This window comes from Rhipicephalus microplus, chromosome 7, assembly GCF_043290135.1.
Source record: "Rhipicephalus microplus isolate Deutch F79 chromosome 7, USDA_Rmic, whole genome shotgun sequence".
Lineage (NCBI taxonomy): Eukaryota > Metazoa > Arthropoda > Arachnida > Ixodida > Ixodidae > Rhipicephalus > Rhipicephalus microplus.
Window position 1 is genome coordinate 83903047 of NC_134706.1, and position 72089 is coordinate 83975135.

Genomic DNA, 72089 nt, shown 5'->3' on the forward strand with positions numbered 1-72089 from the left:
GGTGGTCTTCTCTGCCACGTTCGAGCAGCACCTTCACCGCCTGCGCAGCGTGCTGGAGGCTATCCGATCGGCGGACCTCACACTAAAGCCACAGAAGTGCCACGTCGGCTATGAAGAACTACAATTTCTTGGACATGTAGTTAGCATCGAAGGAGTCCGGCCCGATCCAGACAAGCTTGCCGCTGTTGCCGAATTACCAGCTCCTGTCGATAAGAAAGCCGCCCGGCGCTTCCTTGGTTTGTGCGCCTACTATCGCCGGTTCATTCATGGCTTTTCACAGATAGCAGAACCTCTGACTCATCTCACAGGGGACGACACGCCGTTTGTCTGTGAAAACGAGCACCAAGCAGCTTTTGATGAACTGCGACAGCGCATGCAATCAGCGCCCGTTCTCGCTCATTTCGACGATGATGCTGACACGGAGGTCCATGCTGACGTTAGTAACGTTAGGCTTGGTGCAGTGCTCGTTCAGCGTCAAGAGGACATCGAAAGAGTGATAGTCTACGCCCGCCGCTCTCTATCCCGTGCCGAGGCGAATTATTCCACTACGGAGAAAGAGTGCCTCGCAGTCGTGTGGGCAATCACCAAGTTTCGCCCGTACCTTTATGGTCGTCCCTTCAAGATAGTGACGGACCACCACGCCCTCTGTTGGTTGGCAAGCCTGCGCGACCCTTCAGGACGGCTAGCACAGTGGAGCTTGCGGCTGCAAGAATTTGACGTCACCATCGTCCATAAGTCAGGCCGTAAGCATGAAGACGCTGACACACTGTCACGCGCACCCCTTCATGTGGTCAGTCAGGAAGCAGAGGAAGACGAAGGCTTCCTGGGCGCCATTAGCTCATCAGACTTGAGCAAACGGCAGCGGGATGACGCAGAGATTCGTCCGATCAATTAGAGGGCCAGGGCACAATCATACCACGTCATTTATTCCGCTCGTTGCCGTCGTTCTGCCTCCGAGATGGTGTGCTGTACAAGAAGAACGCTCGTTCGAACAACCGTGCCTACCTCCTGGTGGTTCCTCGAGACATGCGAGACGACGTCCTCTTCGCTCTCCATGACGAACCCACATCCGGTCATCTGGGCTACTCACGGACACTTGCCAGAGTGAGCGAGAGGTACTATCGGCCAGGGCTTTCGGCAAGCGTCAAGAAGTACGTCAAGAGCTGTCGGGAATGTCAGCGCCGAAAACAACCATCTGTTAAGCCAGCTGGTTTGCTTCAGCCCATTGAAGCAGCTTGCACGCCATTCGACCAAGTTGGTATGGACATTCTCGGGCCAATTCCCCTGTCTGCGGACAGCAAGCAAATGGGTAATCGTCGCGACCGACTATTTGACGCGCTACGCTGAGACGCAGGCGATCCCACGAGCCACGGCTTCTGAGGTAGCACAATTTTTCATGCGCCACATTGTGTTACGACACGGTGCTCCTTCCAGTATAATAACGGACAGAGGGACGGCATTCACGGCGCAGCTTATGGACGAGGTTTTCAAACTGAGAAACACCAGACACCGAAAGACAACTGCGTACCACCCACAAACCAACGGACTTACCGAGTGACTGAATAAGACCCTCGCAGACATGATCTCAATGTACATCGTCGTACAGCAAAAAACATGGGACCAGATCTTACCTTACGTGACCTTCGCGTATAATACCGCCGTGCAAGAAACCATGCGATTCACGCCATTTCGGCTTCTCTATGGCCGCGAAGTGCAGACCATGCTGGACTCTATGCTACCGTGTCAAGACGAAGACGAGTTGGCAACTGACGTCGATGAATTCGCAGAGCGTGCTGAGGAAGCGCGGCAGCTCGCGCAACTACACATCGGCCAGCAACAGCAGGCAGACACACGGCGCCATAACATCCGCCACAGAGAAATGTTTTACAACCCCGGAGACCAAGTTTGGGTGTGGACGCCCATCCGCCGCCGTGTCCTTAGTGAAAAGTTACTGAGCCAGTACTTTGGCTCTTATAAAGTGTTACGCCGCATCAGTGACGTGAACCACGAAGTGGTTTTGGACACAACATTGCAGGCACGGAGCAGGACATGACCGAGGCCGGACGTCGTTCATGTGTTGCGCATGAAACCATTTATTGCGCGTTGTTCGTAACTTTTTCCTTGCCGTACACTGTTCTTTGTGTTATTTATTTATTTTTGTAAACTTGCTTTTTAGTTCACTGATTTTTCCTATATTGGCACGCTCGTTAATTTCTACATTTATTTTATCCGAATTTCCAATTTTTTTTGTTTGTGCCTATGTCGTAACATCGGGGTGGTGCTATGTACTTTTCTTTCCCTCTTTTGGGACTTTTTTTTTCTTTTCGAAAGGGGGGATAATGCCACCCACACGTAGTGGGTCGACTGCAAGAGCGGCTCTACCATCTGTAGGAAAGAAAGAAAATCGCGTGCCTCTTCTCGACTCGAGAGCCAGCGACGACTGACGCATCGTCCCAGCGCTAGCTATTCGGTGGCTTAATAAACCCCGGGTACCTCTGATTCATCGTGACAATATAATACCGCCTATGCTTAGAGGTTTGCCTCGTGTTCCTCGACAAGCTGCTGATTCTCTGCACGTCCCTCCATCAGTTGAAGAAGTAAAGGCAGCACTACAATCTATGAAACGGGGGACAGCCCCTGGACCAGACGGTTTTCCAGTTGAATTTTACTTGTCATTTTGGAATGAGCTTGGTACTGCACAAACTGAGGTTTTCCGGCGATGTTTCGAGGATGGTGTCTTTCCATCAAGTTTTCGAGATGGACGCATTGTGCTTATTCCAAAAGGTGATGCTTCTTTTGTTAATCCTGAAGATTGGAGACCTATCACCCTTCTTAACGTTGACTATATATATTATAAGATATTCGCGACGGTGATCATTCAACGTTTGAAGGCTATGTTGAACACCTTGGTGAGCCATCAACAGGCTTCATCTATGCCTGGACTGGAAATACACAGCTTGTCCTTTACCACCCGGGATGTCATAGCCTATACTCTGTCGCGATCTGCGCGTGGTCCCTTTGTGTCTTTAGACCAAGAGAAAGCATTTGACCGATTAGAGCACACGTATATCTTTAAAGTGCTCACAGCCCTTGGTCTTCCTGGTAATATTGTGGAATTAATAAGACATACCTACTCTGGTATAAAAAGCACACTAGTTCTAGATGGTTGGGTGGGTGGTGATGGTGAAAACATTTAATAACCATTAAATGGTTACAGAGAGGTGATTGGGTTGGGGCCTTATTGGCCTCCTACCCTCACAGCACTAGGTGGAACCCCTATTCCGGGGCTCCATTGGCAAGCAACGCCGCCCGCGCACGTTGAACCAGAGCCTCTTGGGCCTTCAGGTCTTGACAGTCGAGCAGGGCCGCCTCCCAGTCCTCTTTCGTGGGATTGGGGTTGGGGGGGATAGATGGATTAGACTGGCACGCCCAGACGATGTGAAAGGTGTCAGCCACCTCACCACAGAACTGTCACGTGCCATCAAAGGATGAATTGAAATGTTTTAGCACCGCCGGGCACAGTACGGTATTGGTAAACAGTTTTAAAAGGAGGCGCTCGTCAGCGCGATGCAGTCCCTTACAAGGGTCTGGATAGCGCCGGTGCTCCTCCTTGTAGTAATTGGTAATATCTTTGAATGAAAGGGCCGAATTGTCTGATTGCGAGTAGGCTTCCAAAGACAGGGAGATAGCCCGGGAAGAGAGTGCGCGGGCGGCCTGATCGGCCTGTTCGTTACCCCTGAGTCCTTGGTGACCGGGTGCCCAAACCAGATTTCGCGGAGTTGGATTAACGTATCGGCAGCTAGGTTCCAGTATGCGCTGAGCAAGCGGTGAAGCCCACCCTAGCTGATAGTTCCGACAGGCCCCTCGTGAGTCGGTGATGATATGTTTAGAAGAGGGATAGGTGAGAGCCAGAGCGATGGCAACCTCCTCCGCGTGTGTTGCGCTGTAGGCTTTGAAAGTGAGCCCGTTTACGGTGTTTGCGTTGTGTATGACTGCGGCAGTATACCACCCCCCCATGGTGCGGGCCGGCAACGTCCACGTAGCACACGTGTTCCTCTTGACCAAAGTGTCGCTGCAACGCTTCCGCGCGCGCCTGGCGGCGACCACTGTGGTTTTCTTTGGACATGTTGCGGGGAAGGGGTCGGACCCGGAGGGCGCGTCTCCAAGGTTCTGGCACTCTCACCCTTTCCTCAATATAGTAATCGTGTTTGATGTGTATTCGGTCCAAGAGGCGGCGACCGGAATGGGTCTGTGCAAGGCGCGTGTATTGGTTAACGAGGTGGGCTTCTCGAAGTTCCCGGTATGTATTCACCACGCCTAGGGCCAGAAGTCTCTGGTTGGACGTGGTGATAGGGAGGTCGAGAGCCCGCTTGATAACTTTACGGTGGATGACCTCGAGTTGATCATCCTCGTGTTTGCGTAGGTGCAAGTAGGGAGTCGAGTAGAGTATTCTACTCGTTACGAAAGCATGGGCAAGCCGCATTGCATCCCTGCTTCGTAATCCGCCCCGCTTGTTGGAGACCCGGCGGACCATACGGCCCACCTGGTCTCCCACTGTGCGAAGTTTGGCTATTGTGGTGTCGGCCTTGCGTTGGTGGTGTATGAAGAGGCCAAGGACGCGGATCTCCTTGGCCTCACGGATTGGTCCCGAGGGAAGACTGATATGGAGCTGAGTTGTGTCCTGAGGGGAGGGACGTACGTGCACAAATTCTGACTTAGCCGGGGCACACTGGAGTCCGCAGTAGGTTGCGTAGTCGTCGACTACAGTCGCTGCTGCTTGCAGGCATGACTCCATGTGACCCAGGTTACCTTGCGTGGCCCAGATCGTGATATCATCCGCGTAAAGAGCGTGATGTATCCCTGGCAAAGAAGCCAATTTGGGGGGAAGATGAAGCATGGCTATATTAAATAGGAGGGGAGAAAGGACCGCGCCTTGAGGAGTTCCCCTCGAGCCGATGACGTAAGGCCCATGTTCCTCATCTTGTATGCGTATGTAGGCTCGACGGTCTGTAAGAAACTGTCTAACATAATTGAATGTTTTATAACCACAGTTGGTCTGACTGAGGTGGTCAAGGATTACCTCATGCTTCACGTTGTCGAATGCCCCTTTAAGATCCAAGGCCAGGACTACCTTGTCATTGTGGGGGCATTCAACAGGATCTAATATGTCATGGTGGAGCTGTAGAAGTATATCCTGGGCTGAATTCTGAGGGCGGAATCCAAACATGGTGTCCGCAAAAGTGTGCTGTGTTTCTAGAAACTCGGAGAGTCTGTCGCGCACCATCGTTTCCATCAGCTTGCCGACACAAGACGTGAGGGAGATGGGGCGAAGGTTCTCCACGTCAATAGGTTTACCTGCCTTCGGGATGAAGGTCACGAGAGCTGATTTCCATTCAAGAGGGAGAGGATTTTCTCCGTCCCAAATGCTATTGATGTATTTGAGGAGCGTGGCGTAGGCTGCGTCGGGAAGATTGGCCAACAGTTTGACCGTAACCTGGTCACGCCCTGGTGCAGTGCCACGCTTCATCTTGCGTAAGGCTGCCTGGAGGTCGTGGAGCTGGAACGGGGTGTCCAACTGCGTGTTCTTTTTGCCTGCGTAGGAGTATGCGGCCGTCCAGGGGTCCTTGGTGGTGCACAGGTATCGGTCCCTGAGTGTGTTTGCCAGCTGTGTTGTCGTTCCTGTAAAGTTGTGCATGACCTTATGTAAGTGACGTTGAGTTTCCGTGCATGTTTGTGTTGGATCGATGAGAGCGCGAAACAGGCGCCACGTGTTGCGACCAGACATCTGGCGTGCAGCCGTGTTGCACCTGTCCACCCAGTTAGTGTAGGCTAGCTGAGCAGCATATTCCGCAGCTTGCTCCGTGAGTTCTAGGATGCGTTTCTTGAGGCGTCTGTTATGTTTCTGTTTTTTCCATCGTTTGGTGAGGCTGCGGCGGGCCTGCCAAAGATGGAGGAGGTGGTTGTCCACGTCCGTTTGAGTTTCCGTGAGCTGTATCAACCGTTCGTGTTGTTTCAGTGTAGACGTCAGTGATTTAGACCAGGTGTCGTATCCCGACTGGAGAGGGTCTACAATAGGTAGAGTGGTGCGGAAAGTTGTCCAGTCTGGGATACGAGCTTGTGTAAGTGGGCGTTTTAAGGGACGCATGTACACAGTTGTGTTTAATACACAATGATCACTACCGAGAGTGTCCTGTGTGTTCAGCCAGTCGGCATGGCGTATGTTGCGTGTAATTGTGAGGTCCGGGCAAGTATCTCGTTGAACAGAGTTGCCTACACGTGTTGGGCTGGCGGGATCAGTGTGGAGGGTGAGTCCAAGTGTAGAAAGAAGTTCCGCAAGCTTCCTTCCACGCGTGTCCTCTCGTGGGTAACCCCATAACCTGCTTGGGGCATTGAAGTCGCCGACGATCATGAGGGGGTCCCGTCCTGCCACCTGCATAGCTTGTGTGAAAGTTTCGCTGAACGTGACGTTCTTAAGCTTTGGGGACAGTAAATGTTTAAAATATGAACAGGTGGGTCAGATCGCCTTATAGGCAGCACCGACACCATCGTGTACGGGAAAGGCGGTGTTGTGGGGAGTGTGACTTCCTGGGCGGTATATTGCTTGTGAACAAGTATACATGTCTCCGGGTTGTGTTGAAATGTAGTGTAATTTGTGAGTTTGACGTCCGAGCCGGGTTCCTGAAGGGCAACCACGGCAACGAGGAACTCAAAGGTCTCAAGATAGAGGCGGAAATGAACCCGTTTCTTGTGGTTCTTGAGACCTCTGCAGTTCCACTGTGTTAGTAACAACGGCTGAGTTGCTCAGATGGTTGGGAAAGTGCTGCCTTTTCTATTACACGTGGGGTCCGTCAAGGATGCCCCTTGTCTCCTGTTCTATTTGTCCTCAGCCTTGAGCCATTTTTGTGTGCTCTAGAAGCGGATTCGCATGTCCGGGGTCTTGCGCTTCCCGGCAGCAGTACCGTGAAAGTCACAGCTTTTTCTGACGACATAACCCTGTACCTTTCAGATGAAGATAGTCTTTCACATAGCCTGCATTTATTCTTCCAGTATGGGGACATTTTAGGTGCCGCGCTAAACGTCTCTAAATCCCGGTATTTGTTAATCGGCTATCCTAACTCTAGATTTAGCTCCACATCTCTTCTTCAGCCGGCTGCGTCTCTTCGCATTTTAGGAATTCTATAGAACCACTACGGCGTTCGTAACTCCGTTTGGTCAAACGCCCTCGAAGAAGTAAAACAAAAAAATTGAGAACGCCCGGGAATTCGACTTCCCTCTTGTTGAGCGGAGGTACCTTGCGCAGACTGTGTTCTGCGGTGATATTTGGTACCTTTCTCACGTGAAACAGCCACCTTTACGCATCGTAAGGTCATTCCAGTCGGCCTTGTGTTCCTTCTTTTGGTCTGGTGGCACTGAGTTGGTTTCTCGTGCGGCTTTAGGACAGCAGCGTCCCCAGGGAGGTTTTGCTTTCCCTTCGGTATCAATACGCTGCCGGCTATTGGCCCTGAGCTTCATGTTGCGCCTCGTACAAGGAGAAGAATCCCCCGCCCGAACTCTGGCATATTATTTTCTAGGCACTCACCTTCGGTATTGATTGCCTAATGTGCGCCTTAATCAGGGCCCACAATCAGTAGTACTTCCTTCGTTTCATGCAACAGCTGTCGCGTTTTTCCGTCATATTCAGTTGACTTGCCCTGAGTTGGATGTGTTAGACAATCCTATCGTTGACACAACAACCGCTTTGTAGCTCCCGTTAGTTCCTCTGGCACGCCGCACCCGCTCTATTCGTGTGTCTTAGAGCACGCTGACGGCATCATTTCCACCTGGCCACCTCCGGGACTTCATGTGGCGGCTGGGGTGGGGCGTTCTTCCTACCCTTGACCGCCTAGAAAGGTGGAGAATGGTCCAGTCATCAACATGTCCGAACTGCTTCTCACGAGAAACAAATCAGCCTGTTTTAAGACAATGCGTCGTTGCTCGTGTCTTCTGGAGGGCTGTGCATGCAGGATTTCGTGGCCTTGGAGTAAACCGCTTTGTTTCTTCTGGACGTTGTTCTCGAGGCCACTTTGCCTGCCTTCTCATTGTTGCTGGTGCCTACTGTCTTTGGCGTAACCGTTGTGAATCTGTTGCAGCAGGTCGTGGCCGGCGGGCCCTATTCCCGATTTTGGAGCGTCTGTACAAAGAAATACTATGTGTTTTGTCGGAGGAACTCTTCTTTCTGGGTGAGGAGGAATTCCTTCGACACTGGTCCTGCCGTTTTGTGTTTGTCTGTGAGAGACGTGTAAGGCTTGTTTTCAGGCCTGCCTGGTAAAAGTAGGTTAAACTTTGTTTAGTACTCATACAAGTACCTTGAAAATAATATGTAAATATCTGACATATAGATCTCTACATTTTATTTGTGTGTTCTTCGGTTACCATGTATTGTGCATATGTAGACATTGTTTTTGTAACAATTCCTTTTGGTGTGTCTGTGGATGTTGTGTTCTGTCGCAATGTTCTGTTGGATTGTAGTTGATGTTCACTGTCTGTGAGAATAAATTTCTCAAAACATAACATCAGAAGGACGTCTCGAAACAAAATATTGTTGAATTCCTGACTGGTAACGCTCTCTACACACCTCACGCATTAAATAAGTTTTTTCGAGGAGTATACTGCCTTGCGACATTACACTAAGGTGGAGTTAGGCGGAAATATGGATAAAAAAATGAGGGATAAAAAAATAAACATGACCTTCCGGTACCACCTCAGTATCACCGTAAAAATGATAAATTTGGAGCTTGAGCAAATAATGGTAAAATATTGAAATAAGAATGAAAGCAAGAAAAAAACATTTATGAAACTTTACGAAGGGCATCATGACGACTGGTCAAAGCTCTGGAAATTGTTCTTGGTGTGCATCCCTCTTGACAATACCGACTCGGGCGTGTGAATGATTGGTAATGCATTTGTGTTCTTGCAGTTGAGCAGCCGCTTTCCGCGCCTTCATCTCTGGGGTAGCAGCTTGTTGTGGGCGTTGCCGTTTTGCCCCTGCTTCGAGAGCTCTCAACTCCAAGGTAGCCTGTTTTGCGTCGGCATTACCTTTAGCGGGCAAGAGCTTAGCCACATTCGTTTCCATCCATGGCAGAAAGAATTCTATAGTGTGGCCTGGAATGCTGTTATTCTTCAGCGTCAATAGCGTCATCGTGATCAACCCCGCTAGCGCCGACAACGTACGAGCCTAAAACCTAATGCACTTCTCCCTACCAGCTAAACCACCTCCAAGAGAATGAATGTCAGTGAGGATTTCTTATGCTTTATAAGTATAAAGGTTATCTGCATTACACACTACGATTCCTTATGCTCTCCACTTACACATGTTTTGTACAGTGAATCTACCATGACTTTCCATTCACTTACAATTTATTTTGTTCTGTTATTTTCTTCCAGACTTCCATTATGTTGGTTTTTCGTTCATCCCATGTTGCATCCCGCTAATGCAGATAATGATAATATTATGCGAGGTTTAACGTTCCAGAACCACCATATCATTAGCCTGATAATGTAGAGACGGGTGCTTGTTGGCCTCGTATTTTGGTGTGTTGTCTTTAGGCTCATAAAATTCATAAAACTCATGACATTGATTGGAGTCGAAACAGTATTTTAACCAATATTATTTTTTACCTTAGGTATTGTTTGGTTGTGCGACTTCTATTTCCTGCCCTGGCTTCTTTCCAACTCCACCAATTCCTACAGGAATGTTGAAAAATGTTATAAACGTCATAAAGAAATGGCAATAACACCAGATCAGCAACAGTCTTACGGCAGTGCTCTTGAACAAGTAGACGTATTATTTTCTTTCGACATGATGTAACACAATAGCCGGGGTTATTTCCCACACATCCCGGGTTATTGATCTAAATTTCTGGAGAAGCTTCCCTGCAACTTTTGTTTAGAAAAAAATTATTGCCACAAACGTCAATAACCCTCAACAGAACATTTCCTTCTTAGACATACTCTAACGATGATGACAAAACAGACATCATTTACATGAACAAGGATATGAGATGACGTTGAAAGAACATGTACATTCGATTGTTCACACAAACACAACCACAAAAATACTTCAAGGTAAACAAGAAGCACAAAGAAAACATGAATAAGTACATTTTGCATATTTACATGTTGGCATGCTATTTATGCCGGCCCATCGACACATCAGCCTACCAATACCAGGCCGGCCGAAAGACAAGTTTGTAGCGGCATTTGTTCGTCCCTCGTAGCCGTTGTAGTATGTAACAAGTATTTCATTTTGACTTCCACGGTGGTGCCGGTGAGAAATTTCTTCTGTGCGTTGTTGAACAATAAAAGATAGTGCTAAATGTACATGCCAATAACTGCTAAAAGGTAATGAGAGGCAGGAAAATTATCTTTTAGTTAACGCGCACGCTGCGAATTTTTTATTGTTCAACAACGCACAGAAGACAAGAAAAGGTTGTTATGTTATACTCGCTGGACGTAACCCTTTAGGTTTTAGAAACGTTTAGCGAACGTTGGGCCGCCGTGCCATAAATACAGTGAACTAGTATATACCATGAATTTGAGGTAGTTAAAGTTGGGAAGTAGACACGAAGCGCAAGCCGTAAGAAAGTGTGCGTGTGCCTCCTCTCGCTCAGTCCTTGGAATGTCCGCTGGACGGCGGTGCTTCTATATGAGGAGTATATGGTGAAAAGATGCGAGATGGGGGTACTTGGAGTGTTGAATAGGTGGACGAACGGACACACAGACGGATAGATGCATGGACGGACGCAAGGATGGCTACAACGACAAATGGACGAATGGACGGACGCAGGAGCAGATGCATGGACGAAAGCACGGACGTAGGCACAGGTGAACGTGCGGACGCACGAACAGACGCACGCACGGACGGGCGGATGGACGCACGGGCGGCCACACAGACGCACGCATGGATGGACGGAAGCAAGAACGAATGGACGGACGGGTGCTTCGCTCCACTATCCATCATTCACTCCGTGGATATGCTGCCATTTTTTTTTGTACTACTTCAGAGAAGCACATAAGTTCTCCTATGAAAGAGGTGACAATTATCCCAGTACGTCACTAGAAGAAAGGATTTCATGACCTACGCGTCAAGGTTCTTCTGCGTTTGACGTAATGGCCTGTTTGTCGAGCTCGTCATATACTAATATCCTCCCATACAATTGTGTATGTGTTAAGTTAAGGAGACGACTACGGGAGCACCCAGACGCAGGCGGATACCTAGCTAGCTAGCTAGACAGACAGACAGACAGACAGACAGACAGACAGACAGACAGACAGACAGACAGACAGACAGACAGACAGACAGACAGACAGACAGACAGACAGACAGACAGACAGACAGACAGACAGACAGATAGATAGATAGATAGATAGATAGATAGATAGATAGATAGATAGATAGATAGATAGATAGATAGATAGATAGATAGATAGATAGATAGATAGATAGATAGATAGATAGATAGATAGATAGATAGATAGATAGATAGATAGATAGATAGATACGCTCAAAGTCGCCGAAGTTCGCTAAGAAACGCTTCACATTTAAGAAAAACAAAGAAAATGCAACAGAATGCCGCTTAAGCTGCGTGCGTCGTTAGACTGTCTCTGCTTTTTTTTTTTCTATTCTGCTTCGAACTCTTGCACTTAGTTGTAACTTCTCAAGGAGAAGTTACAACTAAGTGCAATACTTTGGAAATCGATGTTATGCGAAGCATGTGAACAGAATGAGACTGTGCTGTAAATTTTTTATTGATGTAAACATTACGGAGTGGTGCTAAAGATATGCACAAATGCATGCAGAGACATACGTTAACAGCAGCATATGTTTCACATAACCAGTTCTCTACACTTGCGTGACGATGACAACATTGAGATGCTTAGCAACACCAAAAACGGAAACCAGGGTCTATTTGGAAAGTACTTCGGGAACCTGGCATATGTCTTTGTGGTAGAATACTCTATTGTCAGCAAGAATTGTAGGGTTTGATTACTGCGGAGACCCTTACATATATTTGATCATTCGTCGGATCAATATTGCCGATGTCAGCTTTAAGATGCGAAGTAGATTTTTGACTCCTGTGTAACTCTCTTCCGCCCTACATCCCTACAGCACATGCCTGCCTATGCCGTCTCATGCCGCATGCTCGCGTCCCGTACCGAGACGTGCATGCTAGCGTCTCGTGCAGGCTGTTATGCCTGCGAGTCCACAGCGAACGTCCATGCCTCTGAAAAAGGCAATCTATATCAAGGCCAGCCCGTGAGCCCGCCTGACGCGAACAACTCAACGGCGTCATCGCGCGGCGGTGCCTTTCTGCCGCGCATGCACAGTGAGTCACCTCAGCCAGCGAGCCCGTCGAAGCCATCGGCGCCTTCCTGTCTGGCGAGTCTGACGCAATGCGTGGCGACGTCACTCGTCCTTGGGTGCAGCCACGTGCAGCGCTGCGGCTCCAGATTCGATGAGAATGACGCGGCCCAGCGGCGACCCCATTGGAGGATTCTGACCTCACGACCAGCGGCGCTTCTGTTTGGACATTTGGTTACTCAAAGAATCCACCCGCTGCATATAAAAAAAAGCCCTGTGGCGCGTCGTGAGCAGTAGATCTATGTGTCAGAGAAGAGAGCTCGGCTCTTCGAGTCTCTAGCTGTCGGCCCCAGTGCCGAATTTGTAACGCCTCTGTATATATGCTGTACATAAACATTGTTTTACTCACCGTCGTCTCGTCCGCTCGTCTATCAGCTCTGCGCAGAAGCAGTCGCGAGCTGAGAAACCTACGCTACCAAACGGCTGGTCACTTTCCCGGCGGAGTTCGAAGCAGTGGCGCCTTCGGCACCGTGTTGGCGTCGCCGTCTTTCGTAACAGTGGTTGCAGCGGTGAGATTCGTGGCGCCCTTCGTAACGTCGTCGGAGGCGCGCTTCGTAACAAGGCCCAGGAAGACACCCGTAAAACTGTAGCCCTCCTCCCCATCTCTCGCCTCGCAAGGCCGATGCAAGCCGCGTCTGCTGGTAAAAAACCGACTGCTCGCGCTGCACAACCGTTCACTGATCACTGGATCACGCGTTCGGAATTCAGTCAAGGGCGTCTTTACTTGGTTTTCGCTTGATGAGCGCCAGCGTCAACGTCACCGCCGGTGTAAGCGTTGGCACCCGCTGCTTCTCATCTAAACATGGTTACCTGTATCGGGACATTGTCCAAATTTTTTTTCGTAACACTCACGCCTTAGAACGACTCCTTCCTGTTCTCACCATTCCTGCGTACAAATGAACTCTCAATGTCCAGTGGCACATGCCTGCCCGCGAAATGACACACTTCTGGCGGAGGAGGCCCAATAACGTATGATACAGGATTGTGGCATTAATCATGTCATGGTCGGAGTCATAGTCGTCGATTTCGCCCTCCCATAGTAACTTTTGTTTACTCCGCGAAATACGGGGGGGGGGGGGGGAAGGTTCATGAGAACAAGACGTAGGAGACAGACAGACAGACAGACAGACAGACAGACAGACAGACGGACGGACGGACGGACGGACGGACGGACGGATGGACGGACGGATGGACAGACAGACAGACAGACAGACAGACAGACAGACGGACGGACGGACGGACGGACAGGCAGGCAGGCAGGCAGGCAGGCAAGCAGGCAGGCAGGCAGGCAGGGTAGGGCAGGGTTGGCAGGCAGGCAACGTGTGTTGTGAGCAAGCATACTGTGCGCCCAAGGTAGGCGGAAAAAAAGGAAAAAAATTCTACGGCTATGTTGAACTGTTGGCGTTTTTGTGCCGTCACAAACAATAACATTTCTACATGGACGTCCCAAAACCACCATATGATTATAAGAGACGCCGTAGTGAAGGGCTACGGCAATTCAGACCACTTGGGATTCTTTAATGTGTTCCGAAATCTTCAAGACGCCACAAACGCCGCCTTGCAATTCAAGGGCGCACGACGGAGGAAATGAAAGGTGACTTGAAAACGCACGCGTGACTTTGTCGTCGATGAACTTGCATGAAGAAGAAAACGTGGGCCTTTGCTGTTATCTTTCAAGTGTGCCGGAACGTTATGTTAACGTATTGCCTCGAAATGTGCATAGAAGTATTCGTGCGTCTTTTCATTCCGGCTGGGGTCAGAGCACTGTGCCGTGCGCTGCTGATGCGCACGCATTTACGAGCCATCTATGTATATTTGGGACTGTTATTTAAACGGCTCCTTTAGAAAGTAGCAGTGGGCCAACTTTTTTTAAATAAATCAGTATGTTTCAATTAAGGTTCAATGCTTCGTGTAAAGAAAACAAGAAATCAGCTTAGTATTGTTCTTGCCAAAACGAGGTTTACCCCCAAAATGTATAACACATAGGGAGCCACCCTGCGCTACTGATGTGGTGGAATAACTCCAGCAGTCTATAAAAATTTTCTCTCCGCGTCCGCAGAACACCGTTCGTCGGAACCGTGTTGAGAAATGGCCTTTTGCATTCTGTGTTAGGCCACGGGCTGAGGCCCACGGGACGGCTTTAAGCTCTCTCATAGTAGAGTATCAAGTGCTCTGAATCGTTAACCACTTCTTAGTGCGAATGCACTTTATAAGCGACCCTGAATCCGCCGTTCGCGGTGCGCCTTTTCCTCTTCCCTAGCAACGGCGTGAGGAGCGTCTGTAGCAACGGCGCAGCGACGTCACACAGCACGTGATTGCGCACGCTCCGCCCTCCGCTCCGTGGCTGCGCGCGCAGCCACGACTTGCTCGAGATCGGCAAGTCGTCATAGGTATGGATCCATCGCAGGCATCAACCTCGACTGCGATACCTCCAACAACGAGTACAGTGCAATCGAATGCGAGCATTTCACGCGTCGTTGAAGATGTCGCACCGGTTGAAGACAAGGCAGCGCGGCGAAGGGCCCGCGATGCCTAGCGCAAGCGGGCGAAGCGAACCGCGGACATAGACATCATTATAGTGCGAATTTACTCTCACATATACACGTAAACCCACCAAGATTTCCCGAGAGGGTCTAGTAGTTCCTGGGTATCGCAATGTGATCACACGGGGGTGTTTACTTTCACTCACTGGCGAATGCCAACAGAGTATAACTTTACTCCCCCTCATATCATCACCCCGTGCATTCGCACTTAACCATGTTCACCCTCGGGGAAATGATTGGGAGTTTTTTTAATCACACATAGCAGAGCATCAAGTACTCAAAATCGTTAGCCACTTTTCTTAAACACGCCTTCAGTTGGCGTATAGCTTTAGGGACGGGTCACTGCTCTCCCATGCTTGAGTGCAAAGTTCACAAAATCGTTAAGCACTTGTTCTTTAACCATAATGTGAGCGCGACAGTTCAAATCTCTCTCACTCAGTACCATGCACAGTACCCCGGATGGATGGATGGATGGATGGATATGGCTGTACCCTTTAGATCGGGCGGTGGCTAGCGCCACCAAGCCGTAATACCTAATGAACCAAAAACTATATTTATTTATTTTTCCTTAAAAAGTGAGTTTGAGGATTCGTACTTTGCAGTGAAGAGTTTAATTTTCACTCGTGCCTTGACTTTAGCCACCAATCAGATAACCTCCTTCTAGTTAAGTCTACCCGCTTAAAGTTTATTTTGCCCTCCCGGTCCCTAAACCCCAGTGCTTTGAAAAACTCTGCGCCATCATCCTGAACTATAGGGTGAAGCCCTTTACAGAACATTATCAAGTGTTCGGCAGTTTCTTCTTCCTCTCCACACGCACTGCATACTGTGTCTACCCCTTCGTATGTGGCCCGATATGTCTTGGTTCGCAGTACTCCCGTCCTGGCCTCAAACAGTAGAAAACTACCCCGAGTATTATCATAGATCCTTTCCATGGCAATTTCCTGCTTAAAAGTTCGATAGATCTCTAGTGCGGACTTCTTAATCATGCCCATTCTCCACATGTCGGTCTCCGTTTCCTTCACTTTCTTCTTAACCGATATTTTTTTTTTTACGAGCGCACCGCGTCACCGTCGAAATGTATTGGATCTTTGACTGTGGCATGTGGTCATGTTCTAACATGACACGTATCTCATGATTATCGTGTTTGCACCAGTCACGTACTTTCGTCATCCATTGACTTCACGCAATACCGAATTTGGCATATGTAAAGCCGGCGATATGACCGCGAGCGCATCATGAGTGTGGCATGTCGTCATGTTGTTACATGACGCGCATGTCGTGATCATCATGTTTTATGTGCCATTTACCTATGTCGTCCGTTCGCGCCGCGTAATACCGGGTTTGGTACATGTGAAGCTATCAAAACGGATGCCAGCGCATCATGAGCGTGGCATGTAGTCATGTTGTTACATGACACGCATGTCACAATTTTCATGTTAGGGTCTGTCGCTTGTGTTCGCCATGCAATCATTTCATACCATACCAGTTTCGCAACATGCCATTTGAACGAGACTACCGCAAGAGCTGCAGAACCAAGAAATGTAAATCGTGACATTGAAGACATTCATGTCACGCTTTTTGTGTTATGACTAGCCAAATATTTTCTTCGCGCAGTCTTGTTATGCCATACCAAGTTTGGTATCGATGCCATTATTGAAACGGCAAGGAGAGCTAAAAGTCGTAGTTGGCAGATAGATAGATAGATAGATAGATAGATAGATAGATAGATAGATAGATAGATAGATAGATAGATAGATAGATAGATAGATAGATAGATAGATAAATAGATAGATAGATAGATAGATAGATAGATAGATAGATAGATAGATAGATAGATAGATAGATAGATAGATAGATAGATAGATAGATAGATAGATAGATAGATAGATAGATAGATAGATAGATAGATACGCTCAAAGTAGCCGAAGTTCGCTAAGAAACGCTTCGCATTTAAGAAAAAAAAAAGAAAATGCAACAGAATGCCGCTTAAGCTGCGTGCGTCGTTGGACTGTCTCTGCTTTTTTTTTTTTCATTCTGCTTCCAACTCTTGGACTTAGTTCTAAATTTTCAAGAAGACAGCTACAGTATTTTATGCAATATGGCGAAGTATAGGACGAAATATAATTCTATATAGTATTGCATGCAATATAACGAATTATTGGACGAAAAATATTTCAAACAAATTCAGTACAGCAAATTTGACCAACTGGGGAGTATGAAAGCGTGCTAGAAAAAAAAAATACATGCTCTAGCTTACTGAAAATGAGGTCATGCCGCTTCGAAACATGTCCAAAGCTATGTATAGTGTGGCGGCTTGGGCTAGTTGGTATGGCATGACGATAGTTATAGCGCGAGAACAAAACGACGACACAGATACAAGGACACGAATGACACGAGCGCTCGTTTCCTTCGTGTCCTTCTTGTCTCTGTGTCATCGTTTTGTTCTCGCGCTATAACCATTGTCATCCCAAGCTATGAGCCGGGTGAATTTCATGCGTATTCAATGTTTCTTTCTTACATGCACATGTGGTTCAAATCTTTAATGTCATTTTTCTCAAGGCGTGTGATTTTTTTGTATTTTAGAGTCGTGAACCGTGATAACGTTTCTTCAAATAAATATTTCACACAAAATTGTTCGTCCTATCTTCTGGATGGAACTATGCATTCAAGTGTATGATTGAGAAAGCAGTGGTAACTCTGTACAATAACGAATTGTGTGCAAACCTAACCTGAAAATATCATCTTTATCAATCTCTTCATGATAACGAACCCTAGCTAAGTTATATGTCGATCGTAGAGGTTGGATGCAAAGGATATTGTCCTCACTAAACACCTGTTAAGTCGTACTCCAATCGTATCAACAGTTTTGTAGTCACGACTGCTGGAGCAACGTGAATATTTTTGCCCATTTTGTTTTCTTTAAATTTTATTTTTTCCCCTTTTGGTAGTTCCATCATATCATAGCGTATATTATAAATTTACGTCAGTTCAACAAAGCGAAACCGTAAATATAGTTTTTGGGCTAAAACTGCAAACGTTTTTTTCTCACAGTTAGTGTCATACCTTAAGCCTCCTGAACGGATGACTCTAGTGCCGACTCTGCGATCGCAACCAAAGCAACGTGGTTCGTCCAGCGTATACCATAGCGACCGCTTTTAAAGCAATGCCCTGGTGCGACCACTGATATTCTTAACTCTCTTTGAAAAATACCTAAACTAAGTATTATTTAATGCCTTCGTGCTTCAGAATATTCCATATAGACTGCAGTAAATGTTTATCGTCATCACCATAGCACAGCTCCATATATTTTGTATAAATGTCCCTTTATATTTAAACACTTTCCGGGCAGCTGCAAGAATTATGCACTCGATGAGCTCAGTGGCATACCTGAACATCTGTATGGTCCACACTAGAACGTTAGATTCCTCCGGATTTCCCTTTTTTTTTTTCGCTCACTTAGACAACTAAAGTTCTGAAGCTTGCATCAGCATTTCGTTGCCAGTGACGTGAATACTACAACTTGCCGGTACCTATTTGTCACATCATTACTGTTTTATAAAGGTTACAATTTTACTTTCTGATTATTGTGCTGTTGTAAGGTTATCAAATCTTCTATATGCATCAGTATTTATTTTGCGGTTTTCATGCCAGCTCCATCTATTGTTATTTTCCCTTCTTTTTGCTGTAATGATGTTCCTCCTGCCAATTTTTTTTCTTCTCCTACTTGTTTTTTCTGAACAACACGCTTTATCGCGTAACTTGCATTTATCAATTTCTATGTGATCTCTAGACAGTTTGTAGCACTTTTCTATAACTTGTCTTATTCCCGTGTGGACAAAAAATGTGGACGCGACCGTAATCACGGTCGCGTCCACATTTTTTTTTACGTTGCAATAGTTATTCAAACCTGCTCTCTTATATCCTGTGCATGAGCGTGCATCCAGTGCCTGGTAATTTCGAATTCCTCTTCGATGAATTATTTGATCCTAAGAATTTTCTTAGGGCATCTGCAATTTCCGTTTTTAATATGTGACTGTCCCTTGCTGTGTAACACGCTTATCTCTACGTCTTGCACAGGCGTGGAGCAGCAAATAACAGGGCAGTGAAGTGTCCCAGAAGTCTTGCAATAATGATCCTCTCTTTAGAGTTTAAGGAAATTAGAGCTCGCGTTTCACAAAAAAAAAATTTCAAACCTTTGACCACCAGTTGCAAGCAGACTTTATGGAATACAACACGTTCTCAAAGCGGCAAACCTTACAGATATGTCGAAGACTTCTTCGTAGTATTGAACTTTACATTTTTCTCATATGCATTGTCGACACCTTGAAATATTGTAGGCAATGCGCTTGTTCACTTTCGTTCCAACCAATAGCTTTTTTGCAGTTTTAGGCCACCTTTATCCTTGTTCTTTGGTAAAGTGTCTGCTGGGAATTCTCGCCACGGTCCAAGAAAAGTTGGCATATGACTGGTATTCCACTAACTACGTGAAAAAAGCATTTTTTATAATCCAGCCCCTATTCCACGTTGGAGGAAATCCCGAATGAATAGAGCACACTTTCCGCGTGCAAGTGAGGCGTCTCATTAGCTGGTGTTTCCTTGACATTAATCATTGCAGGGCATACTCCTTTAAAGAACATGACAAACGCTACCAATACTAACGAGAAAAGACAACCAAAGAAAATTGTCGTCATGGCGTATGTGCATTTTTTTATCGCACAATCTGAAGATTAGTCGAAAGCATGAAGTCGACGTGAAGCACCTTGTAAACTGACTCAGCTGTGCTCCCATCTTTAATAACCAAACACACAAAAAGGAGGGCGAACAAGACGGTAATACACAAAGATATTAAGCACTTTGTTCCGTGCATTTATGATGGTGTTTTACGCAACTCTGCCGATCTGCGGAAAGCTATACATCGGTCAGAACGGTCTATGTCTAAACAACAAACTCAGGGAGCATTCATCATCGCCGAAGCTTCTTGCAAGAAATCTCCTGAATTAACGATCGTAATTGTGGTTTGTGAGCGTGTGGTGTGTGCATGTGCTTTTCAGACGGTGTAAAAGACTTGCTTTCAAGAAATGAACATCCCTTTGGCAGTCACTGCTTGTCCCATGGTCTTCGTTTCTGGTTCGCGCTTGTTCCTTTCGCGCTGTTGTTTTCTATGCTCTATATACGGACCAATTCCCTCATAAACTCATTACTATCATTACTAAGGCCTTTTCAGGGGACTCGCCTTTCTCTTGGAACTGCAAAGAACATGGGTGCATTCTTCGGTTTAGTATCCACAGACTGGTCAGTGAAATTATTTCAAGTGAGAAGGGTAACCGCGCGCAAAACCGCATGTATACAGTCAGCATCAAATGTTACTCGATAGACAGCCCTGAATTCAGGTTGGCGGCCAGTTCTAAAACGCGCCGACAGCATGTACCGTGCAGCTCGGCCGAAAAAAATCGTAAATTGCTGGGAAATCCATTTTTTTCATGCCTGGTGGACTTTTACAGCACACTGCCTGTTAATGGTCCTCAGGAGCAGATAAGGCGTTCACTAAGCTACGCCAGGGGAGAGTGGGGGATTCCTCTTTGCATTTCGATGGAGGAAATTGTTAATTTACAGTACATAATAACATGAAAATAGGTGCGCTTCCCTCAAAGCACTCACGCACGAACAAATCGTCCCCTCTCCCCCCACCACCTGCGTGCCTCGCAGCCAGCGTAGTTTTCTAGATCACCACGCTAGCAAAGTAGAAACTTTCTGGAATATGAAAGGAATACTTGGTTGCATTGATATTTCGCTATAAGAGGCATATTCGTTGTAGGCGGTCTCCACAGTTACAATTTCCCTCTGCCAAGCACTCCCAATAATGTATTTCTCTTCAGATATCATCTAATATATTCTAAATGTGAAAGATGCATTGTGACACAATCAAGATAATGAAGGCAGCATTCCTAACCATATGCCAGAAAATTATGAAAAGATTAAAACAAACTATTTTATCTTACTGCACCGGTGAATATTAAAGAGCGTGACAAAGATGACTCGAAAACAGCGTAGCGTGACAATCGCTATTTTTTTCTTTCTTTCTACCAAGCACGCCCGCTTCATCTTACCGTTTGGTCTTTTAACTCGGAGCAAACTACACGTCGAGCTGCTAGTAATGTGTTTTGGTGACGTCAACAGCTATAACAAGCTCATGGAAGTATAATCCTTGAGCACATTATTCCACGGTGACCAAACGTAGCCGACGAACGTACGCGGACTTCGTTCAAAACAAGCCTCAACGAGGAAGACAGCCCCCGATGCAAAACAATGTCACGCGATAAGCACAGAGTTCGTTTGCCCTCCGAGCGTTTTGATTTCAGCGGCATTGCGAACAGCACCGCAACCTGCCACAAACCTACGTCTGAACGACCTACCAACATTCATTGAAAATTCAATTTTTACAACTTGCTGCGCCATCTCTTAGCCACAAGGAGTATCAATGAGTATCACTGAGTATCACTGAGTATCACTGAGACCCGCACGACAAGCAAACGGACAACATGCGCCACCTATGTCCCGGCAAACATAACTAAAATCGGAACTCTCCCAGGCGGCAATTTCAAATAGAAACTGGTGCCCAGCCTTAAGAATAGCCTATCGGTAACATATAGCAAATAGAGGCAGAACAACAACACAAATCGAACATCACACCTACACAAAATAACACTACCATTTTATGAGAAATTATAGCAACATGACCCGGACTCGCCGAGGTGCCCCAACAAAAGGAACCAGTGCCCGTGTAGAGGAGGACTCGTCGGACGGAACAGTAATGGTAGAATGTGAGACCTGCCAAGAATGGGCAAACATTGATGACACCCCGTTCTCCAGCACACAAGAAGCCCAGGCAGGCAGATACACGTGCAACCTCTGCACGAGACTCGCAGCAATGCAGGCTTCAATCGCACTTCAAGAAATAAAACTGCGTGCCGAACACTCACAACAAATTAGCCAAATAAAGGCCGAGTGGGAAGCTGCTCAAGCGGAAGCTAAAATAGATAGGCAAAACCTACACACTTTGCTGAGCACAGAGCGCAACTTGCGTGAAAAACTCGAGGAAGAGATTGGTACCCTCCAAACCCAAATAAAAAAACTCGAACAGACAAACAGTACTCAGGACGCCCAAGAAAACGGAGACCAGGCTACCTCAACTCCTCGACACGACTCCGGGACACCAGAGCCAAAACACCCCTCAGACAAGCAATTTCGCAGCCAATGGAAGGAAGACATTCCATCACAGGGCACAAGCAGGATAAGTGAAGACATTGAGCACACAGTTGAGCTAGCAGAGGAAGGCAATCCTGGGACACAAGTGGGCAAAAAAGGCCGACCCTTGAAAACAGAGAACACCAGCCAGAAACAGCAGCAGCTCAGCGCTGACCATAAACAGAAACATCCCTATCCTCAAACGCAGTCAAATGACCATCCACCACAAAGCAAACGCACTGTAGTCCTAGGCGACTCCAATGCCCATCGATTGAAAAAGCACCTCCGTAAAGCTATACATGATCAAAGACTACGCATCACTACAAAATCTGGTGCCAATCTTGAAGAAACACTTCACCAAGCTGAAGGAGAAATTCAGAAGGCAAATGCCACCAACACAGAGCTGCAACTAATAATACATGTAGGTACTACTGATCTTTTAAATAAAGCAGACATTAAAAAGACCACTGACCACCTGAAGCAACAACTGACTTACTGGAGCCAAAAGACACCCAAACACCACTACATAGTCAGTGCCATCCCTGAACCGAAAGCAAGGGGTCAACAATTTGCTACAGCATGCCAAACATGGAACACGGCAGTTCAAACGGCGTGTACAGCCTTGGGCCCCAGTGTGCGGTTTATGTCAGCAGCCGCCCAGCTAACCGCAGATCACCTGGATGATATCCACTACTCGGAACAGGCAGCGGACCAGGTTGGCAGCCAACTAGGTGAGGCCATTAAATCTTTTTTATGGGACAAACAACCAACGCGCCCACAACACTGGAGACGATCAACAAGACCAGATCAAAGGACAGTGCAAACGCTACTGAAAGCAATGACAACAGCCCTAGGCAAACTAGGACAGAGAAACCGGCACTGGTAAGCAACCAAGCAGGCAAAACCATACGCACAACCCCCCCCCAATTTCAGTCCTCCAGAGATCATTGTCAATCACTTTCCAGAAAAAGAAGAAACAGAAGAACAAAGCAGAGTGAAGTGAAAAAAGAACTCACCATATGCCTACTAAACATGCAAGGAACAAACAAACTCAAGTGGGCTGAACTCCAAGACCAAGTGAACAGACAAAAAATAGATATCTACGCTCTAACGGAAACTCACCTGCGGGACGACGAACAACCTCTGCTCCCGGGGCTAGTATGGCAAGGAAAGAACAGAAGTAAAGGACAAAAACGGGGTGGAGGCATTGGTTTTATTACACCGAAGAGAAGCACTGTAAATGGGGACTGCCAGGACAAGGAACACATGTGGATAAAAATAAAGATTGACACACGTGACCTGTACATTTGTGTCATATACATGGCAACAGGCCTCGAGGAACAAAAGTGGAATGACAGCATTTACGCATGCCTCAAGAAAGACATTGAAGAAACCTACAAAGGCCAACCGGTACTACTGATGGGAGATTTCAACTGCCACATAGTAGAATTGGATGGTCACGAAAAAGATGCTGCTGGCTTCCGAAAATTAATTAAACAATGCAACCTACAAATAGCAAACCTCCATCCAGCTTGTGAAGGCACCTACACATGGTCACGCAGAGCTAACAAATCTGCTATAGACTACATACTTTACAATCAAGAGGTAGTAAGGCAAGATATAAACATCACAGCTCTGTACATAGACGAAGACAAAACAAACAGCTGTGGAAGTGACCACAACCGAATGAAACTGTGCCTCAGACGCCATCAACCCCATCGAGTAAACCGGCCTGAAACTACAAAAGCTCACTGGCGAGTGAAAGAGCAAGAGCGCCTGGATGAATTTTCCAATAAACTCGAGTCAACATTAACAGAACCTCTAACATACGAGGAATTCGCAGAAAAATGCCTGTCAGTAGCACAAGAAACCATTGGGAAAACTAGTGAAAAAAAAAGGACCAGAAACACACCTTGGTTTGATGGAGAACTGAAGACAGAAATTCGCATTCGCAAAGAATTATCCAGAAGGCACCGTCATACGCCCAATGAGTCGACAGAAAAAGAGGTAATTTGGAAGGAATACCTGGCCCAAAAAAGAAAAGTAAAGGAAATGGCCGCAAAAAAGATAGACCAGAAATTCCAAAAAGAAGAAGAAAACCTGCATAAGGATCGTAACCATTACAGTCAGAAGTTTTGGGCATACATAAGGACACTGGAACCAAAGGACACCCTTCAGGAAGATTCACTCATACTACTTACTGAAAATAGCATTCCTCTACATACCAAAGAAGAAATTGAACAGCACATAACTAAACATTTTAAAAATATGCAAACCAATCCAGTAGATCCACCACCCCAGATCAGCAGTAGAAAAAAGGACAAGACCAGCACACCTGAAGAAGAAAAGCTGACTGGACCAATTTCTAAACTAGAACTAAAGAGACGCATAAATGATCTAAAAAACCAGAAAGCAACAGGACTCGATGATATACCCAACGAATTCCTGAAAGCATTCAAAACAGAGGCAAAGGAAATGCTACGCGGCTGCCTCAACGACATTCTGGCAAGCAGAAAAATACCAAGAACTTGGAAAGAAAGCCGGGTAAAGCTGATTCACAAGGGAAAGGGAAAGGAAACAAGTGACATTGGGGCGTATCGCCCCATAACAATACTGAGTAGCATTCTGAAACTCTTCAATACAATCCTGAATCGCAGGCTACAAAACCACTGTGAAAAAACCTTAATCTTGTCAGAATCGCAAAATGGATTTCGCCCAAACAGACGGACAAGTGACCATATCTTTACCCTAACCCAGGCAATAGAAATGAAAAACAGAGACAAATCTCAACTATACCTGGCATACCTGGATCTACAACAAGCATATGACTCAGTGCCGCACTCACGACTGTGGGAGAAGCTAGAAAAAATTAATATTGAGGAAGACTTCATCAAATTACTAAAAGCACTATATGCAGAGTGTACGGCAGTGTATGAACTGGGCAAATATAAATCTAGACAGGTGCAACAAAATATTGGACTCAAACAAGGGTGCCCACTATCGCCAACATTATTCAATATTTACATTAACAGCCTACTAGAACAAGTAAATAGAGAAGGACCAGGGCTACGTCTTTCCACCGTAACAACTGAGCGCCAAGAAATCTACACTAAAATTTCATGCTTGGCATTTGCCGATGACATCGTATTATTGGCTGAATCCCCAGCGGACCTGCAACATCTCCTCGACATATGCTCTCGCGTAGCCCACGAAGATTGCCTCACATTCAACACTGACAAAACACAATGGATGGGCATAAACATTGATGACAAAGACATAACATTCACCATCCAAGGCAACACCATCAAGAAAACAGCAACATACAGATATTTAGGCATAACAATATCAGACCAAAAGAATTACCTTGACAAACACCAAGAATTACTCCTAAAACAATCCAACCGCCTAAAAGGTAGGGTGTGGCACCTGTCACGGCATTCCTACAACCCCTACAGGGTAGGCCGCACACTTTGGAAGACTCTTGCCGTGCCTGCAATAACCTACGCAGGTGACACATTGGCGTACTCTACCCAAACAGTGCGATGTTTGGACCGCCACCAAAATGAACTGGGGCGCTGGCTACTGGGAGGCAGCTTTGCAACAGCAAACGCAGCAGTAACAGGGGAGTTGGCCTGGTCAACTTTCGAAGCACGCGAAGCAAGGTCAAAAATACAATATGCGGGCCGGCTAAAGTTTCTACCAGAAACAAATTACAGCCAGCGCATATACCTACACCTCCGATACAGGGGCATAAAAACACAGTGGATGAAACGACTGGCTTCTCTGGAAAATAAATTCGGCCATAACACAAAACTGGAAGAAGCAAAATCGGAACGAGAATGGCGTATAATAACAAAAAACACTATAACCGAAGCCAGCACAGAGATGTGGCGCACATCGGCGGCAAAGAAAAGGAGCCTACAGTTATACCTCGAATACAAGCAGGCTCCAGACCGTGAGCCATTTTACAGGGGCGACCGGGAAAGCGCCCTCCTGTTCCAAGCCAGGACGGGGTCACTGCCCACGCGGAAGCGGCATTGGGAACTGTTCGACACGGACCCGTCGTGCCGCCTATGCGGGGCCACGGAAGAGACCATCCAACATATCCTGATGGATTGCCCGCGACTCGGAGCGAGGGACCTACCCAAGATAAACCTGGCGGAATATCTGGGTCTCCCAGATGATCCCGTCGACACCCGAGTCGAACACACCGAGAGTGCCAAGCGACGTCTAAAACTCTGGGACAGACTGTGCTGGCAGGTGGACAAACACCCCGACAGTGTCCAGCGCAACGAAGGGCCGACAGAAAATATCTAAACGACGCCGACGCCACTGGATAGACTTGGCCGAGGGCACGTTTCCCCTGGTGGCGAAACGGGCAATTTACTACCAGACCTTTCTTTCTTCGAACAGTAAAGTGGAAAACGTGTGAGTGCGTGTTCGCGTGAAGTGCGTGTAAAACACAAAATGTTTTTTTTTTTTTTGACGGTGGCGCGGCAAGCGCCTGACTGGTGATGTGTGTGTGCGTGTGTATGGATGTGCGTTGAAGCGCACAACTTTGTCCTGTGGCGCTGCTGGCGCCTGCCCTGTGCCAAAAGGGATTAGGAGCACCTACTTACTTATCAATAATCAATTTTACGGGCATATAGTTATATTCGACAAAAATTAAACTTTTCAAATTTTTGTGAAATGTTCTAAATTTATTGTTTAATAAATGACTATATGACGGTTTAATATATTTTGGCAGTTATGTAGGCATACAAGCACACCTTTTTCTACAGGCTATAGACGGCGCGAAGGCGGTTGAGTGCTTTACGGTCTTGTCAGAAAGCTGTTCACGCATTCAGCTTCCACAACTGTATCAATTTAAAGCATCTCATTTCTTGTTTTCGTTTCGACCGAGCTGGCGAGGGTTGCGCGCGAAGCGTACCGCGCGTTTTCGGCGCTTCTTTTCTTGCTTGACCTCGCTTCCCTTGCTCGGTATATCCGGTGTGCGTGTGCGATTTGGTGACTGGCGTCGTTTCGCTCTCTCGCATTCTCGAATTCATTTGGCGCTGTCGCAACAGCAGGACACCGCCGGAGCGAAAGAAGACGCCGAGCTTGTTCCTTCGACGCCTGCAGCGGCAACCCCCCCCCCGTCTGCACTTCGCCGCCCACCCGTCTATGCAGGTGTCACACGACCGCCGCTTGCACGCATGTTGTGGTTTCATCGGCATTTCACTCTCGCGACGACAGCATTCCCGCTTGGTAACATGGTGCACGACTTCTTTCAAGGATAGCGTGCTCGCGGTGCGGTAAGCGATCAACGAACGATGAACGAAGAAGACGCCACAACGGCCGCTCCGGCGTCGTCTGCGGAAAACAGTCCCACTCGTGCACGGAGGGGCGGCAGTGCGCGCGGCAACAGACTCGCTCGCAGCCTGTCTTCGTGCAACTGTGCATCGTACTGCTACTTCTCGCTAGCCCTGGTGCTTTTCTCGCTGGGCACGGTGCTCACCATATTGGTTCTCGATGACAGTGAGCAGATGTTTCCGAACCTCACCCACATGTGGCTCATCGGGCCTATATTCATCAGCTCGGGACTCATGTTCGCCGTGAAGACGATTATGTACCTTCGCAGGGAAACCATGATCGCCTATCTGACGAGGCAGCATTCCTTACTACGCGTAAGTATTTTGCTTGGCGCCCGAACACTTCGTCGTACGCATGGAGTTTTCTCAATATATTAGGAAACTCTATGGTCGTACGGGCACTTGCGAACGGGATCGAATTCCTCAACCATGATTGGCTGCCTTCGCCAGCTCGCGCATTTGAGCCAATCGAGATTGAGAATTCGGATCGCAATCGAAAGCGAGCCTCGTGAAACGCACAATATCCGTTGCCCTTTTCGTTCACGATTTTGTTGACACGTGCATGGTCGATGGCGCGGGCTTGGCTAGAAGCGATCGCTAGCGCATCTCGGCGCTACGGGTTTTCGGCTAAGCGGGTCACGCTCTAGTTTGCCCGGCGCGCTGTACAGAACGCACCTTTTGTACTTGTACAGTACCTTCTTGCAAAAGGATTGCACTCCCCGTATGACGTCACACGTGCGGACGTTTCGAAGCATGTTTCTAAGTGTTTGCCGCTCTCTCGTTTATCCGGTGGCCTTGCGATTCTGAACTGGCACCACCGCGGCTAGCACGTAGGACGTAGCGAGTTAATCGGGTGAACATGGGCCGTAATTTAATAATAAAGTGCAATGCTACAGTGGCTAGAATACTAGCCACTCTAGCGGTGCAAAGGATGTCTCACCTTCCATCGTTTTGTTTTCTTTCTTTTTGATTTTTTGGAAAAGTCTTGTCTCTGGCATTTGCCGTGTTGCATTCCTTGCTCTAAGTGTCATGAAGTGCACAGCAAATGCTTCGCCTTTCAGACTCTGCTTGTTGGCCAGCTTTTAAAAGAAACAATAGTGATCATTTTGTGAATTTTATGCTAGTGTAGGAGGCTTTTGAACTTGTAGATTCGGGCCAATTACAGCAAATCTCGCATGCACTCGTATGCATTAGAAAAAGAAACATACACCGTGTTTTTTTTTTTCCACAATAAAAGGCATGAACAGCATTTTCAGAAAGCCAGGACTAGGAGAAATCTGCAATACAGATTAGTACATTTATTCTGCATGCTTCAAGTCAGGAGCCAACCGACCGTAGCTACGGCATTTGGTGCAGAGTTGACTCAGCCGTGATTGAGTCATACGAAAGGTCTGATGGAGCTTCGAGCAGAGCTACCATGGCAACGCTTACGCACCTGTGTCACTGTAGCTGCGATCTGCTTTCTTTTTACTTGCTTTTTCGTGGAACTTTGTTGACAGCCGTTGCGCGCTTGCTTGTTCCGGAGAAAACACCACACAAAAAAATGAGCATCCGCGATAGCTCAGGCTGCAACCTGTGGCTCTATGTAACTGTACAGATGTTCGGTAACACTGAGTCACTCTTGGTAACTCCGCAAGGATACTAACAGCAGCATGATCCGTGTCACGCAACTTTTTTAAGAGCGAAGCTCCTTAAGGCGTGGGCTGTGCATCCCCTGTATGTAGCCACCTCTCGTTCAGTTCTAAGTATTACGCTAGCCACCGCCCGATCTAAAGGGAGATGTTATAAACTAGACGGCGGTACGTGTAGTTGATTATGAAAGATGCGAGGTGTTATAAAATAGGAATGATGCCACATATGGCGGGTGTCATCGTTCGATATAGTGCGGCGATGTACGCTAGGGGGAGCGTTGCAATAAAATCGAGTGGGCAAAATGTACGGAGGATTCATGGTTTACCAGGTTTACCTCCGGAGCTTCGCCCACTCATCATCATTTACTTCGTGGATATGGCGGCATTTTTTTAGCTCTCGAAGACAAGTTCCTGCGGCCAGAACAATACTGTCTAGCCATCTTGTGCATGGGTGACCTAGATTTGTTTTACCCTCCACTTTGGCGAGCGTTAATCTTTTTATATATCCTGTTCACTTTGGCTAGCGTTAATCATTCTGCATATCCAGTTTGCTTCGGTGGAACAGTGGCTAGGGTGCTTGGCTGCTGACCAGAAGGTGGCAGGTTTGATCGCGGCTGTGGCAATTGCATTTTGATGGAGGCGAAAGGGTATAGGCCTGTGTACTGTGCTACCTTAGGGCACATTAACTGCGGTGTCTCTCATAAGTATAATATGAACTCGAGAGGTATAACCCCAGGTATTATCTTTATTCTATCTATCCAATATATATAAACGGTATGCATATTTATATATATAGGTGTGTGTTTACATCACCCTCAACCTGCGTGAAATCACCAAAGAAGTTCAAGGGAAAGTGAAAGCTTCAAAAGATGAAAAAAAAAAATTTTTTTTGAATGTGAGGGTCCCTACAGTTCCTGCAATGCCCCTTGTATAAAAGAAAAAAAAAACAAAAAAGAAAAAATGATGGTTGCAGTTGCCTCATCTTTCATCTGGACAGTTCAAGAGCCAAACTGGTCATTCTAGCTTTCTGCGGCCTGCAGTTTGTTGGAGAAAAAATTTCTAAATCGGTATCATCGACTTTTTCTTTCCACTTGTTTGTAAGGCAGGCTGTTTCGCTGCACTTCGGAATAACAAAAGAAAATAGAGGAAAAGAAGCAAGCAATTAGGCTAAGAAAATCGAAGTACATCATGTGCAATCAAGCTGCAATTAATGCTTTATTCATAAGAACACAAGAGACAGTTGGGCAGAGTGCAGGACGAAAGTAAAGAATGGCCAAAAGCTCGTGTGTCTGTGTTCCACCCATGTTTTCTGCAATTTTACACTATCCATTTTTGAAGGTTATGAACCATCTAGCAAACTAACAAACAGCCAGAAGGTACAGCAAATTTATCATTAAAAATACTACTGCTCAACCACTGCCAAGCGTTTGCACTATGTTTATTAATAATTTTTACTTAGCAGAGTGTTTACCTATTGGCCACTGGCATTGAAAATTCAAGCTTTTGCCTCTGGGAGCAGGGCCAATCGCTTTCTTGGTGAAGAGATTGTAATGTCAACCGCTATATCATATGTATAGCATGGTTCATGTCACCATGATGCACTTGTTGTTCACAAGCACGATTATAGTTGATGTAGTGAACGTTCACTTGAGCAAACTTCTAGGAAACCAAGGAAATTATTCACCTAACTGACATTCCTTCATACAGAACAAATATACTGTACAAATATTATATATTCTCCATATACTATACAAATATTCATTTGTACAGTATAGGTAACAGCATTAGGTGCAGCAGAAATTGAGTCAGAAGTGTGAAATGCAATTTAATTTGAAAAGAATGCAGTAATTTTCGTTTAGACTGGCACCCTCAAGGCACAAGAGACAAGGCTGTCCAGAGAGTCTTCAGTTCTGTGCAGTGCTTCTGGCACAGCTTGTTGCTGCCACACGAAGTCTCGCAACCGTCCAGTACTCTATGTTACAGCCTCGACTTGAAATAATGCGATTGTACCTGCTTCAGCCATTACAACTTCCTCGTCATGGTGCGCATAAGTTGGGCCAGTGCTGCAAAGCACAGAATGCCATTGAATTGATATTAAAAATGAGCCCGGGTCCGCGGATCAAGTTTGTTCAACTGAAATGTTTGCTATTCAGAAACTCGTTTTATCGAAGGATTTTTGCATAAAATGCATAGTAAAACCGCCAGGGACTTTCTGAAAGTTTGTTATTTTGAAATATTCATTGAGGTGATATTTATTTATTTATTTTTTGTCACCTTTGATTTTTGTACAAATGAGAGTTTATCGTGGTTCTAATGACAAGTATGGCTTTGTCATCACTTTACAAGCCACTTCACAGGTTCACCTTTTAATTCAGTAGGTCAACCACGTAAAACAAGCTTGAGAAATAATGAAATTGTGAGACCAAACTGGCTCTACAAATTAGGGTAAGCTCCAATTTTGCTGGTTTTTGTGGCAACCGATATGAAAGTTTTACAGTGGGGCCAAGTTGCTCATTAATTTCTGGTTCTTGGTGTTTTAATTTGTTTGTTAATAAGTTATGGCAACAATAAACGTGGAGCTATCGGCATGTAAAGTCAGGTTGTGCAATAAAAGATTTGAACTAATTGTGAAAAAAACCTGGAGGCAGGAGGTGACTTTTAAATTGATCTTAAATTGATTTAGACCAATTTACTAGCGATATATGAATTACATGACCATTTAGTCTTTTTTCATAATGTTTTGGGTGGGGCAGCCTAATATTGAAAATTTTTCTTTCATAACACTACTGGGCATTGATTTGGAAGCCAGTGATACTTTTTATAAACTAAAATGATAGTTCAGCTTCTCTAATTTCATGTGGCAACCTCGATATCAATGCATAAGTGTGAAATCGCAGATTTCAGAATTTTTTTGTTGTTCTTTTTCTTAGGTGGGCTATTCAGAACACAGAGACCGTTATGAAAAATAGTCACGTTGAGCTTTAGACTACATTGTAATCAGCCAGCCAGTGTCTTGCACAGGCTGGTAATTTGTTCTATTTGACCTTGATTACTTTGTTGGTGAAAATATTAGCTCAGATAGTCATCTATTTGCATAATTGTCAGCTGTATCGTTAATTTAGGCATCAATTTCTGAAATCTGGTGTTGAATCGTTTTCAACTCACTACTCATATGGTGTTTCCTCCTACATATCAAAGTTGCAGCGTTTGAAATTTCCACATTTCAGATATGAGGAACTTATCGCACACCCACACCTCTTGCAAGCGTGACGGAAATGCTACCAAATGCAGTTTGACACCACCCCTTATAGTTTCTCTAAGTTAAGGCAAGCAGCTTCACGAACCATCATGTGGCTGCTTACTCACAGCAGGGATCAATGTCCTAAGGTTTGCCTTTGTCTAATTTTTTTTTTTTTCAGTCGCCACCTAAGCCACGAAGTAAAGTTAGTTTTACAAACACAACTTTTAAAGTTTCCTGTTATCTGATGCTCACTTCACACTCTGTTGGTGTTTTGTGTTTGAGCAGTAATTTCTTATATTTGCCATAAAGCAAGACAAATTTGCTTAGTTCTCTATTATATTTGCCAATGAGCATAAAGCTCAGTTAGGAAGTTATGCTGTGCCAGAAAATTCGACACCGTGCTTCTGAATGTGATGCAAGGGTGGATGTGTGAGCATTGAGATGGGTGCAAGTAATTAGCATTTTAGGTAAACCATTTTCACTAATGTAGTAATGAAAACCTACCAGAGGATTCACATTTTAACAGTGAAGTTTTTAAGGTGGCGGGAAGAACATTGGTTTGTATGAATGTGTACAAACAACTATCATAAATGGGTATGTGCCACAGAAATTGGGTAAATCCCATTGCTAACCGATAGTTCACTAAAATTAATCAAGGCAACAGACGGGCACCATACACTACTAAAAGTTTCTATGCAGACATAACCAGGAATGAAGCAAAGTTTTAAAATGCTGTCGGGGCCGGCTAACCCAGTGATAAAAGGCGTGTCCTCACCTCTTAGCTTCGCTGGAGCATCTGGACTGAATGCTTCAGCAGTACATACAATGAGAGAATACTAAGCAATGGGAAAGGCAGTAATAGCTGTGCCAAGACCCCGAAGCGATAGAGGCCCCGCACGAATGGTGATGTGCCCACGGATCTATGGGAGGTGTGAATGCCCAGTCTCAACACGAGTTTGGACATCTGTTTTGTCTGTGACTGTTGGTGGTTTAAGAGGACAGGGTAAGGCCTGCACATCCTATACATATTCAACTATGTTGAGGATTGATACTTTATGAAGTGAAAATGGGTGTCCACAGAATGCATCTGTTTTCTTCCTAATTTTGTGCTCTTTTCAATATACCAGATCCATTGAAATCTAATTGATGTTACTGTTTTGGTGAATCTTTACCACTAACACCTAGATTATTAGTTAATTTGCATTCTTCAAAACTTGTAACACAGAAAGTGTGAAGTTCATAATTTCACTTCTGGCATAGTGACTGTATGCACATAGGCAGAATACGAGAAAAAATAATCTACTGGTTATCTTGGGGAAATAATGGTAGCTAAGTAATAACAAACATGGTTTTGAGATAATTAAGCTTAAAGTAATCAAGCAGCTGAATAGTAAACATCTTTTGCCACACACACCATTCAGCTATTTTATTTAGTAGCGGCGAGCTTGGTAATCATTTTTAAAGTCATTTTTTTCACTTTTGAATCTGTCATCTTGCTTGCCTTGCTTCTCACGTGAGCTGTCTGTAATGTATTATGGATCGCAATCCAGTTATTCTAGTAAATTGTGTTTTGCCAAGCTTCAGTCCTAACAATTTCGGAATGCCAGCACGTTCAATACTGCAATTATGAAAGGAAAGAACAGTATCCCGCATCATAATCTTGAAGATTCTGGCGCCTAAACAAAGGCAGCAATGTCTCTGCGACACAATTTTCATTAGCTCAGCACTTAGTACCTTCATAACTTGGGTGCACAATTTGGTCTCGTAATATTACAAGTAATAATCATCACTAATACACAAACAATAATGATAAATAATACTAATAAATAATTAGAACATACCCAGTGTCACCCTACTAGCAATTCGTCTTGAAACAAGCTGAAAACGCCTTGAGAATCAACAACCAAAGGCTTGCTGGTTCCGCATTCGGCACCTCAGTACATCGCTGGCATTTATTCGCACGTTCAAGGGAACTGTGTTTGTGGCCACAAAATTTATGCTTGATAAAGGCCTTCTTTACGCTTATCATTTCAACTTATTGACTGGCACATCGAACACAAGGTTCGGTAACACTGTTTCAGTTGATGTGCTCCAAAGAACAAATGCGAATAAAAAAAAAAGCACACTGTGCCTACAGACTGCTTTAGAAGTTACCTATCAATTTTTCATATACAGCTGTCTCAAGACGAGCATTTTCGCTTTCGTACACCAAGTTTATTTTGAGAAAAATGAACCATAAGCGTGAGGTGTTGACGAGGGTCTGGACATGTGCTGTGTGTTCACTCGCTACTTGCTTTCTGAAAAACTGGTTTTCAGCCTAAAAAAAAAAAAAAAATCTTTCTAAGAAAATCACAAGCATGAAAAATATACGCACTTCTCAAATTGCAAATAAAAAAATAACTTTTTTTTTTCTTTCTGCACCTTTCTGTACCTAACTCGAACCTTTCTGCATTGAGAAGCAACCTAGCATCATCCAGCTAGAGCCTAGAAGCAAAGTAGAAACAACCAGATTAAACTTTAGAGCCGACCATCGTTGCTGTTGCAGACATGCACGAATTAGACCAAGCTTGAAAAACACCTGTTTTTATGTAAAAGACGCTCGTCAACGAAAATTTAGTGAGACTCATCTTGATATCTACTCAAACTCCCTATTTTTATTTGCTTCGCTCAAATGAGTTTGGGCGTACTGTATAATGCCTCTTTGCTTAGAGTATGCACATAGAACAGTCGACAAAAGCTGAGTTGCCGAGATGGTATTCGATGAATAGGCAAGATTGGCACATTGGCATGACCAGAAATGCGAGGGAAGTTTCGTTGGGCTGCAGGAAAAACACTGTAGCAGCTATTACACGCTTGCTGGCAGTTTTAACTGTCATTGACGCAAGACAATTGGGAACTGGTCAGTGTTTGCTGCTGGAATTGTACTGCCCATTTCCCTGTGATCTCTCCACGCTCCGTTGTGTTGTGCGCATATAGCTGCTTTGTAGTCTTCTCATGTACATCAGCTATACTGGAGACAGAAGGCTTTGCTTTCACAACCAAACCAATGCGAGGGAGCATGAAAGAGCATGCTTGGGCTCGTTTGTTTTTGTAGCCATCTGCACCGCATTCCTCTATTGTTTCAGATGCTGTAGCCCTCCAAACAGAGACAGCACTTGCATATTGATACCTGTACAGTGCCGATTGTGTTGGTGTCAGTTTACTTCTGATACCTGTGTATAACTTCCGTCACAGTTAAAAAATATTACCTGTATACCTGTGTAGCTGTGAACACACCTAGATTCATGAAGTGGTGGGAGCATACGAATTCGTGCCACCATTGCTTTATCTTATGTTTCTTTATTTTTTCTGATTTATGGTTCTTCCTTCTATAAGCATAATCTCGCTTTATCTTACGTTTTTTCATCTTTTCTTATTTATGGTTCTTTCTTTTATAAGTGTAATTTATGAAAAGAGCTTAGATTAATAGTAGTGTTTAGCATCACGTTGAAGTTGTTGGCGTCATTAGGCTTCTCTGAGAATTGTTAGGTGAGAAGTTAGTGAACTGTTCAATGTAACTTCCATGTAATCAGAACATGGGCAGCATCGCCCTCTGTCACAGGTCTAACTTTGTTACAATACTGCTTTGCCCTCTTCTCAACAAGATCATCACATCATGAAACACATTTCATTGCAACCTTTCATTCTTAAGATGTGAAGAAATGACAGTGCCTGTATGCCACCATGACACAACAGGTTATTAAGAAATGTTTGGTGTAGGCCAGCCATTGTGGCTATATAATGTCTGTCTTCATTGATTGAAAACCGCTCCACGAAATCGATGGGCTCATCTCCATTGTAATCATGTGTGCAAGACGCACCCCAGCTGTTCATTACAATAGAAAAAAAAGCATACAAGAAGCGTCAACACAACATAATAGAAGACGAGGCATATTCGTACATTGGGAACACATAGCATCAAGAAAGTAAGTGTGCAAACACAGATACAGGACAGAAAAAAAAAAAAAACAGACTACACAAACCCTGCATTTGGTTTCTCTAGTTGTTTTCACTTTTGCCAGTTTTCGTGAGCCTTACCTCCTGTCGTCGGGAGCTTTGACTAACAGCCAGACCTTCGGTCCTTGAAAGCATGCAGCATTCGCAGGATGTATTGTCTAGCTAAACATTCCCGTTGCGTCAGCTGGAGTTTCCAGGAAGTGGCTGCTCTACCATGTGAAGCAGAAACCGACGTCGCTATGCTCGCATATGTAAATGGATAATCTGCTTTGCAAGTGATTTCACTTCTGTCTTGATAGCGCTATGGGAAGTCTACATACACTTGAGACTCACGAAAGGTGGCATTTTGGTAAACTGCTATAAATTCTTTTGCTGTCAATTATTTCTGCATTGCATTAGTGTGTTGGATCGAGTGACAACTGCGCTAATAGCAATCACCTTCACAACATTCCGATTTTCAATTCTGTAAACTGAAAAATTGTTATCACCTAGATTGTGTTAAATAAAGATAATACAATAGAGGTGTTTATATTAAAATAGAGAATGTCTATAATAAATCAGGGCAGGGCAGTTGCAAAATGTGACCTCATTTAATTTAGCTCAGGAATACAAGGTGTTTGTATGGAGCAGGATCACTTGCATGACAGCAGCTAATGGGTTTTTCCTTGGCTTATCGGAGTGATTTTGCAGCAGTTCTCGCCTATCTTATAGAATTGACTTTCACGGCATCAGATTTTGTCTATTCGCTCACTAACTGCAGTCTAGATAAGGGTGAAAGCTGAATGATAGGCTTATTTACCTTCTCCTTCGAGAGTCTTAAAATTGTGTGTGTGGTAGGACCTAGTTGGTTCATTCTGCGCAGGAAAAAGTGCGCTAAAATAGAAAAGGACACCACAAAGAAGGAACACTGAAGAGATCGAGCACAAACTACCAGCTGTTTTTAATGACTGCAGAGTGTCGGACCAACCAGCCGCTCAAGACATCCTGATCTGCAGATTCCTTCATCAGACACGAAAGCATCTTGATGTTAGCTTCTACTTTATATGCTACATTTTCCACTTACTGGCCAATACAGCTTATGCAACGGCTTTTTCTAGTTGGAGACGTGAGCACTATCTGCTTCAGCTAGTTTGTAGAGATTCGTCATGAAAAAGGGAAGACACGTAGATGCACATTTTTTGCGATAGCTGTGCGGGTCGCAAGTTTTGGCAGAATCTGCTTGCACTTCATTTACCAGTTTTCAGTACAAATTACCCATGCTACATTTTAATGCAACAAAGGCCTGAATTTGGCAGCAAGTATTGAAAATATGCTTTGTGCGAAAAGAGCCCAAGCAAAAATAAATAAAAAAAGCTTTGTGTGGTGGCTGCAGCTTATTTCAAGCTTGTGCAACCACTTTATATTTTTTGCAGCGCATGCAAGTGCGACCTCAGAGAGCGTCTTTCGTTACTCAAGAAAGTCGTTTCTAGGGGCTTTTGTTAGTTTCATTGTCATTAATGCCTTCGACCCTGCTGTGCGATTCAAATGCAACACATATAAAACTGTGAAATAAAAATTTCAATATTTTAACATACATATTCTGAAATCCTGATTTATAGGTTACATTTTATCGAAAGATTCTTTTGAATGCACTCAATATGAACATGTTTAAGTGTACTAAAAACCTCGAAGTTTCCTTCAGTGCATTCTCCAAATGCACAAAAAATTTGTTTCAAATGCATTTAGTGCATTCACAGTAGCTTCAAGAGGCCATGACATGGTCACCCGCCAAATTGCAGTTTTCAATGGAATGTAAAAGTGGAGGGTCTATTGTGCTAACACCTGTGCGAGAAATGGGTTGTGAGAGAATATTTTGTGGCAAATGAGCCCTAGGAGTCGCCGCTATAAAACACGTCCACCGCCAGCGACCACCATTTGTCATGGCACATGTGACGTCACGAGCTTCATGAAGAGAAGCCGTGGTCTTCTACCTGTGTTTAGTCACTGAAAACCGTTCAATTTTCAATGCCGAACTTAATAAAGCTCTAATAGCTCCATTGCACGTGCAGCTGACCACGAAACACTATTGTTGCTAAGAATAAAGATGCTTGCAAGGCAAGCAGCTTGTTACGTGGTGTCTCGTGAGTACACCAGTGTTGTCAGACTCTCGGGCCACTTGCATGCTTATATAAATGCTCGTTATAAATTAAGTTCTCTATCAAACGCACTGAAATTTCTCCGGCTTGTTCATAAACACTTAAATGCTAATCTACGTAACTGAGATTATGAGCGAAAGTTGGGTGTCATGGCCCCTTTAACACCCAGTTCTTCATTCAGTTGTGAAACCTCTATGTTATTATATCTGATAGTGAGTTGTTTTTTTACATAATGCTTGCTTGCTTACTGCTTGCTAGTCTCGCACTAGCTCAAGTAGTATTATTCTGTTGTAAAAGTTGCCGTTACTTTCTTACTTTCTTTTTAAATATTGTTTAATGTTCGAGGGATGGAGTGTTTCTTTGTACCGATATTTCTATTGCCTTTGTTGTCTATAAATAATAAGTAGTATAAAAATTATAACGATACAGTCTAAGGCTTTCCTGACACTTATGATGAACAAGCCAGACCATGCCATCTGGGTAAAATGGCTGGCAGAAGGGGCCTTCTGGCTTGTAAACTAAGGGGAGCCTCGCTCTGCTCTGTATGCGGTCAGCCAGGATTTCCAGCTGATTTAGAGGCTGCAGCTTCAATAAATTAGAATTCTTTTTCCTGTGTTTCTTTTTCCAGAACTTGTTCATTTCATTTCACCAGTGAATGATACGATCCAGTCATCCGGTTGCCTAGATCTTTTCGATGAAATATGAGGCAAATGTTGTCACTGTGCTTTGGTGTTTGCATTATTCCTGCGGTGCCCGGGTGAGCAGACACAGATGTGGCGTGTTCTGGTTTGTTCCCGAAGTAGGTCGCATTGTCACTCTTCTTTTAAACAGCTGTTTCCCCAACTGTGCACTCTGCCTTTTTGGTGACACTGCTGCGTGTAACTGCTGAGCATTGCATCAGTTACTGCACTGCGTATGGACTATTTATCATCGCACTTATGCTGTTGCTATTCGCACACATAGAGCGCAGGCTTAGGAATAGGCCTAGGAGCCCTCATAATCCATCTCACGCCATCAGTACATCCAAACTTCATACCTCCATGGTGCAGTGAGTGAGAACATTCAAGAAGCTTTTAGGGCCTATTATTATTCATAGTGAGAAGGATGTTGGCACGCACATATATTTTACCCGGGGGAGAATTTTCATCAGCTAACAATTGTTGGAGTTACTGTTTGGTTCATGATGCACCTTTGAGTCGGAAGTTTCTCTTATGTCATCACCATCAGCTGCTGACTTCGAAAGACGCAGTTTCAATCCCTGCTGTGAGGTTCACATTTTCGTGGATTTGGTGCTTTCATTTTGGGGTGCTCTAAAGAACCCCAGGTGGCCACAATTTCCAGAGCCCTCTACTATGGTTCACCTCATAATCTTATTCTGGTTTTGCACGTAAAACCTCCGTAGCTATAAATTATCTCCAAATGCTGTCACCATTTCTAATTAGATTCCATGTAAGCTACAAGTAGCAGTGTACATCGTAAAACTTACACGAGCTGCAAAGATTACATTGGGATGTTTTATGGTGCATGCATGATGGATGAGCCTATGTGTTTCACCCATAGATTCGAATTTGATAGCCACTGACTGTGCTTGACGCTGCTGCCTTGCTTTGACAGTTACCTGGTATTGCTGGGCTCGAGTTCACCCAATAAACAGTTTAATCTGGAGCTATTTCGCTCCTGCATTGTTTACTGTCAAAACAATGTGAAAATCTGATGAAGGCGAAGCTAGAACAAGTAACGATTAAAATGTAACATTTTAAGTTAGAATCTAGGAAACATTCTGAATTTAAATGAGCTTTCTAGGGTTATTCTCCATGAACATTCCTCATGAACTATATCACAACATTCTTATCTTTCAAATGCCTCTACATAGCTTGCTTTTTGTTCTCTTATTGGCATGATGCATGGCGGTTTGCGGGCATTTATTTAACCATGTTGAGCTGGCAACTGCTTCAGAGGTAAATGAGCGCTTGTCACAGAAAGTACTGCCAGCACAATATAATAAACTTACATGACAGCCAAAATTCTCATTTTTGTATTTTTCTTGAACAAAATCGTTGATCTGAATCTTTGAACCATTTGAAATTCAGTGAAATTGTCATTATGAAATTACACTCGCATTTCATCACATCATTTGAATATCTGTTGAGATGTAGCGACATGATGTGAATGAAGAGGGAAATAACAAAATAGCGGAGTGTAATGTGCTGGTTTAATGTCTGCGAAGCTGGGACGAGTACTGATCAAGATAGACATTTACATGCTTCAAGGTAATTGGTCTGCTCTTTAGAGTCAGCTGTACTCTAGAGATGTTTCACATGTTAGGAAAGCTTGACTGTCTATTTCAAAGGCATTTGAACAGCTTTCGCATAGTGCAGTGCGGTTGACTCGCTGATCTCGTACCTCAGGTGCAGATTTATTTTTTTTTACTTTTTCCCTACTCTGAAAAAATAACATTTTACCGAACTTGGAAGAACATTTTTTGTGAATTGGCAGAGTTTTTTTTTTTTTTCTGAATAAAGCGGCACCAACGTTTCCATTCAATGGTGTTCCTCTATTTCACTTATAGTGTAAATACAATAGCTGGAAGATGGCTTCGCCACATGGCCACAGTGCTTCAGTGCAAAAAAAAAAAAAAAGCTTGTGTCAGGGCTCGATGAAGTGTGAAAAAAGATGATGCAAATAAAAGGTAATCCAAACAATGTGAAAACATGCGCCCAAATAGTGGGTACTTTTTCACAACTCTTAGGACAGTTAGTAAGCCCTCTTGGTATGGGAGGTCGCGAAGCTAGGCATGACTTGAGGGCAGCCGCTAGGTCGCTCCGTTCATCCAAAGAATCGTCGGCATCAGAATCCTAGATGAGAACCGATCACTTCTTGTATTCGTACAAAACTAAAGAGCAGCCATAGATGAACGTCATTTTGCGTGCACTTACATTTCCTCCACTTGAGGAGGCAGCCATGTTTCGTGCGGTGGTATCAGAAGTTGCAATGCAGTAAATGCCAAGACACAAATAGCACAACATCAAGTGTGACCATCTAGCGTTAAGGGATCCAACTATGACGAATGCAGTCGTTAATTCCTGGTGTGAAAAATTCTCAACGAGTTTGGTCATCAGTCTATTTGGCACAAGATCTCATGATGAGGGTACTCGTCAATGGGAGAGAAAGGGTTGAAATTGTAACACTTATTGTGTTTTGTGGATATTCAACCTCTCATCAGTAATATGTGCCTTCTCTTAATTATTTCCAGGAGCTTCACCTTGTGGCTGTGGAGCCGGGTTTGTTGAGGTACGTCCCTTCATTGGTACATTTCACTGTGAATGTTACTCACCTCTAGCAGTTTTTGGAGTAGCTTTCAGGGGGGTCAGCATTACATCTGAGAGTACTGGTGTTCTTTGCCATAGCATGCAGGGAACAACCACACTCCATTACAAAGCCCTTTAACAGTTTCTACTTCCAATTTTCCCTATACACTGGAAGTTGTATGAAGAATTCAGATAACATTTTCCGTGTGTTTAAAAACGTGGGGTAGGAGGGTGTGAGCGAAAAGCTCATCAGTGCATTGTATGCAATTCCAAGTAACCCCTTTTGCCAGAGCCGTCGAATGACGCCACAAACAAGTGCACTTCATTAAAGTGATGCTCAATTCGGTTTAGAGTTTGAGCAACATTGGCAGAGCCCCATTTGATCCAGTCCGAGTCAAAATACTAACTGTATGGTTAGCGAATGTGAGTCTGAATCAAGTGGTGCATTTTGTTTGAAACGTACGCAGTGTTACTTTGTGAAGTTTGATTTTTTCCTTTTCTCAACAGATGCAGGTGCATCGAGCACTAACACAGCAAACAAGGGTAATGCTAACATACATGACTGTATGCGGTGTCTTATTCTAAGGTGGTTTCAAGGACTGTTGGCGTCAGAAGGAGAAAAATAGAGGAATAAGTGCAGAAAGAAAAAGAAAAGACAGAGAACATCAACTAATGAGAGAAAAAGGAGCATAGACAAATAAAGGAAGATAAAAAGAAAGAGGAAGCAAGCATTGCGTTGTCTAGTCACTGAATACTGCATCACTTGGCCAAGCCATGCAAGCACAGTTGTCGAGCATATCGAAGCTAGGTATGTCGGTTGACTGGAAGTACGAGCAGTGATTGCTGTGCCAAGCATTGTGTGGCTTGTTGGGAACTGTCAGAATTTTTTTATTCAGTGAACTTTATTCAGGTTGCGTGAGTTTTCGTGCTACGTATCACATTTTTGTGGCCAGCGGCTGGTGAGGCGCCTTAGACTTTTGCCTTAATTGGTATGAAATGTCTCGCAATATGACACCACTGCATCTACAACTGGCTTTTTCGTCAGTTTTGTGAAGCTGAAGCAAATCTTCAAAACTATTGCTTCCTATCCTCTGCAGGGGTCTTCAACAAAGGGCAGCGTCTCTGCCACCTCCATATGAGGCGGTGGCCACTGGCTGCGACTCTCCCATGTGCCACGGTTCAACAACCGCTGCAGCATTTCCACTGCTCATGGCAACTACAGAAGAAGACCCACCTTCGTACGAGGAGGCACTCCTTCTCATTCGTGGTGGCTCTGGACCCTCTCCTGCTACAACAAAGTGAGTGCAAGAGTAAGCGGTGTGGGTATTGAGCTTCACAGCTGATTCAGTGCTGAATATTCAGGTGATGTACTGTATATTGTTTATTAAGCCAGGGAAATTGTACTGCTCACGTATTGAAAAATGTATACATCAGAACTTCTGGTGTAACAAATGGTGTACTGTACACATTTCTTTAATATGACTGCACCGTGGCACTGTGAGCCTGGCTTCTATAAGTGGTATTGGCTTCCATGCAATCATGCTTGTGATGTGCTGCCAAGTAAGACACGGAGTAGCAAAACAAGAAGATACATAGGGTGATGCGCATCATCCCATGTTATTTCTCATTTTCCTGGTTCGTGTCGTACGTTGCGATGCATCACAGGCATGAATACATACCTACTAGTGGCCGCCTTAATACATACCCTGTGGCCGCCTTATTTGCTCTGATGAAAACGTACCAGCCAATATTTTGCCTATGGAGCATGAACTGAACATGCTAAGAATGAAAGCATAGGCATGTTACAAGCTACGTTATCGTGGACCGCTTGGAAGACGAGGACAGAACTACGTAGACACTGCAGTGCCTTGTCGTCTAGGTCAGTGGTTGTCTGCCATGGATGTGTCGGCGACCCCTTTTGGACTGGTGTAAGTGATGGGGTACACCTTGCAGATGAGGGGAGGGAGGGGGTGTATAAATTAACACAACTGGAGCATGAAACAGGTGCCTTTTATTGCTACCGAAAACGTCAGACGCACCACATCACTCTATTTTGGACAGTTCAATGTGTGGCACAGTCACGCCTAAACAGAGTTCAGGCACGACTTTAAGAAATGTAAACGTTTGACAGAAGTCTGTCTGGTTGGGTATGAAACTGGGAGATTATATAGACTCCAACCAAAAGTTTTGAAGAAACCTGACGTTTCGGAACCGAAAAAGTCGGTTCCGAAACGTTGGGTTTCTTCAAAACTTTTGGTTGGAGTCTATATCATCTCCCCAACTTTAAGAAAAGCGGGTGATGGTTTTGCAGATCTTAGGGAAGGCTTCGCAGGCCCCCATCGGAGAACCACTGGTCTAAATGGTGTGCAATAACGTGACAATGACAAGAGACCAACTAGCCCAAACAAGTCACCTCCCATGTTGAAAAAGTGGGCGTGTAAACATAGACACAAACTGACACAGGAGAGGAGCTGAGGCAATGCAAACAACAGTGCAAACACAGGACAACGGGACATAGACAGACCAAACACTGACTCTGACAACCCTTGGTCTGTCTCTGTTCTGGTCGTCCTTAGGTGCTGTTTCTCATTTCCTATAAATGCGTACGAGCCAGCCCAAATAAGCACTCCGGTACAATATAAACACTCACCAACTGCTCAGATAACTAGGATAACATGAAAAAGGACTCAGAGCACAAGAAATAAAGCTTAGAATGGCATAGAGCTGAGCTAGCTACTATCTATTAGGGTATTCATGGTAAAAGAACAGACTTAGATACACAAACACAAGAGAGTAGCAAACATATAAGTGCGCAGGGTTCCCCATCAGGGGGGCAAAGGTTCGTGTGGTGCCCCCCCCCTGTCCTTCAAGTCAATGCATGGGACAGACTTTGCATCCCTTTTTTTTATGGGGCTATGACCGGTGGCCGCTACCCCTGCCCCCTTTTTTAAGCTTTAAGCTCGCTAAGGTGTTGCCATTGGGAAATAGAAAAAAATGGCAGCATATCCACGGGGTGAATTATGGAGAGTGGGGCGAAGCATCCGTCCGTCCATTCGCTCTTGCTTTCGTCCGTCCATGCGTCCGTCAGTGTGACCGTCCGTCCGCTCGTCCGTGTGTGCATCTGTTCGTGCCTGCGCATGTCCATCTGTCCCTGCGTTCGTCCATGCATCCGCCCCTGCGTTTGTCTATGCGTCCATCTGTCTGTGTGTTCGTTCGTCCATCTAGTCAACACTCCAAGTACCACCATTTCGCATTTTTTCATCATATATTCCGCATATAGAAACACCGCCATCCAGCGGACATTCCAAGGACTAAACGAGAGGTGGCACACGCACTCTTTCTTTTGGCTTGCGCTTCGTGTCTACTTCCCACCTTTAACCACCACGAGTTCATGGTATATACTAGTTCACTGTATTCATGGCACTGCGGCCCAACGCTCGCTAAACCTTTCTAAAACCAAGGAGGTTACTTCCAGCGAGCATAACGTAGCAACCCTTTCATGTCAGATAGTGCTCAATGTACATGCCAATGGCTGCTAAAGGGGAATGAGAGAAAGTAGAATTCGGCTTTTAGTTAATGCGGACGCTGTGAATTTTTATTGTTCAACAATACACAGAAAAAACCTCCCACCGGCACCACCTTGCCGGTCAAAGCGTAAGACATGTTACGTACTGTGACGAGGGACGAACGGGTGCTGATTCAAGGAGCTTCGCCCCTAAATAAAGGAAGAGTCTGCACGAAAAAGCAGCTTGCCACTCGTGCGAACTGAGCCCACAACATCAGCATCAGGCCCACAGTGCACTGCCACCATGCTACGGTCAGAACTTTTTCCTCGTCCACTTCCTTGGGTATTTACATCTGTGTTACCGGGGGAGTATTGCACGGGAGCCTTGTCACTGTGAACAAGGCTACTGTGTGGGGAGCCGAAACGCCTTTTTAATTTTTGTTTATTTTACTTTGGTCGGCTTTTTTATTATTTTGCATTATGTTTGTCCCCGACCAGACGGGATTCCATCGAACCGTTGACTATAGTATTACGTTGCACTGCTTGTAGCCATTGCAGTGAGAGTGGAACATTTTTTTCACCTGATGGCATTGCATAGTATGAAAACTTTTGAAGGCACGACAGATCCTGTTATCTTACTACAACACCTCCTGGCAGTCAGGAAATGTTCCAGATAAGTGGAAGTGCAGCCGCATAATCGCACTGCTTAAACCGGGGAAGTGCCCTAATGAGCTTTCATCTTACCGGCCGATCGCCTTAAGCAGCTGCGTTGGCAAAGTCATGGAAAGGATGGTATTGTCGAGATTAGAGTGGCTCTTAAAGAGCAATAATCGCTTTCCTACGTTCATGAGTGGCTTTAGGAGAGGCCGATCAGCCATTGACGGGGTCATCAACTTGGTCTCTGATGTTGAACAGGAAAGATGTTGAGGCAGATTAGTGGCTGCTGTTTTTCTTGACATTAAAGGCGCCTATGACAATGTCTTACATTATGCCATCCTTGATGCGCTTGAGGATCTAGAAATCGGTGAACGACTGTATGCATACCGTACCATGTATATGTCAACAAGCGATGGAGATACTGACCATTATAACATTCACCGTGGTGTTCCCCAAGGGAGTGTTCTCAGTCCAACACTTTTTAACATCACCTCGATTGTACTTGCTACTGAACTTCCTGACACGGTGAAGGTGAGCACATATGCGGACGACATCTGCATTTGGGCTTCTGGAGCTACGCGCCCCCAACTGCGTGCTCGACTGCAACGTGCAGTGACCATCACAGCAAGGTACCTACGTCGTCAGGGTCTCGCACTGTCAACTGAAAAATGCGCAGAGCTTGCATTTACACGAAAACAAATGACAAGATACCCACTAACTGTGAATGGAACAGAAATTCGTGCTGTTGCGCAACACAAATTCCTGGGTGTTATCCTCGACCGGAATCTATTGTGGTCAAAACACGTCACAGCCTTGAAGTCAAAGCTCAAGAGTTTTGTCCACGTTCTTCGGGTCATTGCCGGAGCAAGATGGGGCCCTTCGGAGGCAGCTCTCCTGCAACTGTACCAATCTTTATTCGTAGGGTACTTACGCTACAGCATGCCCGTGTTTTCAAGCATGAAGCCCAGTTGTGCGAGCACGCTAGAAAACATTCAAGCTCAAGGGTTGCGCACATGTTTGGGCTTACCTCAATGCACATCAACCAAGGGGACTCTCGCCGAAGCATGGGCTTGTCCAATCAAGGTATATGTGCTCTGCGAGCCTCTTCGAGTCCACCTTCGCCTGTTGACTCGACACAGGCCATATCCCCTATCAGCGCTTCCTGCCAGCCACCGAGTCTGCAGTTATTCAAGAGCTATATCGCGGCTCGAGAACATCATACCGCCGAGATTCTCTCCCCCACGTGTTTCTTGAGACACCTCCGTGGCTCCTGCCTAGACCACTTGTCATACTTCAGATTCCTGGGATTATGAAGAAGTCCTTTGTATCATCGATCGGCTTAAAGCAACTTACACTGCTGCACATTTATACTATGTTCGATGGTGTGGCGCACGTATATACTGATGGATCTACCACGTCGCGTACCTTTGCCGCAGCCTTTGTCATCCCGCAGATGAAGATAGCTCGACGTTTCTAGACAGACCACAAGACCACATCAACAGCCACCGAACTTGTTGCTATTCGGGAGGCAGTACGTTTTATGTTGACAGAACCCGCTCGTAAATGAACGATACTGTGTGATGCCAAAGCTGCTCTTCAAACCATCGATGGCTTCATGAGACAAGGTCCATATCATACTTTATCTATATCTATTGAAATAGCAGAGCTTCTTGGCATTGCTTCAAAAAATGGACATCGTGTAACATTTCAATGGATACCTGCTCATTGTGGCATAATGGACAATGAAGAGGCGGACGCTGAAGCTAAGAGAGCTTTAAGTAGTGCCCCGGAAGTGTGCATGCCATTTTCTCGACAAGATACTAACATCCTACGTCGACGCGTAATGCGCAACTACATCTTAGAGCACTGGCAGAAACCAGAACACCAGCACAAGCGGCTGCACAAATGGGACCCGGAAATGAAGTTCCGTATGCCTCACAAGTTAGAGCGAAGCATCTCATGCATTATCCACCGCGTTCGCCTCGTTGTGGCTTACACGAGACGTTACACCCACTTGATTGGCTGTAATGACACAGGTCCCAATTGTGGTCACTGTCGGTTGCCAGAAACGCTCGAACATATATTTTTCGACTGTCCAGCATATGCAAGCGAATGTCAGCAACTGATATCTTCGATTGGCCGATACATTAGTCGACCATTAACCGATGAGGTTGTGTTAGATCCTTGGCCTGACGCCAGCAGCACACATGTGGTTATACGAGCCGTCATCGCTTTCTTAGAAGCCACTGGACTGGATGCACGTCTCTAAAGTTACCCAGCCTAATAAGAACATATCATCTCTCTACCTTACCATCGTCATTCATCACTCTTTGACTCCCCAGTCACCCTGTGTAGTGTAGCAGGCCAGAGCAAACTATAGCTCAGGCCGACCTTTCTACCTTTCTGTAAATAAATTCTCCCTCTCTCTTTGAAGGCAGGTCTGAAGGCGAGGCACTCTTTCTCTGACGTGGTTTGTTGACTTCGGCGCGGGAAAGAGTGCGGCTAACATACGCTATCACTCGCTCCGTGCCCTCTTGTAGATGGACGAGGACAGCACCAAGACCCACGTTGCTGGCGTCAGTATGAATCTCAGTATCAGCATCTTGGTCAAAGTGAGCGAGGACTGGCGGTGTCTGCAAACGCTCCCGTAGTTCATAGAAAGCTGCGTCCTGTTATTCCTCCCAGACAAATGGCTCGTCTTCCCGAGTGAGTCAAGTGAGCGATTCAGCAATCCTAGAAAAATTGGCTATAAAGCGGCAATAGTACGCGCATAACCCTAGAAGGTGCCGTACTGCCTTCTTATCACCTGGAACTGGAAATGAGGCCACCACGGTGCTTTTGTCAGGGTCTAGTCGAACGCCATCCGCACTGACATGGCCGACAAACTTTAGTTCTTTATAACTGAAGTGGCATTTTTCTGGTTTTAGCGTCAGGTTAGCAGAGCGGAGCGCTTCCAGCACAGTCATCAGACACTTCAGGTGCTCCTCAAAAGTCACAGTTTATCATCCAGATAAACTAGGCACGTGTGCCACTTTATACCTGTTAGGACAGTGTCCATCATTCTCTGGAATGTCGCAGGTGCAGAGGCCGAAAAGAAGCACCTTGAATTCATATAGGCCATCCGGTGTAACAAAGGTGTTTTTTTCGTGATCTCGTTTATCAACTTTAATCTCCCAGTAGCCACTTTTCAAGTCTATCGATGAAAACTGCTTGGCCCGCCGCAGTCTGTCAAGGGAATCATCATGCCGGGGCAGTGGATAGACGTCTTTTTTTTTAATCATGCTGTCAAGTTTTCTGTTGTCTATGCAGAAGCGCAGTGATCCATCTTTCTTATTTGGGAGAACCACAGCAGATGACCAGGGACTGATGGAAGGTTGGATAACGTCATCTTGCAGAATTTCTTCGACTTGAGCATTTATGACGTCACGTTCTTTTGCTGAAACGCTGCAAGGCTGTTGTTTTTTGGGCGAGGCATCGGTATACGTAATTATTCGGTGTTTGGTGATTGGTGTCTCACTAACCTTCGAATTGGATGCGAAGCACTCTTTAAATTTATATAGCAGTTCAGGTAGCTCAGTCTGTTGTTGTTCCGCGAGGGTCGAATCGACATTAACTTGGGCAAGTAGCGAAGTCTCGTCGCTTGGTGTCGGTCGAAGCCCGTCGCTGGCTGATGTAGATTGGAAACATTCAGCAATGTGTGCGACAAGGTAAGCGAAAGCGATGGTGGTGTGATGAAGCAGGTGCCGGTACTCGTTACTGAAATTAGTCACAAGTAGGGCAGAGTGTCCATTATGAAGCGTAACGAGGCTGCGTCAGCACAGACACCTAGCGCGAACAAAAGCGCCAAGTAGCCTTCGATGACAACCTCACCATCCCGTAACTTGTCAGACACCATATCAGCTAGGACGCTGGAACGCGGAGGCAACGTGATACTGTCGCCAGAAACGCGGAATGTGCTGTCACGGCTGTTGTCGGATTCGTCGGTAGATCCCGCTGTTGAAAATGTCACGGTACACTCCCGAAGAATGATAACAGCACCGCGCTCCCGCAAAAAGTTCACTCCCAGGATTAGGTTTCTGGAACAGTCACGAAGTATGAGGTGGCTGACAAAAAACATACATTCCCAAATGCTCACCCTGATAGTTCACATGCCAATTTGGGTGACTACATGCCCGCCGACAGTACAAATTTGTGTTTCGTACCAAGGCGTAACAACTTTCTTTATGTGTGTTGCTGGTTTTCCGCTCATGATCGAATAGTCCGCACCTGTATCCAATAATGCACTAACATCGTGGCGATTGTCGACTACCGCATGTATCTCCAATGAAAATCTGCTTCCGGCTTTCGTCACTGTCGTCAGTGAATCGCTGCGGGTCTGTGCTTGCGTCGATGGAAGGCCTTGCTTGCGTTGAGTGTCAGCGGCCTCGCTCCCGAAGGTCGCTGTTGTTAGTTTTCCCGCCTAGGGCTTGGCAAAGTGCGCTTGCGCCGCCCCTGGGAGGCTCCAAAAATTTGGAAAAGATCGTCTTGGGGATGGGGACCGCGACTGCCACTGCAGTGGCATGCGGTGCTGTGAGAGGTAATAGAGAGTGTTAGTGCTGGGTACCCTAGCTCTTAGGGCGCTGCAGGCTTGGGGGCGCGCGGTCTTGCGTACCAAACCCATACCCAACTGGAATGCCTTATAGAGGCGCGCATAGAGGCGTGCACGTGGCGCAAGCAAACGGGAGCCGCACGAAGGTCACACGCGCTTGCAGCACCACTGCGTATTGTCGCGTAAGTATTGTTTAATTATTTTTACGATTTAAAATGTTAAGTTAAACATACATAGTAACATGAAATAAACTAATTTCAATAAATCATTTTTAAATAATATGACAGTTATCAACATGAAAAAAGTGCCGCCATATCCACGAAGTGAATGATGATGAGTGGGCGAAGCTCCGGAGGTAAACCTGGTAAACCATGAATCCTCTGTACATTTTGCCCCCTCGATTTTATTACATCGCTCCCCCCCAGCGTACGTCGCCGCACTAAATCGAACGATTGCCTTCAACCAATGACACGCGTCATATGTGACATCATTCCTATTTTATAACATCTCGCATCTTTCATCAACTACAAGTAGCGCCATCTAGTTTATAACATCTTGCATCTTTTCATCATCAGCTACAAGTACCGCCATCTAGTGAACAGTGCAAGAACTAAACGAGAGGTGGCTACATACAGGAGATGGTACCGCCATCTAGTGAACAGTGCAAGAACTAAACGAGAGGTGGCTACATACAGGAGACAGTACCGCCATCTAGTGAACACTGCAAGAACTAAACTAGAGGTGGCTACATACAGGGGACGGTACCGCCATCTAGTGAACACTGCAAGAACTAAACTAGAGGTGGCTACATACAGGCTACAGGGGACGCACAGCCCACGCCCTAAGGAGCTTCGCCCCTAAAAAAAAAAAAAGCTTGTTCGTATGCGCCACACTTGCGACTGAAGCCGGCACCGTCGATGCAAAGCAATCCAGACGGCCCGCCGTAGTCAAAAAAGCACGACAACAGAGCAACGGTGTAACATGTTTTTTTTGTTTCTATGTCCCAGGCCATTATATCTTTGGTAATCTGGCTGAAACAATGTAATCGCTATTGGTGCTCGCACTTTGGCCCAATTTTAACTCGATGGCCGATCTATGCTGTCCGAGATTTCGCGCCTTTGTGCCATGCTATTTGTATAGTGACTAGCCACTATAATATTTCTGCTTAAAACTTAAGAGAAAAAGTGGTGGCTCTGGCCAGCTTCGGCTTTGCTCGTCGTGAAGGTGGGTGACGTCACGGGTAACATGATGCGCCAGCATGTGCGCCAGGGCAGCTTATTTCCACTAGGAGGCCAGTGGTGGCAGCTTTGTTTATGGCCGCGGGGATGCATGGCCCCAGTGATCTTGCGACCCATCTGTTTGGGGTTTTGCGCATTCACAATACCGCCACCTCCAACGTCCTGGGTACGCAAGCCGCTTGGGTACCCAGCACTAAAACTCCCTAATCTTCGATAGCTCTCGGTCTTTCACCAAATCTCAGCCATGGCTAGTCGACGGTGAAACTCTGGAGTCCAAGGCGGTGATGGGGACATTCCCGGTACACATGTGCCGCTTCACCACAGTGATAACACAGTAGTCATCTGTCCGGTGTGCACCGTGCGTCGGATTTTTTTCGAAGCGGCTGTCGATTTTCTTGATTTTTCAAGTGGGGAATTGGCTGCAGTGAAGGAAGTGCATCCTGAGGCATAGGATTAACGAAGCGTGGTGAAGCAGGAATATATCGACTGACAGCTTCCGTGTATGTTGCATGACGTGGCTCTGTCGGGACAGGCAGGACATAACTGGAAGGCGGCACTTGAGAGCTTGTCGTACTTTGTTTCTGACGATGCTGCAGATGGATCCCGCAGTAGGTAGGGACTGGCACTGAACCATTTGTAGCTCGTCGCGCACCATCGATCGAATGAGGCAGCAGAGAGATTTGATGTTACTAATGCTGCTTCCTGCACCTCCAATCTGGCCTACTGACAAAGCGACACTCACCTGACGGTTGTACATAGTAGAGTGCTGCCGCAGTACTTGTTCTATAGTTGTGGCTTCGGTCACAAACTCCGCCACGGTCTTTGGGGGGACAGCGCACGAGGCCAGCAAAAAGCTGCTCCTTCACTCCTTGCATTAAATGGTGGAGCTTCTTTTCTTCTGCAATGTCAGGGTCAGCTCGACGAAAGATGCTCGTCATGTCCTTGACGTACATCATGACACCCTCATTTGGCATTTGGATGCGCGACTGAATCGCTCGGTCGGCTCGTTCACGGTGATCGGGATTGGCCTAGCTTGCCAGCAACTGACGGCGAAGGACGCTCCACGGGTTAGAGGGCTCACGGTTGAGGGCTCACGGTTTTTGTACCAAGTACGAGTGCTGTCCTTCAGGCTAAATTACACGTTCCTCACCTTGTCAAAGTCGCTCCGACCATTGTAATCGCAGACCCGTTCGAACTGAACCAGCGGGTCCTCGACATCCTCTAAGACGAAATCGTGAAGCGCCTTCGGCGCACATGGCTTTTGCAGCGTAGGAGGCATGACTGCAGCGCTTTCCACAGCATTCGGGGATGTCAATGACGTCATCTCAGGCAGAGGTCCAAGCTCAGGAGGTAGTCCTCGGAGTCTTTGACTTGCGTGGTGAAAAGGTGTTGTCACTGCAGGTACAGGGCTACCTGGAGGCGTTCGGAACATCAAATGGGGGTTACCCAGCACCTCCACCAGTTGTCATGTGCTACGCAAGTTCTCTTACTAAAAAAAACTGAACCAGCGGGGGAAACGCAGAGAAAACTGGCAAGATGGCTCACTCAATAACAACAATTATCCAGAGCGTGCGCTGCCCCAGAACATCTTTCCATTCTAGCGGGCTGCCATGTCTCATGCTGGCCGTACCTAGTGGGCAAGTGGCAATATCTTGGAGTTCATGGAAGAGCAAGCGGATGCATACTTGCAGTACGCGGGTGTGCTTTTTGTTCTATTGCCATTCTTTATTCGTTCTGGTAGTTCTGTACTAAGTGTAATTCAGCCACGATTACTAATAATCAGTAATTATATCGCCCTGTCCCCTCTTGCAATGTGCGGACAGGCCCTTAAATTGCTTATATAAATAATACATACATAGTATAAGTGATTTTTATGGACCACATCGACCTGGCCACCCATTTAGAGATGTTTTATTTTTTCTTGTTTACTTATGGCTCGCCTAAGTCTTCACCATTTTCTTTTCCTTACTTCCCTCTCTTCTTTCCTTTTTCTTTTTCGCCTATCTCTTCCCTCCTCCCGAAGCAGTAAGCGGGCATTGTGCCCCTCCAGGTGGCAGTTGCCAGCCTGCTCTCTTGCTGTTTCCTGTGTTTGATTGTGTATCCCTGTATGCAAATCAAGTAACAATAACATTAACTTTCACCGTTTTTTCTTGCAGAACGTTGCCAGAGGTGACGTCATCGCCACCATCGTCGCAGTCTCCTGCATCAGCACCTGTTACGGTGATTGCAGTTCAGGAGGACTTGCCCGACCGGTAGCAGTTGTTCGAGTGCAACCCCTTGGTTGACAACGTTCTGGTGGCTAGATCTGCTTTGTGGCATGTGACCCCGTAATCAATGAGTCCTCTGCTCGGTCATTGTCATTCGGTGGTTACGCTTGCTTTTTATATTGCTGTGATGATGACTTAACGACTCGACTTACAGCATCGTCGATTTGATTCCGCATTTGGTTGCAGCAATGCGGAGCTCCTTGGCGGGCGCCTTGTTGCAGAATGAACAAAAAGAAGAAAAAGATTTGTGATGTGTTTAGAGTGAGTGTGATTTAAAGTGTGACTTATGGGGGATCGTTAAACGATGGTGAATGTGTTTCAGTGTTTTAGGTATATTAGATAGGGACAACTAGAGGCTTAGCTGTGGGAGGAAATGTGCATTTATTAAGAGTTCTGTTCTTCACTCACTGATGCAGATTAGCTGTCTGGTTAAGAATGCTCGGTGCACGCTAGGATCTTGTATGTAAACATATTTTCTTTGTAATTGCCAACTAATGTATTTTTGGTCATGATACGTTGATCGTGGAAATAGATTGACTATCCACGTCTTGGCCTTCATGGGGACTAACAATGTCTCGTTCTAACCAGCTGGAATGGCATGTGATATAACTTTTGCCTATACAGATGTTCACACAGTTTGCCTTCAGCTCTGTCATATCACCATAATCTGCCTGCGTTGCTGCAAAATTAGAGTATTCTCAGGGAACTTACTTCCTGATCAACGGCAGCCCACAACGTTGACCACCACTGTCATTTCTCGGAAGTCTTTTCTGTGTCATTTCTCTGAGGATGGAGTATGTTGATGTCTGAAAGGGTTTGATCACAACACAATCAAGCATTCATGGCTCCCCCGAAAACTGTCTGCATATTCATCATATCTTCAAGTTGACTTATTATTGTGTCGGTGTGACTGAAATCTCACAGTAGTTGTTTGTTTTAAGGAATTTAAAGTGGTTAATTTGGTGCTTAGCACACTTGTTCATCTTGAAGCACTGAAAGCGAACCTGCCGCACAGCTCGAATGGCTGACGTGTGAGGTCTTATGTCTTTTGTCTGACTGTTTTTGGCTGCATTTTAATCATGAGTGAATGCAGAAGTATTCTCTCATTTGTGTACTGTGCTCTTGATGTACTGTAAGAAATCTCAGGCAGTCAAAGCTATTCCGAAGCCTATCACTACACAGTCTTTTAAAGATGCTGTGTCGCCTTGGTGCCTTCAATCGAGGCAGTCTAGGTCATTACTAAGACAAAAGCCTTAAATGGTTCATATGATGATGCCCGCATTGTTTGGTTTGATCTGGAATGGAACCCTGATTCACCATTGAGTATTCCATCGCAGAGCTATGCCAGTGCTTGAAAATGCTTTGGAAAAACACCCTATGGAGTAGTCATGTTGGGCAAGGAGTTGCGTTGCACGCAGTGTTGTGTGGCAGAAGCAAAGTATCACACCAATCATTGCTCAATGTGAATTTCAAAGGGCTCAGCTATTCAAATACAAAGGGCTCAGCTATTCATAATCATCATCAACCACTGCATAAACAAAGACACATGTGTCATTATGCAAAGACCACATGATTGCCTGTGCCCCTCCTTGAAGGAGGACGTTCACTGAAGGGTTAAATAGAGACGGAAAAAAAAAAAACAGGATGAAAACACTTTCACCTTGGTGTATGCTTCGAAGGACCTAGGAACCCTGGCAATGTTTTTGCCAAATGACTGAGCTAACTTACATTGACCTTGGGTAAGGGACGATGCAGTATTGATCTACACTTTGAAATTATTATACGCTGCGTGTCAGAAACTATTTTATTGCATTTTGAGCATATCTTGAATGGCTCCAGGTTGCTAAGGCTAATTTGAGTAGGTTAGTAGCAATCTGTATCTGTAGACGTTTTGTAAAACCAGCAAGGCAGCAAAAACTAGACGGCATTTGTCGATGCTCTCAATTTTGTTTTGTTGCCCTTGCACCATATGTGTTCTGCTGTGAACTGGAAGGATGTGGCTATGCGGATGAGGTGTTATGCTAGTTGATGTGCTGATCAAGGGACTTCAGGCTCGGCTTAGCTGTTCGTGCTCCAGGCTTTGTGAATTGCTTTGTTTCATCTAAAGTTCTGTAATGGCCTGGCTCATTTGTTCAGAACTTATGGCGATGGGAGTTTACAGTGCAGTTGTGCTGAATTGTTTTCACCAGAGCCAACTTATCAGTGTTTTTATATTAGCTAAGACCTTTGTGAGTGGAATATGTGCTATTTTGTAGGAGATATTTTTTCAGAAATTTTTCCTTGGCTGCTTTTTTTTTTTTCTGGATGGCAAGTGTGATTGTGTATAACTGTCTGACATATCTATAATGCGGTTTATTGCTTGTAAAGGGTTGCAGACACAAAATTAATAAGATTTTTTTTTGTCACGTGATTGGTCAAAACTTCAATAGTAAAGTAAACGTCTAGCAAGCATAAGTGCACCCTGGGAAAATAATTACAATATGCTTTTAGGGCTACTTTCGGTTCCCACTGTACCCTGACGCCGCAACACGGTACGAGCTTTTCGTTATATGTTCGTGCAAGATATCATGACATTTTCTCGGACGCTCCGCTTCGTGACATCGTTGGTGATGCACAAGTGGCCATTTAAAATATCTTGGCACCCAGTATCATTGCTACTAGTCATACTGGTGAATAAAACCACAAAAATTGACCCTGCAGCCAGAGGTCATGATAGTGTCCATGTTGGTAGGTGCACAATGTGAAAATTCGAAATTGACTTCAGTCTCAAATTAAAATATCGGCATTCATTGAACTTGATGCTTGCTCAAGACCGTCTCTCTATACCAGAGATCTCAATGGCCGAGTAAGCTTGCCTTTGTAAAATTGCATCAGTTCCCATTTAAAGCATGAAAGGCATATCAGTCACAGTTACGTAGGCAGTCAAGGCAAATGTGCGGCATTGAATACAGGATCAGTTGAAGTAAAGCAGCACATTACACTAGTTGCCACATACTCAGCACTTTCAGCACAAAAAAAAAAGGACATAAAAATACAAGCAAGTGCTTGATATGATAGAAGTGCTGTCTAAAAGATGAAAATTCATTGTAAAAGAAAGACGTGGCTATCAGGACAACATATTTTTCATATATGTATCAGGCATATATGAGAATATATATATATATATATATATATATATATATATATATATATATATATATATATATATATATATATATATATATATATATATATATATATATATATATGTATGTATGTATGTATGTATGTATGTATCGGGACGAGTTGCTTTGCAAGTGCTTTCTTATTGTGGGCTGAGACAACAGTCATGTTCGACAAATTTTCATTATAAAGCGCCGATACAGTATCTTTGCTCTGAACATATGAAATACAAACTGAGGAATTCAAACATTCAATAGCATGTTTCAGATAGAGGTACAATTTTTCACGCCCTTCCACGAATGACTCACGAAAAACCAGTGTTCAGTCTTTCAATCTGACCAAATGTACCAGTCTAATTGACTCAGTTTGCTCTTAATTGTGCATGGCAGCAGTACATAGTTCGGACTTTGGCAAATACATGCCCAGTCACACTTCCTTGTTATAAAAGCATGTTGAAACGCCTGTGTAACTTGAGGAATAAGATCCATGAGGATGAAAGCTAACATTGTCTTCTACAGTTGACACCACAAGCACAAATTTTTGAATAACCCCTTCCTGTCCACAAAGCCACATCAAGTTCCCCTGTCAGTATAACAGTGCCATGTTTCGTGGACTCTTTGCGATATAAACGCGGTTGCCTCTGTTGAAGTGGTACATCTGTGTTAAAATTTTAAAGGTATTGATTTGATTGTCAGCTGCAAGTTACTCGTGCTTTTGGAAAGTCTGAATGTAAAGTGTCATGTAGAGTCATGTTAAAACTGTTTTTACCACCATGTGGATGTGAGCCTGTCATCAATCTCATCTAGTGAAGCGATTGGTGATCACGTAACTTCAAATTCTTTACTCCATCAACCTGGGTGATTTTAGATATGCCCATCTACTCAGTAACTATGATGCATTACTGCTGGTATTGCTTGTCTGATTCCTTGCTGTAGCATTTTCACGGCATTTTGTGGCTGTGTGAGATATGCTCATGCATCCAGCTTAACATAGTTCATTGTTTAAGAATCCTTTGTCAATCAAAAACTTGTTGGAAAGGCTTTGCTTAAGCATTTACTTCTCTTTACAGGAACTCCAGCACTTAGTTATTAGTCAAACACTGTTCACTTTTATCTGTACTAAAGCCCCCCCCCCACCCTAAGTTCTCAAGTGGTTTTTGAGTGATGAGTTGCATATGCTTTGTTTTAGTCGGTGGAGACCGTTCAGTGGTGCTATTACGTCCCACTAACGGGGGGTTGCCTGTCAGAGCTCACTCTATTTTCTCGCGTATAACCGCCCTTCTTGCGTGTAACCCTGATGCACAGCATACATGAAAGCAAAAAAGAAGAAGAGTTCTCCTGTATCACCATGAAACCACTTTGCGCACCGAAACTAGCATGTAACCTGCACTCGACTTTTAGCACATGACGGTGTGACCATTGTAACTTGGTTTAGTGCAAGCCAATGTTTTTGTGCTTGTTAATTACACGAAAATGCGGAACCAGTCAGTTGAGCTGCAACATCACGGAGTTGTATTATTGACTTGTGTGAGGATGAGTGAAATGCTTGGGTACTCTGTTTTTAACTCTGCCGTACGCCATTGTGCCTCTGTGACCAACCTCTTGCTATGCGATTGTTTCATGTGACAATGTTATATGCCAAGGTTTTGAGTGCATTCCGTATTGTTTCGTAATAGTATGTGTATTGCGTGAATGCTGAAAAGTGTGCATGTGCTATCTGTTTCACTCATAGTGTGCCTTCTGCAGCAAGCTCATAGTACAAATTTAATGAGAATAATGCGTGGTGCACAAGGGTTTGCCCTTCCATAAAGCAATGGTGCACAAATTTCTTTTTTACGTTGTGTTTTGTTCTTATTGTATGTCTTGTTGCTTAGTGAGCGTATGTGCAGTATAGGTGTGGTAATGGCTTGGAAAATCATTATAATGCTACAAGGAAATATGTTACATTCTCAATTGGAAATGATTCGATGCTTAGTTCCTTTAGATTTTGTTGCAGTCAAATGTATGTTGCGACTGATTGTGATTCCTCCGATTTAGCGAAGACAGGATTAAAAATGGCCTGTTCACATACTCGAATGGCTGCCCGAGTGTGTGCATATCATTAGTAAACCAAAAAAAAAAACTATGCTTTGCTCAATTATGGGCTATTTGATTTCAACGGGCTCCATACAATACTGTATATGGTCTAGAAGATGTGGCACCCACAGCTGCCAGCTAATGGCTTCTGGAGTAGTGAAATTTCGGCGAGTTAGTATTTGTCCATTGTTAAAAAAGATTCCCAGCAGCAAAAAAAAATCATAGCATTTAACTCCGACGGGCACACTCCTGCCTTTGCTTTTATCGGTGTTTTTCATAATTAAGCACACTCCTCCTTGATTGTTCTCACAATGAATGGTTGCCGCACTTGCCACACACGTTAGCGCCAGCCAACACAGTGCCCTGACCCACGACAATCCGAAACATGTACGAGAGACGTACCACTCCACCGAAGCATTCTATTTAGCCTCTGGAATTGGCACACCAGTTGAACTGGTGCTGGTGCCTCTGGCATTAACCAATCGACGATCTTCATTGATGGTGTCATCGTGTGATGTCGTAATGTCACTGATCTTCGTGATGTGTGATGTCTTGACGACGCCATTACGTGATGTCATTGCTCTTTTCAAGGAACTCTGAGTATTTTTTTTCTGTTTGTGGATGGATGGCGCAGCTGTGCCATTAACAACTCCATTGTGAAAAGGAGAGATAATCAGAAAAGCAGTGTGTATGAGCATTGCACAAGAGTGCTGCTTCAGTGATTGGTGTTTGAGCACGTGCTGTTCAATCTATGGATTGACACTGTAATTGCATGATTAGTATGGCAACAATCTTTTGGGGACTGCACTTATAAAGCACATGTTTCTAACATGTGCTTAAATACACTCAAATCTCATCATAACGAAGTTGCATCCTTCATGATAATAAGTTCATTATATTGGAAAGTTCATTTTAAAAGTATATTCCTAGTACTATATCTATTGCAAGAGTACTCGTTATTTACTTTTTTAAAACCGATATTTCATTATACAGTAACTAAGTTCGCTATATCGAGGTTTGAGTGCATTTTATATTTCCTTTTCTGCAACAGTTTAGCCGCGATTGTCAGTGCGACAGTTTAGGTGCAGCATTTGAAATTTTGATAGACGGTCGCATCCTGTGGTCTTGCAGATTGCAGCAAAACTACTGTTCTTCATTTCTTTTTTATCTTCACTAATCTCCTTTGAAAGTACGCTGATGGAGTTGCAGTAATCCTGCAGCAGTTAGGACTGTGACACAGTATCCTGAAACATCCGTGTGGTTGCAGTTGATTGCTGGGTTCAGTGTAGATACAGTAATATAACCCTGCTGCGTCAATCACTAGACAAGGTGTAATGGAACAACACCAGTTCAGAAGCATCGTAAACAAGGACACAAAAAGCTGAACAAGCATAGACAGTTCAGCCCTCATCCTGTTCTATCATTTGTTTCCTGTGTTTCACCTGTTCGCAATCTTGCGTCCTGCCAGTTCACCAGCTCACCCAAATTTCCGCTTTATTTCTACAAGACACAACAACTTTTTAACGATCTGTTTTTGAGTTCATTTTGCATAACGTGTGCGGAACGTTTTTGCTTCACCTTAGGGAAGAGAAAGTGAGAGAGATGGTAGATGACGTGCCTATTCTCACGCACTTTCCTTGACAATTAGATGAAGGCTGCAAACGCAAATCACGCGTATCCTACCGCCAGTGAATGTAGTTCTACAACTGTGTCTTTATTTTCTTGGTGAGATGTAAAAATTAGTCTTTTATTTTGTACGTGTAGCTCTTTGAGACAATATGCAGTTCACACCAGATAGATATTTGCTTTTATTTCAGTTTGTACGTTATCTCTTTATGCTTTTGCACGCCTGAGAGAGTTCTGCTTTCTAAGTGTACTTGAAAAGCTGAGTGGTGTCTGCTTTGGTATGCAATGCTGATCGCGTGTAGCATCACTTTCCACAGCGTTAAGAGACGCTCGCCGAACCGGACTACTGCTTACCAGACTCCATAAGTTCTGCCCCCACAGCTTTCTCTTCATTGCCAAGAAAAGTTGTCCGCGAGTATAGCGTAAGCCAAGAAAACCTGTTTGTAGAGCTCAGCATTAAAGCAATCTTGCTCTCTAGAATATCGACTTCTGAAACTTACTGGAAGTCGAGAAAAAGCACACGATTCTACTCGTAATATGATAATTGAAAAGGGGAAGGGCGCAAAGCTCAGCACGTTTATGCAAACTTGAACTACTTCAACGTCAAAGACAATGAAACGGTACGGGTGTGGTACGGCACACCTGTCCTGCTCTTGTTGCAGTCACAGTTTTTCGTCATTGTTTCATGAGGAGCAGTCCACATCCCTTTCTTACGCTTCGGTGTATAAAGTGTGACACTTTCACCACGTCCAGGATATTTCGAATTTTTTCACAGGACCCGAGTTTGCGGTGCAATGTATTCATTTCATGCTGCCTTAGAGTCATCTGTTCAGTGCCACTTCTGCTTTGCGTGTTTCCATGGCAACTGGAATGTTTATGCTAAACTATGTAGCATTCAATTTCTTGAGCATCTCAAAAATTTAAAATGCACTTCACAGAACACATCAACACACAAAAAAAGATGCAACACATTTTAGCATTTCCCATGGCATCATGTGTTGTGGGTCTTATGCTAGCTAAGATCCCGGTTTGTCGTCGGTGTTGTGGACTCTCGCTCAACAAGAGTGTGTCCTGCCATTAGTTTGTAGGTTTGATTCCTGACCGCGGTGTTCCCATTTTGGTATGCTGTCTTAACAACACTTCTATCAGACACTCAAGAATTCAGATGGTTGGCCGACATGCATTAAATAAACCAAAATGATCAAGATTATTTATCTGTAGTCCTGCACCACACAGACCGTCATGTCCAAATATGCAGCTTTAATGCATTTAAGCCGAGAACTTGCTTTCAATTCCTTAAATAAAAGTTTGCATTGTCCCTTTGATGCCCTGTATGCCCCATTCTGAGTAACTAAACATGTTGGGCATGACACTCAACCACAGTCGGTGTGCAATGCTGCTCACTGGATTTGTGGTGCATGCAAAGTGAAAACAATGCTGTTTGCTTTCAGAACAGGGAAATGAAAAGTCCCCAAGTTCTGAAATTCACTATCTGTGTGCAAGGGGTTGCTATATGCAGAAATTACCGTATTTACTCGATTCTACCGCGCCCTCGATTGTAACGCGCACCCGATTTCCACCGTGAAAAAAAAAAAACAAAAAAAAACGTAAGACATCGACTGAAACGCGCACCCATTTTTTCTTGCTAGCCCGCACGATCACACCACTTGAAAAAACGACTCCTTTCGGGAGGGTCTTCCATTTAAATATGAGGTACAGGCGAAGCTTGTGCCCATCTGACGTGTAACAGAGCATTGCCGTCACTGTAGTTTTACCGTGGACCGATGTCAGCACACGAACTTGCCTCGTCCCCTTCTTCCCGACGGTTGTGGTGCCAGGCATGTCGAAGTCAAGAGGCGTCTGATCAGCATTCCCGATTTGCCCAAGCAGGTAGCCGTTGTTGCGCCGCAAGTTTAGGACGAACCTCTGAAAACTGTGAAGCTTTTCATCGTACTCCTCCGCAAATTTTTTCGCATATGCATGTTCCCCTTCGGAGGGAAAAGCCTTTCCTCTTCATAAAGTTAGTTAGCCAGCACCTGCTCGCTTTAAACTGGCTCCGCATTAGACCTTTTTCTAAGACTAATTACATAGCCCGCACTTGGAGCAGTTCTGTGGTCATGGGCCGCTGTGCCACTCGCTGCTCAAGCACATACTCGCCGAGCAGCTCTTTAATTTGCGGAAACCGACCCTGCTGTGGTCCACTGAAGCCTTTGCGTGAAGCTTTGCTGTCGACAATCTTCTGCTTTTGTTTCCGCCGGTCCCGCACGCACGTTTCGGGAACTCCGAACGACCGCGATGCGGCCCGATTTCCGTCCGTTTCTGCACACGCGATGACTTTTCTTTTAAGAGCGGCATCGTGGTGCACTCGAGCTTTTTGGAGTCGGCCCTTCCACGCCGTCGATGCTAATGCACTACTAGATGACGAACTCCTCAGCACACGTACGAAGTGCCGCACATGAGACACACATAGGCAGAAATGGCCGACGCGCCATGCCGACGCACGTAGGGGGCGGCCATTTTGGATTTGCCGATGGCAATAGATTGACCGTAATTTTTTTTTTCGTACTCGATTCTAACGCGCATGCGATTTATGAACTCGCTTAAACGGAAAAAAAGGTGCGCGTTAGATTCGAGTAATTACGGTAAGTTTAATAAAGGGTAACTGATGTAAAAGCAAGTCCTCAATCTAGCTGTGATTACTTTCGTTCATCTCTCTAGTTTACAACAACTGAATCTTTGTTTGAATGAACCCTGTGTTCGTGTTTCAGGCACGCCATATAGTGCTTGCCTCTTCTAAGTCCCAGTAAATAAAGTGCATTTATTCAGGACAGTATTAACTCATCTTTGCATTACCTTTGGTCACTTGTGTCATATTCATACCATTCCCAATGCCCAAACAATGTCCAGCAGCCATTGTTTATATTGCGTCCAAATTCATTTGTCTCATTACTACTGGGATGATGTTTGAGCCAGTTTTAATGTGTAATGTACTTTGCTATAGCAGTGAAAATGAGGAAGGCTTGCAAATTCGATGCCCACGCACTTTAGTGTTGTGCTAGCGCCAAGTGTACTGAGGCTGTAACATTTCATGGAAGCTTTGTGTGCTGTGTCTAAAATTTCTTCGCGGTATTTTGTTAATTCTTCACTATCCTGTTGGTTTCAAGACAATCTGATTCAGCCATTAAGCAACGCTGTCCACAGTAATGGTGGTATGTTTGGCAATGTGTGTGCTAGTGCTAAGTGTGTGCACACGAAAATACCAGGTTGTAATATGAAAAGCTAAACAAAGGAACGTTTGGCATATTCACACAAGAAAACACGTTCAAAACAATGTCTACAAAACACAAGCAAACATTTAAATGCAGTTTATATGTCTTCATCCCGAATGTGTTTTATAAACACGGTAGAACGACTTTTGTGTTGGCAAGTCGGGTGTTATTAATGTCGCATATGTTTTATCCTTGTTCATATGAGGCAGCTAAATGCATGGCACTAACGAAGTTCCTGCCATGCATTAATACAGCACACGCAGGCTGTTATTGCACTGATGTTCATAATATTTTTTTTTTTGCATTCAAATGTTATCGAGTGTTTGGTAACCTACGTCGAGCTTACCTGCAATGTCAGGTGAGCTGCCTGCATGATTCTAGACATCTATATGTAATTTTGAATGTCTCTCTACAAGTTCGTTTCCTTTCTTTCGTTCCATGTTCCATCTCAACGACTTTTGCTCATTGTGCGTCAGTAGGACCAATTGTAGCTCCTCGTGTGAAGGGCAATTTTCGCGACTTTTCTAAAATGGCCCATCGACCATCAGAGCTCCGGCTCTACTAGCATAGTAGTCATACGTGCAGTCTTGGCTCATATTAGGGAGGAAGAGTTGATACGGGTGACCGTGAGAGCATGCGAAGAATCTCATTTCAGGTATGTCCGAGCTAGGGTGTGTGGTCTGGGCAGCTAGTGCAATCCCTGGGTGAGCTTCATTTCAAATACTCAAGATGCTTACAGTATAAGCAAGTTATTCTGAGCAAATGAGCTTACACTTATACTATATGATAATCATTTTTGAGGGTATAGCGCACCACGACAAGGACACAAAAAGAGAGACGCACACACACACAGCACTGTGTGTGTGTGCATCTCTCTTTTTGTATCCTTGTCGTGGTGCGCTATATCATTATAAACGATGAACCCCAACCAACTAGCCCGGCAACGTGTCTTAGCAAATATATGATAATCTAGTTCTCATGTGTTGAGGATATGTACAACGCTGACGTTATGCTAAGAATATGAATACCAGGCGTAGTGGCAGCTTAGCGGCTGAGGCATCACATGTTGAACACGTGCCCTTGAGCATGTGTTCAATGTGCGACACCTTGCCTGCTAACACATGCCCAAGAGCACTTATTCAATTTTCAACCACAGTAGTAACATTTTGACGGAGGTGACATTCAAAAAACGCTCTTGTGCTAAGAGGGTTAAGGAAGCCAATGTGGTTAAAATATAAAGTCCCGTATTACAACGTACCTCGTAAATAATATCCTGGTTTCAGTATATAAAAACACCAATATATTTCAATTTCAATTTGATGTTGTGTGCACTTGTAGGCTTAACTGTGTCAAATTTGGATTCACATGCGTAGTCCATTTCTAGTTTTATATGCTTGATAATAAATATATGAAGCTGTTCCGGGGACACAACACTGTTTTCAAAAGCGTACAAAAACTCCATAGACTTTGTTTGGCAGGATAGTCCTAGTCCTTATGTGCATTTGTTGCTGCATTTTGCACAGTTTGCGTTCAACAAAGTGTAACGGTTTACTACTCGTGGAACACTAGAATTTATTTTCATTCCTTCGTTGAAGCGTGGCACACCTTGGAAGTGTAACAGTGTGGCGTTGAAGTTTATGCTTGAAGTGTGATTGTACAGCAGTTGCAAAAAAAAGTACTAATTGTTGTACCTTGCTGCACTAACAGATTTGTATTGAGCTGTGCACTTTGTGACAACTGGTACACGATATTCTCAAGTTGGCTCCTAAGGCACAGATTATCTTATAATGGTTGGCCATGTGCGGGAGCCGATTTTAGTATTGCCATGCAAGTAGGTGAAGCCCTGAGCCAAATGCTGCGTGTTTGTGCATTTACCTGAGTACATCCTTTTTCACACTTGGTGATCACTGAGGACAATGCTATTGAAATGGGCTTATGGGTGCCTTTTTTGCGCACTGTTTTGCCGACTTGACTCTGCTCACAGGAACTGTACAGACTGGAGAAGAATTAAAACAAAGTGCTTTCAGAACTCCTTGTGGTTATTATTGTCATGCTCAATTTGCAGCCGTGGCGGCGATGTTGCGATGAAAGTGAAGTGCAAAAATGCCACTTTTCTGGGGTTTAGGTGAGCACTGAAGGATACCAACATTAACCTAGAGTATTCCATTACAGCAACTGTATCAGGACTTCGACACATAAAATGCCAAAATTTAGCTAAGCTATCCGTTATTAAAGACGATAGCTTTCTTTAGGATACCTGAATGCAGAAGTTTTGGTCTGTCTGTCCGTCTGTCACTAGAGTTAGCCACTTGGCCAAAGTTAAACACTTTCTCAATGCCCAGCCATCTTCATCTGGTGGCTTCGTTCATACTTGTGAACATTGTCGATCAAAAAGCAAATATAACGCATATCTGAGGTGCAACATCAATACGTAAGGAATAGGTGGTGCGTTTCTTTACTAGAAAATGCATAGACATGTAATTCTAAAGACTAGTATTTTTTACGCTGCGCTGACGTTATGCTATGGAAAAAAAAAAGCAGCCGTTTTCTACACTTTGCCAAGATTATACGGTGCGGCTACCCACAAGTGGCTCTGCTTTCTACGCAAGTTCGTTTCCTGGCATTACTGGCATATGGCATCCATTATCTCGCACAGTGCCTCCAGACAGAAGACTATTGTCTTTCGATGACATTTGCAGCCAGGAACGAAGAAACATAGCCAGTTTTTTTCACAAGAAGCATGTAGTGAAAGAGAGCACTGCCTGTATTTAACTCGAGGCTTATCGCTCACTGCATCGCCTGCAAGAACTGCGTTCATACTCGGAACTGAACTTACTGACGGGCATTACAGGTCAGTAGTTCAAAACGCCACGTGACCATCAGCTGTGACTTTTGGTGAAACCAGGAAGATGTGTTCACAAATTCTTCAGTTAGATGCTGTACATCACTTGCCATGAAAAGTTTTGAATGATGGCACATATGTGGTTACTGCAGCCGTGTGCAATGTTAAGCTAACTAGTGTTTGTCTTGGAGTGCTGCTCCCGTATTTCAGAAGCTCTACATGAAGAGGACTACTTAAACAAAATATCACCTACTATAGCTGTTTGAAACAATGCATTGCATAGATAGGTCGCATCTGCAGGGCAACAAAAGTAGCTTAGAAGTGTGGCAGCTTGGGATAGTTGGTATGGCATGACGATAGTTATAGCACGAGAACAAAACGACGACACAGAGACAGCGCTCGTGTCTTTCGTGTCCTTCTTGTCTCTGTGTCGTCGTTTTGTTCTCGCGCTATAACTATCGTCAAAACAAAAGTAGGTTTCGAGAACGATATTGACGCTGATCTGCATGACAAATAAAATTCAGAAGAGTTTTCGTTCTACGATGCTGTTCCAATTAGGTAGGGACCACCAGGGGTGTCTCGAGAATGAATTTCTTGAGACCAACCCCATCGCTGTGGCTTGCCCAATAAAGTGTTATTAATTGCTGTAGGCAAGAAAATACTAATGCCAATATCATTTACCAATGTCACAAAAGTTTATTCCTTGAAAACTGCAGGCCACATGTTTAAAAACCCTGCTTTATACAATAGCAAGTCTCACGATATTAGCACGAACAATGAATTCTGGCTCCGTTCTACACTTGCGTGGTCGGCCACTGTTTGTGTAAATTTTATGCAAAAGTTGCTAATTTTCACCCTCACTGTTAGGCAGAAAACCAGTATATCTTGGCTTAAGATTCAACTTCTAATGTCTTATATATTATTTTAGGCACCCACTTGGTAGAGAGCACATTATTATTGTTTTGCCAAAGCCTTTTTGAGTGGCACAAAATTTCATGGTGCTGTGGTGTCCGAACCAACCCATTACAGAACAGCCGTTTCTACAAAATTGATCAGATGTAACTAACCCTTCTTGTATTATTCTGCATACTTCTTACATGAATTCGGGAAATTCATAAATTATCATCTCGATTTTCAAACACTACAAATAAAGCAGACATACACGACAAAGTTGAAACATATCCAATGTGCTGAAACACGTGTTTAGGTAGCTGCTTACCTGTGTAAGGAAGCATAACTTTCTGTAGGCCACAGGTAATTATTGGCACTTTTTATATGATTAGTTTTAAATATGCCTTAGAAAGTAGAGAATGAAAAACAATCATAGTCTGCTGGAAAGAAGAAGCAATGAATGCGATGACAATAAATTATAATATTATACAAAGTAAGCCTTGCAGCTAACTCTTTTGGATCTATCTCGCATAACTCAACTAAATGCTGGTTTAAGTTAATGTGGCCGTTTCAGGGACAGGGGCAGTTTTGTGCTGTTGGTCTTCTGAGCGAGAAGCTTTGAGAGCACTGTAAGTTTACAAACCAAATAGCGTGCACGACCATACCCTTATGAACAATGTTTCCCGCTGCTCAAGCAACGCACACCCCCCACCCTTTGCTGATGCCCTTTTGACCGATAAAAAAAGGCCGAGGGCCTTTCCTCTGCTTGACGAGCTGTAGACTGGAAGCCTCGCACGTGGGGCAACGCTATCACATGCAACCTTTGTACGATGGAGCTCATTTCATCTTATCCCCAGCTCTTGTGCGCTTTTACTTGCGCTTAAAACATGCAATGCATCACAGGATGTCATCAATTTGTATACTTTATGCAAAATATTGTGGCCACGGCAAAAACCAACTGCATGTCCATATAATTTTTGCAATAACAAAAATGGAAGCTGTGTCACAAAAGTGAAAGTCAGTGCAGTGGCAACATGTATAACAGACAATTTGAGAGCCCACTGGTTCGTCTGATTAGAGCCACTGTGTATCCATGTGGTGGTTGAAGGTTATTAATGACTATGTTTCGAAAGCTGCCAGACTGGTTTGTCCAGTGGCACAGTGAGTGTGTGCATCATACCAATTGATTGATTGACATGTGGGGTTTAACGTGCCAAAAGCACCATATGATTATCAGAGATGACGTGCATCATACCAAGAATTCACGTTCGGGATCGAGTACCGTTTGCTTTCAAGCCAGAGCATGCACTCCATGCGAGATTTAAAATGGTCACATCTTAAAATGCAACAATTTTACTGAAAAAACAATTCATTTTTTCGAAATTACTATGCCTAACCAATCACTTGTTACACGACCACCATTGTCACCATTGACCATGCACAGCAACTATTATGTAACTTTTGAGCCACCTCGTCATCTGCAGCTTTGTAAATACCACAGTGTAAAAAAGGAAGCTTAGGTGCCACCCCCTCTAATGGGATTTAAACCTGTGTCAGTGACAATGTGCACTTGAACATTTAGAGCATTAATCACAGAGCTATCATGCAACAGTAGTACTGGGCAATTACAGCAAGGCAAGGCCTTGCATTTCACTCAGCCATCAAGAGCAGTGCTGCTTGTGCACATACTCTGGAGGCCATAATTGGTTGATATTCTAATGGATTAGGTCTGCTAGTGTGGAATTCGACAATGCTTATGAACAGTGTCGGTAGCACATTCCCAAGAATGATTATAACCCTCAAACATGGCCCATACCCGAACCAGGGAATAAGGAGGTAATGAATGTTGCCAGCACTGCCGACAATTATACCAATGGGAATGTAGCAGCGACAATTCAGTGTAGTTTATACAGTAGAAAAAGCATGATTATTTACCACGAAGTGCCTTTTCTATGCAGGAGCACTGCAAATGTACAGTGAAAACTACGTAACTGGACTTTTGTAGCCAAAACGGCAGCATACAACTCTTAAGTTACAGTCGAACATTGTCACAACGGTTGGCTAATCATCACTCTATACCTGCAGCCTCGCTCATCGAGCCTGAACAGCAAGTCTCCTTGCACACAGCAATTGTAGCAAAATCAGTGTTTAGCCAAACATTGATTTACGGAAACACTGAATGATGGGAACAGTGCAAGGAAACACCAAGTTTGCAGGTCATCTTCCTGCTCCTGAATGGAACTTATCTGATTCACAGAGCTGTACAACTAAATTGCTCTACATGCTATCATTTTGCCAATGAATATTACATAGTTGCATTACCACACCTCTCACTCCTAATGAACCGTCCAGCGACCACTGGGTTCTTGTCCACATTGAATGCTAATGCACTAATTTGAGAAAACATGTAAGTGAAAAATATGGTGGTGGTGCTTACCGCAAGAAAATGCTGCCATCATAAAAAGTAAATTTGGAGTCAAAGCACTTTCTGAATTCTGCTCTCATGACATGAGGCTTCGTTGTGTATTTATTCACATGATTGTAGGTTGACCCATTTTGTCTTAATTTGAAATCTGAAGTCGGTGGGGTCGACCTATATTTGAAAACTAGTTTTGGCAGTCTCCCTGAAAACGCTTCCCCCCACATAAACTTTTTTGCACAGCTTTCAAGCAATGGCGTGAAGCCATCTTGGCACACCGGAATGAAATTTTTTTAGAGCAATTGTAAATAATTGAAATGTGCTAGTGCACCTTCTTCTTACTTTTTTTTTTTTTTTTTTGCCGTGCGATTTTAGGAGGGCCGACCTACATTCGAGTTGACTTACATTTATGTAAATATGGTAATTATTGAGTCGACAACTGTCCAATAAAGTGAGCAAAAGACTACCGCAAATAACGCTGCTGTAAATAACTGCAAGTTTTCAGTTCATTTTCATGCCCTGGGTACAAGAAAACAGATCGGATCGCAACATTTCCCACCCCAGTGAACCACTAGGCTTTGGAAAGAAAAGAGAACCAGCAAAAAAAAATTGTCATTAGTGGAAATGCTGCTTTGTGGCAGGTGACAGTTGTGTGTCAGAAATAAAGACTGGTAGTTATACATGAATTTCAGAAATCAGTCCTACTAATTCACTTCTCTGCCGTTATTTTTATTTTTTTGTAGATGTCGCTTTTTAGGTATTAATCCGCGATGATAGCCTAGTGGCTAAGGCACTTGGCTGCTGACCCGCAGGTCGCAGGATCGCATCTCAGCCGTGGCAGTTGCAAGTTGCATTTTCAATGAAGGGCATAATGCTCCAGGCCCGTGTGTATAGATTTACTTGCACGTTAAAAAAACCCCAGGTGGTTGAAGTTTCCGGAACCCCCTCCTTGATGTTGTCTCTTACAAGCATATGGTGGTTTTGAGAAGTTAAACCCCAACAATTACATTACTTTTCAGGTATTATCAACGATCAGAGTGACACTCCACATGCATTATCAATAACCTCAGCTAGCTGCGATCAGTAGATTATAAGAGCAACTAAGAAAGTGAGTGAATGAGATCAGCAAGAAGTCGTGGATCTAGCTTCCAGTAATTCCAAGAGACATTCTCTGCATGGACGGGCGTTGCAAATTCAACGGCGAAGAACTTCATAATAGCAAAGCATTATTCTGTTAGAAAAAATTTGAATGGCGATGTTTGCATTGATTATGGCAATGAAGAGCACAATTGTGGAAAAGAACATACTGAAAAATGAGCATAGTTCAAGGGTGTACAGTGTAGATATACTTTTTAAAGAAATAGGAATGTTCAAGGATAATGATCACTGAATCTCGATCCAAACACATTCTCTCAATTAAAGCAATATAAAGTTTGGTGATTGCTGTGTTGGGGCAAAAAGTTTGCCTATCATAGACTGGCATACATATAACACCAATTTGAAGCTAAGCACTCCAGGAACACATCCGCTTCAATTGGTTGAAGCATCATGGCACAGCATTGAGGGAATAGCACATTAGCAGGGGTAATGGGTAGCACTTCACTGCATCTGCAAAAGAAGTCAGGATTCTCAAGTTTGTCAAAAAAATTGAGATGGTGTAATGTTAGCATAATCACTGGCACTTGTTTAATTAAGGGCAG

The 72089-nt window shown here is 44.6% G+C and overlaps 2 protein-coding genes across 2 annotated transcripts in view; one reads left to right on the forward strand and one right to left on the reverse strand.

Moving 5' to 3' along the window:
- The first annotated feature begins 27355 nt into the window (after positions 1 to 27355).
- LOC119179166 (uncharacterized) lies at positions 27356 to 54647 on the forward strand. The gene is made up of 4 exons (XM_075869380.1): positions 27356 to 27854; positions 41796 to 41833; positions 42948 to 43148; positions 53995 to 54647. Exons 1-4 carry the CDS (start codon positions 27501 to 27503, stop codon positions 54092 to 54094), a joined length of 693 nt encoding a protein of 230 aa, XP_075725495.1. The 5' UTR covers positions 27356 to 27500; the 3' UTR covers positions 54095 to 54647.
- Positions 54648 to 67752: 13105 nt separating this feature from the next.
- LOC119179473 (uncharacterized) overlaps positions 67753 to 72089 on the reverse strand; it is a 5824-nt gene continuing 1487 nt past the window's right edge. The window contains exon 1 of the mRNA XM_037430551.2: positions 67753 to 72089. This exon is cut by the window's right edge and continues 1487 nt beyond it. The gene's annotated coding sequence lies outside the window, so the exon portion shown is untranslated.

Coding starts and splice junctions, on each gene's coding strand:
- LOC119179166 (XM_075869380.1), top strand. CDS start 27,501: ATGAACGAAGAAGACGCCACAACGGCCGCTCCGGCGTCGTCTGCGGAA. Junction 27,855..41,795: donor GGCAGCATTCCTTACTACGC/GTAAGTATTTTG, acceptor AATTATTTCCAG/GAGCTTCACCTTGTGGCTGT. Junction 43,149..53,994: donor CCCTCTCCTGCTACAACAAA/GTGAGTGCAAGA, acceptor TTTTTCTTGCAG/AACGTTGCCAGAGGTGACGT.